The sequence below is a fragment of the Peromyscus maniculatus genome, chromosome 9 (genome assembly GCF_049852395.1).
Source record: "Peromyscus maniculatus bairdii isolate BWxNUB_F1_BW_parent chromosome 9, HU_Pman_BW_mat_3.1, whole genome shotgun sequence".
Lineage (NCBI taxonomy): Eukaryota > Metazoa > Chordata > Mammalia > Rodentia > Cricetidae > Peromyscus > Peromyscus maniculatus.
The window spans coordinates 13,659,432-13,731,142 of record NC_134860.1 but is presented as its reverse complement, the minus strand read 5'-3'; the positions used below and the strand labels follow the sequence as shown (position 1 = coordinate 13,731,142).

Below are 71,711 nucleotides of genomic sequence, written 5' to 3'. Positions count from 1 at the left end.
AGTTTAATTTGTGCTTTGGCCAGTCCTTCAAAGGCTGTGTTCCACTCTCTTCTTGCTTACACACTTTGTGAACAAAAGTCCAGTGTAATTGTTGTCTTTGCTTTGCTGAGGGTTCCCGGCCTTTTCCACTGGTGCCTCTAGAGACTTTCTTGTCACTGTGGATTCTCTGCAGTCTGAACATGATACAGCTAGGTGACGCTTTCTTGGGTCATTTAACTTGTTCTGTACTCTGCACTTCCTGGATTTGTACTTTGTCATCTCTCATTTTAAAAGGCAGGTTTCAGCCTTTACGGCTTCAACATTTCTTCTGCTCTTTTTTTCTGATATTCTAGTTACACATATATTATACCCCAGTAAACTGTCCCTCAATTCTCGAGTGTCCTCTTATTTCTTTGTTTCAATTTTGAAATATTTTTCTTATCAGGTGGTGGTGGTGCACTCTTTTAATCCCAGCACTAAGAGGCAGAGGCAGGTGGATCTCTAAGTTCGACACCAGCTTGGTCTACAGAGCGAATTCCAGGACAGCCGGGGCTACACAGAGAGACCCTGTCCATTTGGAAAGTTTGTATTAACAAATGCTATGTTTATAGATTCTTTAGTTTTGTTCCTTCTCAGGGGCTCATCAAAACATCCTTTCATTTTGGTATAGTGTTTTTAATTTCTAAAAATTCCTTTTGACTCTTAGTGTTTCCAGCTTGTTTATATTCTAACATGTTCTTGCATATTGCACTTTTTATATGACAGCTTTTAGCTTTGGAACTGGCCAGATTTCTCAGTGGTAAGGGCATTTGCTGCCCAGCCTGAGAACCTTAGTTTGATCCCTGGAACCCAAATGAAAAGGAGAGAATCAACTCCCATGTGCACACAAACACACATAAAATACATAATGTAATTTTTAAAACACATAATTATAGTTATTTGAAATTTTCTGTCTAATGATTCCAAAATCTGCTTTATGTTTGAATCTGTTTCTGATGATGGTGTCTTCAGACCATGTGGTGTATTTCCCTTGTTTTACTATGCCTTGTGATTTTATGTTGAAATATAGATGTGGTGAATCAGGTAGTGAGAACTGAGCTGAACGAGCATCTCATGTGAGTGCTTATGGTCACCTGGGTAGTATTTAGGCTCTAGTTAATATTTGGTACAGCTGCTCAGAGCTTTGATTTCCCATAGTATCCTTGCTCCGTCCCCTGGCTGACTTTAAGCTTTCCTAAGTATTCCTCCTCAGAGTCTGTACTTGTAGTTCTTTGGTCTATAACCTGCTCTTAAATATACTGATCTTTCTTGGTGTGATACTACAAAAAGCAGGGGATCGTTTGTTGGGAAATATTATTTTAAGGGGTATTACTTTTGTTTATGTTGCATTTGTTTAACTCTGTGAAGCTGTGTTACTTTGCCTGTCTAAAACACCTGATGGTGTAATAAAGAGCTGAATAGCCAATGACGAGGCAGGAGAAAGAATAGGCAGGGTTGGCAAGTAGTATTTAGGCTCTAATATTTGGTACAGAAGAAATAGAAGGAGAAATCTTGGAGAAAGGTGATAGCCAGAGAAGGAAGAGTACTCTAGGGACTAGCCACCCAGCTACACAGCAAGACACAGCATAAGCATAAGACTTATAGAAGTGGCTCTCTGCTCTCACTACTGCTTTGGACAGAGTCCAAGCTCCAAGCTTGAAATAAAGGCTCTTTGCTTTTACATATGGGATTCTGTGGTGATATATTGTGTGCCCCAATAAAGCTTACCTGGGGATCAGAGGACAGAGCCGGCCACTAAATTAGACATAGAGGTCAGGCAGTGGTGGCACACACCTTTAATCCTATCACTCAGGAGGCAGAGATGTCTGGATCTCTGTGAGCTGAAGGCCACACTGGCTACATGAGAGAAACAGAGGCAGGCAGTGGTGACACACACCTTTAATCCCAGGAAGTAATACAGCAGGATACAGAAAGGTACATAAGGCATGAGGAAACAGGAACTTGCTCTCTTGAGGCTGTGGATTTAGTAGAGGTAAGCTAGTGGCTGGCTGATCTGCTTCTCTTATCTTTCAGCTTTCACCCCAAAATCTGGCTCTGGGTTTTTTAATTATAAGACCTTTTAAGATTTGTTTTACAGGATTTGGTCTCCATGGTTGTCTTTTGGTGATCCCCACAATATGATCATAACATCTGGGGACTGTCCAGGATCCCTCAAGCCCACCCAGACTACTTGTAGAGCTTGAAGCCCATATGCTTTCTGTGTGTCTGTGTTTACATTCATGTTTACTATGTTTGCTTTCATTTGGATATCCTTTTGTAACTGGGCCTTTTGGCCTGTTAGATATCCTTTTGTAAGTGAGCCCAAAATTTGTAAGTACCTGCAGAAGGTCCTTTGGATGGGTTTGGATCCCTTTGGTTGATTTGTATTTGAATTTGATTTGTATAGACAGGGACCAGCATGAGGCTGGCATCTTCCTTTTGGTTTTGTTTCCAGGCACCAAGAAAGCTGTTTTATTGTCTTGTTTGTTGTAATTTTGTTCTTTTCCTGACTTATGAAATCTGTAGGCTCTTATTTTAGGGTTTTTGAATTGGTCATCAGACACTGTTTCCTTGTGAAAAAGTTTTATTTGCCTTTCTGTTGGAATGTCTTGCTTATATGAATGTGTGAATGTGTGAAAAATGAGGCCACAGGTATACATGTTTTATGCCTGGGCTTGTATGTGCATTGTGACTCCTAATAGAAACTGTACATGGACAGCCTTTGGAGCCAGGTGGCCAGCAGAAGGGACAGAGGGTCCCTTTGGTTGAACTGGGACAGACTAAGAGTACTCCTACCCCCCCCCAATGCTTCCTTGCTCTCCGACCCAGAGCACATGCAGTGGAGAAGCACACTGGTGTGGTGCTGCACACATGCTGAGTGAGCAGCAGCTGGGCAGGGACTCTGGTCAAAGCCAAGGAGTGGGCTATGGGTAACCTCCCCGCTATCCACTCAGGACCCAGGAGTGACTACTTCCAGTCTGCCATTCTCATGCAAGTGAGAATCTGGGGTTAACAACAATCTTTAGTTTCATGCTGATGGGTGGGACTCCCAAGACCTGCTCTGGGAGCTACCCACTAAACCTGACCAAGGGTTGGCTCCAAGGGCGGAATGGAGTGTCACTGCTAAGCTATGGCAGCTATGTTATAATGCTGTAGCCAGGCTGCTTTGATCATTTAGATCCAAGATATTATAAATATTTGTCAGCATTTAGAGGGATTGGTTACAAATATTATTGGTTTAAAAAAAAAACCTACTGCTAGTTTCAGATGCTTCACATTGGTACAGGGTTGATGCAAATTTAGAGTTATTCTATTATAGTATACACATGTATTTCTGTTCTTGTTTAAAATGTTGTAGCCACACAATATATTCTACACTACTGAGAGAAACCACAAGAAAGACAAAGTTTCTGTGTTTTAAAAAAAATCAGAGAAGTAAAGGAAAAGACAATGTCTGAAGTAAATGTCTAAGGAATCAAAGGACTGGACTGAAGGTACATAGAAGGTTGTGGAAGGCCAGAGGGGATGTGAACTATGCTGTGGTTTTTCATACCTGCAAATACTTAATTTGAAAGTTAATTCTAGTTGGTTTTCATTTTTAAAATAGCTGATGATTCTTCACTGCAAAATGTTAATGTTAAAAATAGATATATACATATGTGTGTATATGGACATGTATGTGACAGATTTAACTCTGTATGTGTAAATGTAAGCTAGCTTTAACTCTGTATGTATATGTAACTCAGATCTAACTATGAGTATATGTGCACATAATAATTGTTTAGAAAAAATGTTTTAAACAGCAATCATGTGGCTTTCCTCCATCTTGGCTCGTGACCTCATCTTGATGTAGGCAGGCATGTGGCTGGCAACCATCTTTTACTAAGATTATAAAGATCTATTCAGATTAACAAAAGCTAACTTAGAGATTTACACCTATTTATGTCTTTGCCAAGTATTCAACAGCAAGTTTCTAGAGAATTTAAGCAGATGTGTTTAATAAGTAAGGTGTTTGATAAATATTAAAGCTGCACCTCAATGCTTTTAGACACAAGAATGTACCTTGCTCTGGCAATTAAACTTTGTAATTTGGTAGGTGATAGTCACCAGAAACTGACATGTTCATTTCTTGTGATGCAGCAAGAAAATGACCTAATGAAAGGGCTTGGAACAGCTTCTGACTCCATGAGTCTCAACCCTTTGGGGGTTGAAAAACCTTTTTACAGGGGTAGCCTAGGACCACCTGTATGTCAGATGTTTGCATTGAGATTTATAATAATGGCAAAACTGCAGTTATGAAATAGCAACAGGAAAAATTTTGTAGTAGGGGTTACCACAACATGGGGAACTATATTGAAAGGTCAAAACATTGGGAAAGTTGAGAACCAGTGGCTTGGAGAATGTTTCTCCTTACTCAAGGTCTATTCAGGCTTATGAATGTATGTATAGCCTCTTTGTCTTTGCTAAATTTATTAAGCTTAAGCTATTTGGATAAACTGACTCATATAAATGTTTTATATTGATACTAAAGGGAGCTTCAATTGAGAAAAAAATTAAGACTCATACTTAACAGAGATAAAACTACATAGTCCCTTTCCCAAAGTCAGGCATTTATATAAAGCTCCCATTCCCTCAGGGACTTGGAGAAAGCTCCTGCTTGCAAAAAAGGGAGTCACCCTCTTTTTCCCCCCATTTTATTTTATTTTACAATACCATTCAGTTCTACATATCAGCCATGGATCCCCTTGTTCTCCCCCCCTGCCCCCCTCCCCTTCCCCCCAGCCTACCCCCCATTCCCACCTCCTGCAGGGCAAAGCCTCCCCGAGAACTGAGATTGACCTGGTAGACTCAGTCCAGGCAGGTCCAGTTCCCTCCTCCCAGACTGAGCCAAGCGTCCCTGCATAAGCCCCAGGTTTCAAGGGAGTCGCCCTCTTTATCTCTGGTAAAAGGAACTTATGGCCCTTCCATTAACATACGGCTATTTTGTTTTGGTTTCTTTACTGAACCCATATTTGATAACAAAAGAGCTTCAATTCAAAATCATTGTTTTTAAGCATGCTTATTGTATAGGATAGGACTCATAATTGAGTCCTATCATTGGTACTTGTGAAGGGGGGGATGTGGGGGGTGGCAAAATAGCTTGACCACACAGCTGCCATGACAGACTTAGGGGCCCAGACACAGCTTCTGTGACAGACTTACTGGCAGGCAACACCTGGATCCAGGAAAAGCCATAAGCTAACACCTTCCAAGGATCCATCCAGGGATGGGCCAGCATCTAAGAAGAAGTACCTGACATCCCAAGCATTCCAACCATTAGTTAAGATCGTCAGATGTAACTGAGCCCAGCAAACTCTATTTTTCCTTTTACAGATACCCCTAGACAAATGTCAGCCAACTGGGGTCCTAAACCCTAGAAATCCCCTCACCCCAACCTCTGCTATGATAAAAATCCCACTCTGCCTGGGCTTGAGGCTCTCTACTCTCACCACTTCATTGGACAGAGAGTCCAAGCTCTGAGCTTGAAATAAAGGCTCTTTGCTTTTACATATGTTGAAAAAAAAAAGATTTACAGAAGTAAGAGAACAGGAAAATCCCAGAGGCAAAAGATAGACAAGGCTAATTTAAAATTAAGGAAAGCCAGCAACGAACAAGCCAAGGTAAGGACAGGTATTTATAAGCAAGAATAATCCTTATTTATCTGGGAGCTGATTTATTTGGGAGCTGGGTGGTGGGCCCCCCAAAAGAGCAAAAACAAACAACAACAATTGTCCTATAATCTAGTTTAATTTCCTGATACTTTAGTTGTCCTTTAACAGATGCCAAGAGCTTCATGAGTGTTTCTCTGACAATTTAACTCCCTGTCCACCTCCGCTGACCATATCACACATAGTTAGATGAGACAGAAAATTAAGAGAAGGCTGAACTGGAAGGAAATCGCTTCCATCATGTAGGACAAGCCCCTGGCAAAATATCTACCTCTGTAGAGTATTTGATGTGAAGACTGTGTGCTTATTTCATGATTGCTCTCCTTATGCCAGAGCTACAGTAAGACCTTACTTAGATATTCAATGTGATATTATTTCAGTTTGTTCAGCTTTTCTTTGTGGTAAGAAAAGAAGTAACATCTTTCCAAGGTCTTCTTGCTTAGAAGATGAAATCAGAGGTCTTTTTGATGTTAAGCCAAACACAAAAGTTGCATTAAAAAGCTCTTGATGAAGTGAAAAGCCAGGTGTAGTGGCACATACCTCTAATCCCAGAACTTGCAAGGCTGAGACAGGATGACTGTTGAGTACAAAACAAGAAAAATTAAGTTCACACTGCATTTCAAAACCAAAGACTGCCTAAGCCATAGAAACATTGTCCTCAGAACCTCTATTAGAACATGGACTAGACATATAAAATCCAGGTTCATCCTTGGCCTTCCTTCCTGCAGAAAGGCCTGCCTTCATCCCCAGCTCACTATTCTGTCTTAGTTAGGGTTACTATTACTGTAATGAAACACCATGACCAAAAAGCAAGTGGTTTATAACAGGGTTTATTTGGCTTACACTTCCACATTGTCCATCATTGAAGGAAGCCAGAATAGGAACTCAAACAGTGCTGGAGCTGTTGCAGAGACCATGGAGGGTGCTGTTTTCTAGCTTGCTCAGCCTGATTTCTTATAGAACCCAGGACCACCAGCCCAGAGGTAGCACCACTCACAATGGACTGGGCCCTGCCCCACCAATCACTAATTAAGAAAATGCCCTATAGCCTGATCCTATAGAGGTATTTTCTCAATTGAGGTTCCCTCCTTTCAGATGAATCTATTTTGTGTCAAGTTGACATTAAACTATCCAGCCCTAAGACAATACTTTTTATCATGATTGTATTTGAAGAAAACCAGTACCATGAACAACATGGTGGAAGTACAGGAATAGTAAGTCATATTATATCCCTTTATTACTAAAGACAATATTTATAATAAATTGGTAGCTATAACCTCGGAAGTATCAGTGTTAAGCAAAATGCTTCTAAATTTAAAAATTGAGGGCTGAGCACTTACCTCAGTTTTAGAGCTCTTGATTAGTATACACAGGACCCTACATTGTATCCCAAGCATCACAAAATAAAAATAAAAACAGATGCTTGCATTTAGTAATATGTACAGACCCCCCTAATCTCTGGGTAAAATTTTCAGATATGTAAATGAAGCTATCATCCATGTCCCAATATTTAAAAGTATCATATTCAAGTGTCAAGGAAGACGAGAAAGCAGAGAAACATAAAATAAATTAAACTAAGAATGAGGCATACTTTTACCCTCATTCCATTAACAAAATGAGAATGTCCAGGAAAGCAGAGACCAGCGGAGAGAATTCAGGTGTGAAGGCACTTGGCCTTGAAGCTCAGATCCAGAGCTGAGCATAGTTATGACTCTTGGGAAAGGCGCTTGACCAGTCATCTCTAAGCTTTGGTGTTCTCTGCTGGAAATGGGGGAAACAATAGAACCTGCTAATGCTGTACCACAACTAATACATGAAAGATTAAGAGAGGAACCTACAGATAGTAGAAAACACATACATTCAGTAACTGCCATGCCCAGTGTCTGTGTTAGATACATTCAAAGTTTTCGTGCCGCACATGTGTAGTCTATAACTAATACACATTGCTAACTGTTGCCTAACATGGCCTTGTACTTCACACTGTTTAGTTTCTATGACTCCAGTGTTTCTTCACTCCTTTAAGTGTCTACCTGACTTTAGGCCCTTTCTTTTTATTTTCTATTTTCATTTGTACCTACTTGAAATTCTACCTATGGCTTAGAGTTTTGAGAATTTAAGCCTCACTAAATTTTTTGTCAGCAGATTCCTGCATAGGACTATGCTTCCCTCCCAGCTCTTCCGACCTGGAAGGACCCATCCCACTCCATCCTGCTCAGACATCTTGGATTTCCAATCCAGTTGTTGGGTGACATTATAATCAATAAGTCCTTTTAAAAGACAATATGAATAGGTGTGTATGAGAGAGGGGAGGGGAGGGGAAGGGAAGAAAAACATAATTTAAATGTTCATTCTTAAACACTTTTCTGTTACCATGGCAAAATATTTGACAGCAATTTCTTAAGAGGCAAGATCTTATCTTGGCTCATCCTTTCCGAGGCTTCGGCCCTTGGTCATTTGGCTCTGCTGGTTCTGGGTCCATGATAAGGCACTGGCAATAGATAGGGCAGAACTAGTCAACTTAGGGCAGTCAGAAAGCAGACAAAGACAGAAAAAAACAGGGACAAAAGACCCACAAGGTTCTGTGCCAGAGATGTTCTTCCTCAATCTAAGACCCACCTCCCAAATTTTCCATCATCTAACAAAATAATGCCACCTGCTGTGGACTAAGTATTGTGGCTTAACTTGTGGGGGACATTCCATATTCAATGGAATACAATTCCCTTTGACTCAGTGAAAATAAGTCTGGCCAGAAGGTGTGTGTCTGTAATACCAGTACTTGGGAGGCAGAGGCAGGAGGACAGCATGTCTAAGGCCACTGGGAGATACCTATCAAGTTACAGCAAGTCTGTGCTCTAATACAAGACCCTATCTCAGAAAGAAAAAAAAATTCAAGGGGAAAAAAGGGAGCAGGTAGAAAAAGAGAGAATTCAAAGGGTAAGGAAAAGGGTAGAGGATGTAACATTTTCCAATACAGCTTTATTTATTATAGTGATAAACCAGAAGCAAACTAATGTCCTACAACATAGAAATGTTTAATTAACTTATTGCATATCCATGCCATGGAATACTATTCAGTCATTTAAAAGAATAATTATAAACACTACATCATAATTTTTAAATTAATGCTCATGAGACAAATGAAAAGGCCAAGAATGAAGCAATATAATTCACATGATTGTAATTAAGTAAAAATATAGATGCATGAAGAAATATACAGGAGAATATTAAAAGAGGATAGTAACTGTGTTAGGATTAGAGAGTTTTATTTTCTAATTCTGCAAAATTATTTACATTGCTTTATAATGAAAAGAAATCCTTTTCAAATATAAAGTTACAGGTCCAAACTCCACTTTCAGAATATCTTGTGCTTTTTAGCTCCAACAGTTTACAATCTAGGTTTAATTTCTCATGCTCATATGATAGTCTAGAAGCAAATATTTTTCTCTAGGTAGAATAAAGGAAGCAATTTTGTTGGTGAAGGAAAACTCTGACCTCCACATTGAGAAACATTATACATTGGCAATATCCTTGCTCCTCCGTGAGCAGGGCATATATTTTGAATTGCTTTTCTCCTCATGGGGATAGATTTGAGCTGAGCTATCCTCTCCCCTTTCACCTCACTCTCCATTCAGCTGATGATGAAGTGTTTGTGGGGCCGGGTCCCAAGCTTCCTGCTTTGCCTGGTCACAAAAAATGAATTGACCTGTTCACTGCACACACAGAGCCCTTGGCCAAATGTTCCACCCAAAGAAGCTAAATTGAGATATAACACTGAAGTGAAATGCTTGGAAGTGGTTCTGGACCAGACAAGTGAACACATGCACTGATGGCAGGGTGAGGAGCCATCTAGAGAATTAGCCCTGCTAATGTCTGAAGTATAAATCCTAGACCCACAACCATAGTCTGTGTGTATGAATTGAGAGGGGATGAAATAATGATCTCTTAAAAGGTCACCTCCCATCCGAGCACCCCACTCTTTTTCATCTTCTTCAGACCCATTGGAGGATTATCTATCTGTACACACACACAGTCTCTCCTCTTATCTCCATCAGAGAGCACTGCAGGACAGTCTGCAGCTCACAGACAGGCCTAGTCACAAAATTATCAGAGCAGAAAGATTCAGAGAAAACCACACACAGTCTGGTGATTGACTGTCCCCTTGGAATTGTTCACAATTTAAAAACAACATGTCTGAGGACTCCAGCTTCTTGAAAGGGGAAGCAGCTGACCTAATCGTCACGGAAAGCTCATAGCTGCCATACTGCCCATGCCGGCCTTTTCCATGTGGACTTTTCTGAAACTCAGGGTGCCAGTGTGTATTCCATACTCCATCACTTCCTCCCTTGGCCTACATTATCTCACTGAGTGACTTCCCTCTCCTTGTCTTTAAATGTTGGCTTCCCTCACATTGCTAGGACTTCTCTCACTACAAATTTTCCTGAGCAGTGTCATCCATTTCCATGGTTCCAGCACCAACTTGTAAATTAATAATTTAAAGATCTGTAATTTTTTTTATACCAGGCCTCTCTTCTAGACCCTTCATATGGTCAGTTTCTTAGACCATCCGCCCTGTAAACTCCACGGTCAACTCAAACTTGCATATACACAGGCAAATTTACTTTCACTTCAAAAAAACCTTATTCCAGCATTCCTTACTACTCTCAAGACAGAAATCTTGATACTGTCTTAGATTTCTCCCTTTCTTGATGTGACCACCAAATTCTCTTGATTCGATCTTAAGTGTTTCTCATATTAATTACCTATATCTTTATTGCCCCACCAATGTTCAAGCCCTTGTGATTTCCACTATTACAGTCTCTCTACTGTCTGCCTTGCTTCCTTTCAGTCTATCATCCATATCAGCATCAGAGTCATCCTATCAGTCCTCAAAACACTTAGTGACTCTTCCTTACAAGAACCCCAATTAACAAATATAGATGGAATGCTACAAATAGAAAATCACCCTAGCTAAGTGTAGTGCACATGCCTGTGAGCCTAGTATTTGGGAAGCTGAAGCAGGAGGATCATGACTTGGCCTGGACTACATGATAAGATGCTGTCTCAAAAAATTCACAACATAGTATACAGTGTCATATACACACCACACACACACACACACACACACACACACACACACACACACACACCTTTTATACATTTATTTGTACGGGCTGTATCATGATGTGTGTGTGCAGATCAGAGGACAACTTGTGGGAGTCAGCTCTCTCCTTCCACCTCATGTGTTCTGAAATGAAACTCAGGTCATTAGATTTGGTCCACAAGTGCCTTTACTCAACCACCCTACTTGCCCCATTATTTCATATTTAGGAATGCCCCACACAGAGAGAGAATAGCGGAAGAGAGAGAGTCCATGATCAGTTTCTTAATTTTTCATTAGTTAATACAGGAATAAAAATTCCAAGCCACATGATTTTCAAATCCACTGGTCTCTTACATGATGATGTATGACATTCAACATATGACATGTCATAGATAAGTCAAAGTAATCTACTCAGTTTTACCAACAGTTTAATCAAAACTTCTGGCTGGGCCTAGCAGCTCATGCCTTTAACCTCAGCACTTGAGAGGCAGAGGCTGGCAGATCTCTGTGAATTCAAGGCCATCCTGGTCTACATGTGACCATACATAATCCAGCCATAGTTACACAGTGAGACCCTGTCAAAACAAAAACAAAGAACAAAAAAGTAAATAAAAAAAATCTGGCCAGGTGGCAGTAGCCCATACCTTTAATCTGAGCACCCGGGAGGCAGAGGTAGACAGATCTCTGTGAGTTCGAGGCCAGCCTGGTCTACAGAGTGAGTTCTAGGACAGCCAGGACTGTTACACAGAGAAACCCTGTCTTGAAAGAAAGAAAAAAACTGGCAGGATGTAACACCCTATAATGGTGTATGTCACAAAACAGAATTTAGAACTCTGAACTCATTCATCTCAAAGGTGAGTACTACAATCAATGTCCATAATGGGTACCTTTCTGCACATTCACGATGTGCATAGTCCTGCTCTTCCTTGTTTCATTGCAATCCTGTTTAAATCCTGACATGAAAAATGTACATCACTGTCAGGAAATTGTGGGAGCATACAAGATATAGCCTTACCCACCTCCTTAAAATATTCCCAGGGATTTGACTTTCCTATAACTCTGGGTGCCAGTGCCTATTCCCTTCGCCATAAGACACTTCTTCCCTTGAGTTTCCTTCTCTCTCTTTATTCGCAGTTAGGAAAAGTTGCATTAATATTCAGTAGTTAAAATGTATCATCCTAAATTTTACATAATTTCCCATGGGAGAGAATAAATTTTCTTGAAAATATTCCCAGTAGCTGAGTGACTTTAATAACATGGCATCCGTGAAGATGGCAAATAAAATGGCTTATAGACTTCCACCTCGACAAACAGTTGAAATAGCTTTTCTTTACAGACAAATGTTAGCCCTGTTCATTTGAGTTGATTGAGACTGGTTCATTTCTCTACATATAAGTATTGACAATTCTTTGAATCCTATTGACTTTTGGGTTCCTGGGTCCCTTCTTGAAAGCTTTATAAGCTGATAGTTTAGTAAAGAGCAAAATGAATACAAAGAGATACAAGGAACCAAAGTTTCTCAAATAAAAGAAATGTGGAAGGGCTGGAAAGATGGCTCAGTGGTTAAAAGCACTGGCTCATCTTACCGAGTATCTGGATTTGGTTCTGAGCACCCACATGGCAGCTTTCAACCATCTTTAACTCAAGTTCTGGGGATTCTGACACTGTCCTCTGGCCCCTGCAGACACTACATGATCATGATATACATATATACATGCAGGCAAACATTCATGCATATAAATAAACCTTTCAAAAAGAAATGAGGAGTGTCAAATGGCTCAATCTTACCTTCTCCTCTCTTTCTTACTTTACAGAGGCAGAGGTGAAGTTGACTTCTTTATTTTTAACAGCAACTTGAAGTATCAGGAGAGAAAACTTCTTCCTCAATGAGAAAAAGAGCTACTAAAAGCCAGAAGAACAGACAAGTAGGGTCAGAAAGAACTGTAATCCCATAGAAAGCTTTTCTTCCCAAGGTGCTGGAGAGCACAATGGAACACCCTGCAATTCAGAGCCAGGGGCAGACACAAAATTGCTATGATAAAGTCCAACCAGTTGCACACAAGTCTTATCATTGACTTCCCTCAGAAATTGTTCACAATCGAGTAAACAATTCTCTTCCTTGAAAGCGCCATGTTGGAGGATTTGAGCCTCTTAAAGTGAGAGCTGCTTGTCTGCTTCCCAAAGTAGAAGTAGACCATAAGTACTTCCACACAAAAGGATTTGAATCTAAATATCATTCTGTTTTACTCTAAATTCAAGAATTCCATCTCATTAAGTATTCGGGCATGTTTTCAGAATCCTTGCTGAGCCAACTCTGTGGTGTCATGGATGTTATCTCCAAGAGCCCCTGTTTAAATGTGTATTATAAATTTGAGAACAGAGGCTAAAGAGATGGCTCAGTGGTTGGGAGCACTGGCTGCTCTTCCAGAGGATCTGTATTCAATTCCCAGCACCCATATGGCAGCTCACAACTGTCTATAGCTCCTGTTCCAGGGGATCTGACACCCTCACACAGACACATATGCAGGCAAAACACCAATGTACACAAAATATAATAAATTATTAAAACTAAATTCTTGAACATAGGTCTCTCATTAAATAAATGATAGTGTTAAATATTTGTAACAAATAAGTGCCTGGAACTGCATACAATACACCAGGAGAGGCTCCTAAGATATACAGCAGTAGGCAAAGCCCTCACAGGCTCAGATAGTTCTCCTCAGATCTAATTTTAAAAACTTGAAAGCAAGCTCACTCCAAGGAGATATGTAATGAACACAGACTCATGTATTTTCTGCTGATGAGCACAGACATGTGACCAGTTAATAATATCTTCTCTGTGTATAAAGGATGCTGGGAACATAGTTATACGTTTCAGCTCCAAATTTCAACACCCAGCCTAGTTACTAGGGCAATGCTAGGTCGTTCCCTTGCACCTGGCTGAATACATAGGCAATTAAATTATATCTTTACTTATTGTCTTACTTAGAAGAACTGAAAGGAAATGTATTCCACCTTCCAGAAAACATGTTCCATATGATATCTGCTCAAGAAACAAAAACAAGAAATAGTAAGAGTATTTCTGGAATAGTGTCAGAAATATTTAATAAAAAAAAGTCTTCAGCCTGAGCATGCTGAGTGTGCATGTTGAAATGTGGTGAGCAAAACTGGCAAGGCATTTTCAGCTGCCTTCCACTGAGTCTCTGCAGAGAAAGCTGCTCTGTGATCCACTGGTAGTGACCCTGTGCAAGAGCCATTTTGGGGAAGTTTTTATTGCATCCCCATTTTATCCAATCTCAAAACCCCAGAGACAATCACACAGGGAATGGCATCTATTAAATTCTCTAGTCTGACACTGCAACTTGTTTTCAAAGTCAAAAAGCCCCCAAACAGGATAAGACACATATTTTGTAAGGATGGGCTCAAAAAATGAGAATATTAAATTATCAAGAATTGCAAGAGAGCAAAAACAGAACACTTCCTGAGCACAGAGCTCCTGTTCCCTTGAACATGTCCCCTGCCCACAGAAATGTTACTCAGCTTCCAAAAAAATCAGTGTTATATGCCATATACTGGCTATACTTCTATATATACAACATGATTCTCTGATCACTTTCATATAGATGATGCATTTACATGCATGTATGCATGCAGGTATATGTGCCAAGAACCCCAGGGAATGAGTATATTTTTAAAAGAAGGATAGAGAATACTGGCTTATTTACTGTCTTACTGGCCTTGCTTATTTATGTAGTGTGTGTGTGTGTGTGTGTGTGTGTGTGTGTGTGTGTGTGTGTGTGTGCTTGTGTGAATGCAGGTCTATGTGTTTGGGTATGTGGGATGTCAGAGGACAACCTCCGTTGTTAGTCCTCACGTACCTTCTACCTTTTCTTTGAAAGGATTTCTCACTCTCTTGAAACTTTGTCATATACGTAGGCCAGGCTAGTTAACTCATGACTTTCCAGAGATCCACCTGTCTCCATTTTGCTGGGATTACATGCTTGTGCCACCAATGCCTTGCTTTTTGCATTTTTTAAAGATCATTCTCCCCTTTGTGTGTGTGTGTGTGTGTGTGTGTGTGTGTGTGTGTGTGTGTGTGTGCCTGTGTGGATGTGTGGATGTGTGGATGTGCACATACGGAGTTACATGTGGGTGCCTGCAGAGGTCAGAAGAGGACATTGGGTCTCTTGGAGTTGGAATTACAGACTGTTGTGAACCACCTGGAATGGGTGTTGGAAACAGAACTCAGGTCCTCTGAAAGAGCAGCAAGAACTTCCCCCTGCTGAGCCATCTCCCCGCCCCCATAGCTGGCATTTTGTAAGGGTTCTGGCCATCAGCAATCCAGTCCTCACAAGTGTGAGGCAAGCACTTCTCTGACTAAACCTCACTGCTAGCTTTCTTCAGACCTGGGACTCACAGACAAAGCTCAAGATCCTTACCTTCAATCTTTCTATAAATTATTTGCTGAACATAAAATACTGCCCTAAGCAGAATAATATCAAAAGCTTACACTCAAAATAAAAAAATAATATTGAAAATTAAAATGAGGCAATGCCAGGTATAATGAAAAGGCTTCAGGGAGGTTAGACACAAAAATTAAACTATGAAATACTGAAAGAGGCATAGCTCCATGATATTAACAATTAACATTCTGTGTTTAACCAGGTGCAATTAGCACATGATTTCTTTCAACTAATCCTACAGCATAATAGATTCAGAATCACTATAAATAATGTGAAGGCTTTATTTAACACTTGGTTTTCTTTAAATAGAATTACCAAAGACACTGAAGATAGTCTCTTGGTGGCAAACCTGGTTTTCTTCTTCTTTTTTTTTTTTTTTTTGTTGTTGTTGTTGTTGGTTTGGTTTGGTTTGGTTTGGTTTTTCAAGACAGGGTTTCTCTATGTAGCCCTGGCTGTCCTGGAACTTGTTCTATAGACCAGGCTGGCCTTGAACTCACAGATCTGCCTGCCTCAGCCTCCCAAGTGCTGGAATTAAAAGCTTGCATCACCATCGCCCAGATCAGCATTTCTAGAACATTGCTTGGAGCTATCTTTATGGGAAAAATAAATACAATGAAGCAAAAGGCTTGATTGAGAGAAAGAATGTAAAGCAAATGAACGTTCACTGCTTTTTTCCAGACAAGGTTAGTGTTTAGCCCACTTTGTGATTTTAACATGCTCAGCTAGCGCCACCTATAGGAACGAGAAGCAAAATGCCTGTCTTCCACAAACAGGCTCTCTGCAGTTACTGAACTGGTTCAAATGTCACAAAGAAGAGAGTCAGCATTTTGGTGGGAAATTCTGGGCTTCATCCAGTACACAAAGGGAGCAGAGCCTAATGAGCCTCGGCAATAAGCTGCAAGAGATTTACAGGAAATGTTAACGTGATTTATTATCAAGGCCACTTCTAAGTCTTACCCAGTGACAAGAGAAATACAAGAAGAAAGCTTCACAGGTTGGCCAGGGAAGGGGTGTTATCAATTCTTCTCTTGTTTGTGTGCTTCTTCATTAACTTGTTTGTTTACATTTTTAAATATTAGAGGAATACCTACCTACTTTCTGCCAAGTACTTGAAAGCAAAATACTCCTTCCTCCAGGAACATAGGATCTGAGCAGAAAAATGCCCAGTGCACAGACAGTAGAATCCAATGTTGGAATCATCGCAGTGTTAAGTTTGGTCTAAAGACACCTCAGAATACAATGCAAATTTGGCCTAAAGGTTCCTTGTAGGTGCAAACTGCACTATAATTTGATGTATCAACAACATGTACAGGAACAAGTAGCAGAGACTTGGTGAGTCACAAGCAGATGAATTTCCAGGACTAGGGACAGCCACCTGTGTAAACCAGATCAAAGAAGGCAGCTGTCAGCTTTCCCCATCCCACTGTCTTCAGATCTCAGTTCTGTGTCGTGCACTCACTTCCCTCTCTTTGTCTATAAATGTGATCCAGCCACATGGCAGCCTGTAGTGACTCAAAATTCACTCTGCCTGTGAGTCTTGTCTGTCTTCTGAACCATTCCTTGTTAGTTAAACTTTGCTGAATTTAAGGTCTATGGTTTTACTTTTAACAACGTTATGAAGTGTGGGGAGATTCTTGTGGCACCAGAAGAAAGTATGCTCTGGAGAAGAAGTCAGAGATACCTCCAGTACGGCGGATCAGAAGCTACATGGAGAAGACACATGGGAGCTGGACTTTGAAGGAGTATGACTGTGATGGATAGAGACAAAATGGGAAAATATACAGTCTGTGTGCAAAGAAAAGCAAACAGTTCAAACTTGAAAGTAAGAATAGACATACTTGGGGAGCTGTCCTGGGAGCAGAGGATAAAGAATCTTGGACTGCAAAATGACACAGAAGCATCTGGTCGTGTTTGCAGGGCTCTGAACCCCGGCCTACATGGTTCCCATAGACTGACTCATGTCATCCTCAGAATGGCCCACTGGAGAAGGAGTTTTGTGGATAAGAAACAGAAACACAGCAAAGTCTCATCCTTTCTCCAGCATCTCATCACTGAGGAGGTTTGAAGCTTGCTCCTAACCACTACTCTATATTGCCTCTTGTTAATATAAGGAGTTTGGACTTAAATTATCTCTTACATGAGGAAAAGCAAAAACCTCCTGAAAAGAAAAAAGAAAAGGAAATTAGGAGAATTTCCCCAGCGACCAGGAATGCAAGTGTCATTACACTATATTCTGAAATCCCTCAATGGTTAAAGTAACACGTGGCAACATATTCAAGAATGTAGAGGAGCTAGCTGGAAACAGGCTGCCCCAACCCTGGTCTCCAACCTTTCCCTGGCCCTAGCAAGCTCTTCCAGATGTTCCGACCACAGGTCTTATCTACTGAACTCACAATGGATGGCTACAAGCACTGCCCCAGTGTCTGCCAGCCATGGAGTTGTTTTGAACTCTACTCCCGCTAGCTCAACCCTTTGAATAACACAGTGGTGCCCTTATTCCACCAGTAGGACTGGCATCTTTCTTCCCTTTGCAAAGTGAGGGGTGTGGTGCCACCCCTCTCTTCCCCCCGCTCTCCGCCCTTGACCTTCTGCAACTTCATTTTCCCTCTGCAGCACAAAGGCTGTCAACAACAGTCTCTGGGGCAACCAAACGCAAGACTTCTGTTCTTCATACTCAGTTGATTTTAAAAGCTAAAACCGATAAACAACCTTTATGTTAACATGACACTGATTTTTACCACAAGGCCAAGTACAAAAGGAGGATTATGTTTCTCTTTTTACCACTGCAGTGTCAGTTCCTGGACCATGAAGAAGAGGGCGATCCTTCCCTCTGAGTGAAATGGGTTCTGGAACATTCCATCAGTTGGGTTTAAATATCATAATATTTTTTTCTTCAAATTTAAATCATAATGACTTGTGATCTTCCATGAGTTTTATTATGGAAACAGGTTTTAAATTTCCTTTTAGAGCCTTCTGGACTGCTGTTCCAAGATGAGGTACATGTGCCTCTGACTTGTCACATGACTTCTATCCTCCATTTGCACTGCCTTTGTGAATTGAATCCCTCCCTCTTTCCCCTTCAGGCTAGGTATACCCTTTTCTCTCAAACTCTTTTCGTGTTGTTCTAGACTCTAGAAATCTAGAACCTAGAGAATATTTCTACAGGTGAAGCTAGATCCCCCACCGGAACCAAGTCACTTAGAAGAGACAGAACAACGGAGAGACAGCAGGAAGTTCAAATTCCACTACAGGCACTGGAAGGCCTAGATTCCTCCTGCTTTCCCCTGTTAAAACCTAAGCAACACCAGGAGGACTGGAGCCTGGGAAATGCAGTCTGTGGAACCAGTTTCCTGTCATACAAAGGAGGCAAGGAGTCCTTCCTAGAACAACTGATCTCTGAAATGGAAAACAACTACACACACACACACACACACACACACACACACACACACACACACACACACATTTTCTCTCTCTCTCCCCGTGTTTTAGGTGGCCTAACCCTTTCAAGACAATCCAGGATGGACATATGGACATGCAATGACTTCTTACATACTCACATGTGCCTGTGAGGTAAATAAATAAATACTTACCAGGCGGTGGAGGCACATGCCTTTAATCTCAGCACTCAGGAGGCAGAGGCTGGGGGATCTCTGTGAGTTGGAGGCCAGCCTGGTCTCCAAAGCAGGAGATCCGAGAAAGGTGCAAAACTACACAAAGAAACCCTGTCTCAGAAGTTTCAGCCGGGAGGTGGTGGCACATGCCTTTAATCCCAGTACTTGGGAGGCAGAGCTAGACAGATCTCTGTGAGTTCGAGGCCAGCCTGAGCTACCAAGTGAGTTCCAAGAAAGGCGCAAAGCTACACAGAGAAACCCTGTCTCAAAAAACCAAAATAATTAAATACTTGTAGGTTCTGGGAGTTGCTGCCATAAGGATATTTTATTCTCATTCTCTCTCTCTCTCTCTCTCTCTCTCTCTCTCTCTCTCTCTCTCTCTCTTTCTCTCTTTCTCTCTTTCTCTCTCTTTTTTCAAGACAGAGTTTCTCTGTGTAGCCTTGGCTGTCCTGGAACTCACTCTGTAAACCAGGTGGCCTTGAACTCACCGAGATCCACCTGCCTCTGCCTCCCCAGTGCTGGGATTAAAGTCATGTGCCACCACCGCCCAGCTGCAACATGGACATTTTCTTCTTCTTCTTTTTTTTTTCTTTTCTTTTATTTTACAATACCATTCAGTTCTACCTATCAGCCACAGACTCCCTTGTTCTCCCCCCTCCTGCCCCCCTCCCCTTCCTCCCAGCCCACCCCCCATTCCCACCTCCTCCAGGGCAAAGCCTCCCCCGAGGACTGAGATCAACCTGGTAGACTCAGTCCAGGCAGGTCCAGTCCCCTCCTCCCAGGCTGAGCCAAGCGTCCCTGCATAAGCCCCAGGTTTCAAACAGCCAACTCATGCAATGAGCACAGGACCCAGTACCACTGCCTAGATGCCTCCCAAACAGATCAAGCCAATCAACTGTCTCACCTATGCAGAGGACATGATCCAGTTGGGGGCTCCTCAGCCTTTGGTGCACAGTTCATGTGTTTCCATTTGTTTGGCTATTTGTCCCTGTGCTTTATCTAACCTTGGTTTCAACAATTCTCACTCATATAAACCCTCCTCTTAGAGCCAACTCATGCAATGAGCACAGGACCCGGTACCACTGCCTAGATGCCTCCCAAACAGATCAAGCCAATCAACTGTCTCACCTATTCAGAGGGCCTGATCCAGTTGGGGGCCCCTCAGCCTTTGGTGCATAGTCCATGTGTTTCCATTCGTTTGGCTATTTGTCCCTGTGCTTTATCCAACCTTGGTTTCAACAATTCTCACTCATATAAACCCTCCTCTTTCTTGCTAATTAGACTCCCAGAGCTCCACCTGGGGCCTAGCTGTGGATCTCTGCATCCAGATTCCTCAGTCCTTGGATGGGGTTTCTGGCACGACTATTAGGGTGTTTGGCCATCCCATCACCAGAGTAGGTCAGCTCGGGCTGTCTCTCGACCATTGCCAGCAGTTTATTGTGGGGGTATCTTTGTGGATTTTTGTGGGCCTCTCTAGCACTTTTTTCTTCCTTTTCTCATGTGGTCTTCATTTACCATGGTCTCCTATTCCTTGTTCTCCCTCTCTGTTCTTGATCCAGCTGGAATCTCCCGCTCCCACAGGCTCTCTTTCCCTCAACCCTTGCCCTTCATTAGCCCCACTCATGTCCAAGCTGTTCATGTAGATCTCAGCCATTTCTCTGTCATTGGGCGATCCTCATTTCTTTCTTGGGGTCCTGTTTTCCAGGTAGCCTCACTGGTGATGTGAGTAGCAGTCCAGTCATCCTTGTTCCACATCTAGTATCCTCCTATGAGTGAGTACATACCATATTTGTCTTTCTGAGTCTGGGTTACCTCACTCAGGATGATTTTTTTCTAGATCCATCCATTTGCCTGCAAACCTCATGATGTCATTGTTTTTCTCTGCTGAGTAGTATTCCATTGTGTATATGTGCCACAATTTATTCATCCATTCTTCAGTTGAAGGGCATCTAGGTTATTTCCAGGTTTTGGCTATTACAAACAATGCTGATATGAACATAGCTGAGCAAGTGCTCTTGTGGTATGATTAAGCATTTCTTGGGTATATGCCCAAGAGTGGTATAGCTGGATCTTGGGGGAGATTGACTCCCAATTTTCTAAGAAAGCGCCATATTGATTTCCAAAGTGGTTGTACAAGCTTGCATTCCCTCCAGCAGTGGAGGAGAGTTCCCCTAGTTCCACATCCTCTCCAGCATAAGGTGTCTTCAGTGTTTTTGATCTTAGCCATTCTGACAGGCGTAAGGTGGTATCTCAGAGTTGTTTTGATTTGCATTTCCCTGATGATTAGGGATGTTGAGCAATTCCTTAAATGTCTGTCAGCCATTTGAGTTTCCTCTGTTGAGAATTCTCTGTTTAGTTCTATAGCCCATTTCTTAATTGGACTGTTGGTCATTTTGATGTCTAATTTCTTGAGTTCCTTATATATTCTGGATATCAATCCTCTGTCAAATGTGGGGTTGGTGAAGACCTTTTCCCATTCTGTAGGCTAACATGGACATTTTCAAGGTGTCATAATTGTGCCTACAATGCCTACCTTTTGTCACCATTCTCTGATTCATCATTCATCCAATACTGAGATCTCCAAGTCTCCTTCAAACTTCTTCTATGATACCTAAGTCACCTACCCTGAAGTCACACTCATAACCGATAATTACGTTCTCTAAAATGTGAACTTCAAATACACTTTGCTTTTTATTACAACTTCATTTCATTGAAATCACCAACTCTAGCTACCTTTTGCTACTATTGTTTTGTTTTGCTTTGTGAGACATATTAGGTCTCAAAAAAACCTGGGAAAAATGCCCTACTTATTGTGCCCAGGTCACAAAACCCCCAAGCAAGACCACCACAGAGCTGATATCCAATGCAAGCACACAGAGGTTCTTTAATGATGAAACAAGCAAGCCCAGGACTTGGTCCTTGTCCAAAATCCCAACATCCCACACAGTGGGTGGAGGAGGAAGGCCCTCTCCACCCCCAGCACTCACTTTAAGGGGTTTATATAGGAAAGCTTTACATGCAGTTTGGGATTGGATGAGGGAGCTAGAGGTGAGGTAGTTCTTTGAAGTATGCTTACTGATGGCTAACAGGATTCAGGGTATCTATAGAGACATAAATTTTTACACCCTATGTCCTGCTTTTGTTGAACCCAGGATATACATTCAGATTTATTGTCCAGTCCTACTCTCTCCTGAGTTCAACTTCTGGTCAGTTGAGCCCATTATTCCCCATATCTTGTTTTGCCAAGTCCAGGATACATAGGTTTATTGTTTCAGCCTTATCTTCCCATAAGTTCAACTTCTGGTCAGTTCTAAAAGTGCTGGTCAGCAAATACCCTTAGAGGAGGGGGTGGAGGCATAGGAAGCATCTCTCAAGATGGCTACTGATTCTTCCCTTTCAACTGAGGTGCCTATTAACATATCAAAGTGGGTGCTGGCTGCCAGGCTCTCACAAGTGCAAAGGCCTTGCTCCTCAGCACTTCTCATCCCCCACTCCCACCCCCTATCCTAAACCTCTCCAACCCTCTCTTGCTCTTCCCTTCCTTTCTCTCCTCTCATGGCCCAGGTCAGTCCATGTCAGTCTGGATCCTTCCAGCTGCTTCTGGCTGTACCTCCCTCATATCTACAATAAAAACCTTCTCCTTAACCATCCGTAGGAGTGGTCATGTTCTCATTTTCATTCAACGTTTAGCCCAAGTTGACCTTAAACTTGAAATCCTCCAGCCTTTGCCCCCCAAGTACTTAAATTAAAAGGTATACCACCACACTTAGCTCTAGAAATCATGTAGATTCAAAGCCTTCTAATCTATTCCCCACATTCTTCCCTCCCTTCTCAACCTCCATCTTGACCCAGACAAACCCACAGTACATTATTATAATCTCTCTCATGAAAACCCTTAATAACTTTGCCCCATTTCACACTCACCTGGAAAAGCTCTGTCCTTTGTTAAATCCAATTAAGCTATTTAAACTCTTTCAGATGTGTGCTCTACAGGGGAGAGACAAGCCTTTAGGGCTATCTCAGAAAAGTATACAATAGAACAAACATATAGTGACCAGAATAATAGGAATGTCCACCCCCACAAAAATCAACCATTTGAAGCTATTATCAAATTACTGTTTTGTCTACTTTCTGCATTATTCACAACACTACATAATATTTTTCAAAGCAACTTTCACAATGTTGCCCAGGCTGGCCTGAAACTCCTGGCCTCAAGCAATCTTCCCATCTCACTTGTATAAGCAGTAGCCCCACTGTGTCTGGATTTAAAATTACACAATCTGGATGGCTAAGGAATTACAGCATCACTACTATGGTGGTTTGGATGAAAATGGCCCCCATAGGCCCATAGGGAGTGGCACCATTCGGAAGTGTGGCCTTGTTGGAGTAGGTGTGGCCTTCTTGGAGGTAGTGTGTCACTGGGGGTGGGCTTTGAGATTTCGAAAGCTCAAGCTAGGCCCAGTGGCTCACTCTCTCCTCCTGCTGCCTGCTGATCCAGATGTAGAGTGCTCAACTACCTCTCTAGCACAGTGTCTGCCTGTGTGCTACCATGCTTCCCGCTATATTAGACCAAACCTCTGAACCGGTAAGCAAGCCCCAATTAAATGTTTTCCTTTATAAGAGTTGTCATGGTCATGGTGTCTCTTCACAGCAATAGAAACCCTAACTAAGACAACTGCTATTCATGTTTTAAACACACAGTTACAGCACTTTCATGTTCTGATATGTGGGCAAGAACAAGATTCTGATAGCAGTATTTTATAGTTCTAAACATCCCCACCATTCAATAAAGCTAACTAAAAGCTAAAACATTTTTTATTATTTGTTATTTTATTCAAAACTAAAAGCTTAATGCTTGAAAATTACATAGAGAATAGTATGAAATGCATACTTTCTGATCATAAGCATTTATTCACCAAAAAGAAACTCAAGGCAGCTTACAAACATGGGATCAAAATGAAAATGATGGTGGGTCTCCTGTTTGACATTCCGAAACATGGCAGGTGAATTTCATCAGGGATGGATACAAAATAATTCACTCAAGGGGGAAAAAAACCAATATAATCCATATTTATAGTGTAATGAGCTTAGAAGCACCTGCCCTAAACCAGTAAAGAAGGCACTATAAACTACTAAAGTGAGACACTAATCAATATGATATACCAAGAATGGGGAGAGAAAGTATGACATTAACATAAGCAGATTACAAAGAGAATGTACAAAGGAAGGTGCCCTAAGCAACACTGCATGTATGATGCATGAGCCTCTTTGGTTCATCTCAAGAAAAATGGCTGAAGCTGAAAAAATACAAAGAATCGAAAACTCCTAAAGACACTATTTGTTAGTACTACTAATAAAATAATAAGTTGTCAATCAGGTAACATGTATTAGTGTTTATAAATTGCACACATTATTTTGTTTAACCATCATGGGAACCCTGTAACATATGCATTATAATTATTCTTGTAGAAATAAAGTATTAGTTTTCTTGGGATGCTACAACAAAATACCAGTCTCAATGCCTTAAATAACAGAAGTGTATCCTTGTTTGTATGGAGCTGGAAGTCCACAATCATGTGTAGCAGGGTGGGTGGGTGGGGCCTGTGGGGCAGCTCTCTGCCTTACAGGGAGCAACTTCTCATCTTCTCCTGACCAGGAGAGAGGAAGACATTGCCTCTTAAAGAACACCAGAACCCTGACAGATCCAAAGGAAATGTCACTCCCCCAAATTCTGGCACCCTCCTCTCTACCAAAGGAGCCATTTCCTTATCATGTTAGGAGGGACAAATGGCTATCTGTTGTGCCTATTAACACACCAAAGCGCTGGGCGGTGGTGGCGCATGCCTTTAATCCCAGCTCTTGGGAGGCAGAGGCAGGCGGATCTCTGTGAGTTCGAGGCCAGCCTGGGCTACCAAGTGAGTTCCAGGAAAGGCGCAAAGTTACACAAGAGAAACCCTGTCTCGAAAAACCAAAACAAACAAACAAACGAACAAAAAACCCACACCAAAGCACATGTGGCCTCTAGGCATCCTCCATATCCCAACTATCTGTGGCTCTTCTCACCCCACCCCTACCCTAAACTTCTCCAGCTCATCATGGGCTTCCCTCCCCAGCTTTTTATTCCCATATAACCCTGCCATTTTTGCCCTGTGCTCTCATGGTCCTCTCTTTTGTTTTCTTCTCTTGGTCTCCTTGACCTACACATTCTTTCTCTTCTTCTTTCCCTCTCCTCTACTTTCTCTCCCTCCGCCTCCCCCCACCCCCCTGCCCCCTCACCCCCCTGCCCCCCACCCCCCGGCATGGCCTAGCCCATTCTGCTGGCCATGTTTAGTATACTACTTTCTCTCCCTGCTCTGGACTGCTGTGGGACGGTCTGTATGTCAAATTGCTCTGATTGGTCAAAAAATAAAACACTGATTGGCCAGTGGCCAGGCAGGAAGTAGGTGGGACAAGGAGAGAGGAGAATTCTGGGAAGCGGAAGGCTGAGGCAGAGAGACACTGCAGCCGCCACCATGACCAGCAGCATGTGAAGACGCCGGTAAGCCACCAGCCACGTGGCAAGGTATAGATTTATGGAAATGGATTAATTTAAGCTAAAAGAACAGTTAGCAAGAAGCCTGCCACGGCCATACAGTTTGTAAGCAATATAAGTCTCTGTGTTTACTTGGTTGTGTCTGAGTGGCTGTGGGACTGGAGGGTGACAAAGATTTGTCCTGACTATGGGCAAGGCAGGAAAACTCCAGCTACAAATGGCGCCCAACGTGTTGGCAAAAGTTTCTACCTAAAACCTGAGAAAAGATTCTAAAACGGAGCTAAAAACAGCTTCCTAATTGTCTCTCTCAAATGAGCGGCAGCCTGCCGGTTTGAGCTACTGGCAGGTTCCTAGCATGCAAGCTCGATCTGCAGTATGGCGGGAATGAGGCCTCTGCAAGTGGCACATTAAGCTGCATGGTGGATTTAGCCTTTGCTAGTACAAAAAAAAAAAAAAAAAAAAAAAAAGAGGTTTCTGGGCTACACGCTGCTTGGATAAAAGCACAGACCCACGATGGCTCCCAGAGTTGGCGGAAAACGTACCACCGCCATGTTGGGAAGCTGAAGTGGGTGGAGCCAGCAGCCACAGCGCCGTTTCAGGCTTAAAAGGCTGCAGTTTAAAGCAATAGGCTCAAGGTGATATAAAACATAAGCCACATAAAGATGGCTACCACACAGAGAATCTGGATTATGTTCTCTTTGATATTCATAACTGAAGAGAAACATTTGATTGCAAAAGCTGTTGAGTTATGCCAAAATGTGTGTTTTAAAGGTACCTTGACTTCAAAATTTGGATGTAAGGATATGTTGCTTTGGAAAGGAGGCTCTGCTTTTGTTTCCACAGAAAGCCAGAGGCTATGGATTTGTTCCAGATTAAGATACATCAGGTTTGACCAGCCAAGACCACCTGAAAGGTCTCCGATGACACCATGGCCCAGATGATCCAACATCCAGAATCGTTTCAAGGCAACTGGCTCAGACGATACAGTCTCACGGACTACTCCATGATCCTAAAATTTTCTTTGTGTCCCCATAAGATACAGCGCCCCCCTCCAGCAGGAAGTAGTAAGAGAAGCTACGCCCAAATTCCCAAATATACCAAGCTGACTTTGGAGATGTGTAAAAGTTAAAACCTTCCTTTTAAAAAAAAGAAAGGGGAAGTGCTGTGGGACGGTCTGTATGTCAAATTGCTCTGATTGGTCAAAAAATAAAACACTGATTGGCCAGTGGCCAGGCAGGAAGTAGGTGGGATAAGGAGAGAGGAGAATTCTGGGAAGCGGAAGGCTGAGGCAGAGAGACACTGCAGCCGCCGCCATGACCAGCAGCATGTGAAGACGCCGGTAAGCCACCAGCCACGTGGCAAGGTATAGATTTATGGAAATGGATTAATTTAAGCTAAAAGAACAGTTAGCAAGAAGCCTGCCACGGCCATACAGTTTGTAAGCAATATAAGTCTCTGTGTTTACTTGGTTGTGTCTGAGTGGCTGTGGGACTGGAGGGTGACAAAGATTTGTCCTGACTATGGGCAAGGCAGGAAAACTCCAGCTACACTGGACTCTTCCAGATGCCACTGGCTGTAGATATCTTCCTCATATCTGCAATAAAAACCTTCCCTTCAACAATACCTTGGAGCAGTCATTTCCTCACTGTATACAACCACCAGCTGTAACTCGAGCTCCAGCAGATCCAATGCCCTCTTCTAGCCTCCCTAAGCACCAAGTGTGCACATAGTGCATATATATATGAAGGCAAAACACTCATATGCATAAAAGTTTTTAAAAGTAAATTTAAGAGCAGCCACCCTATGCTACAGTTGACAGAATGATTGCCTCTGGGTTTGATCCCCAGGAGCAAATAGACTGGGTGTGGCAATGTATTCCTATAATCTCATCACTGGAGCGCTAAAAGCTGGAGGATCAGGAGTTCAAAGTCATCCTTAGCCACCTGAGATTCTGTCTCAAAAAGAAAGTGAGAAAGAGAGAGGGAGGGAGGGAGAAGAGGAGAGGAAGAGAGAGAGAGAGAGAGAGAGAGAGAGAGAGAGAGAGAGAGAGAGAGAGACAGAGAGAGAGAGACAGAGAGAGACAGAGAGAGAGAGAAGAAAACATACCCATCCAGGTTCTGGAGTGGCCTACCAATACAGCCTTTAGCTGAGTACAAAGTTAAAGCCAACAGTAATAGGATGTGGCATTTATTTCTTCCTCGGTTGGTCTAGGAAGAAGAGGAGCACAGCTTCCAAACTCAAGTTTACGTCATATTGAGCAGAATGCAGTTTCTGTGCCCACCTCAACAAAAACCACAATGGTCAAAGATCCAAGCCACCAATTCTTTACGCTTTTCCTAGTATGCCCACCTTGCCCCTTCTTGCAAGGTGTCCTCTCCTCCCTATTAACATTCCCTTAACCTCACTTCAGGTTTCTCTTGGGTTGTGTCTGGGAAAGCCTTTAGGGGGGAACTCCCTAACCTTAAACCCAAGAACCTAGGCACATCTTCAGTTCTCTAAAAACACAACTGATTAGCATTTCAAAGAGACAAGCAAGCAGCTGTGTGTCCCCAGCCTCCTGCTGTGCTTATCCAACCACTGAGGATTCTAGGATCCCAGTCAGAATGAGTATCATTAAGCACTCCAAGGCAACATGCCACAGAGAGATGCTTGAATATCTATGTTCTCTGCAGCACTATTCACTGGAGTCAGTCATGGAATCAGCTTACTTGTCTGTCTACAGATGAATGGATGAAGAATATATGGTGTACACACAATGGAATTTTTTTCCACTGTAATGAACCAAGTAGTAGCCTGTAATAAAAATGATGTTGTATATTGAGCATTGGAATTCATTATTTATCGGAGACTATAGGGGTCCAGCCCCTCGATAGTCCCCTCCCAGGGTCCGGGAAGAATCTACAACCAGCTGATAATTAATCTTTGATGAAAAGAAATGAATCTATGTACACGAAACTCCTTAGTTCATACACTTTATTATTCTGTGATAGTTCTCTCTCGGCAATTCTATTCTGCTCTCATGTCTAGCTCCTTTCTTGCCTGATTTCTCTCTATACTTATCTATTGCTCCCTCTAAATTCTATCTTAATTCTCTCATCTTAATTCTGCCTCATCTAGGTCCTTTTCAGCTTGTTCTTACCCAGCTAGTACTTTCCCATCTGGCTCTTCCTCATCTTCCATCTCATTCCTCTAGTACTCTCTTCTAGCCCTACAACCTAGTTCTTCCCCATCTCAGTTTGTTCCTCTCAAGTTCTTACCCATCTAGTTCTTCCACTCTCTTTTTTCTTCTCTTTTTTGTGCCAAAAAAGGAGGGTCCAAGCTAAATTGTATAAAGCTATTACTTAATGTCCACCTGACCTAGGTGGTGTCCCCTTGTGGAATTTACCTTAAGTCAGGAGGATTGTATGTGGGCTGTTATCACTGTTAGTCCTCGGAAATTGGGTGACCACCTGGGTGGTGTCTCCTTTAGTCCTTGAAAGTGGCTAGGGGAGATATCTGATTTCAGAGAAAGCCTTTCCTGAGGCTGTTCTCCAAATGCCTGGAACATGTATGTCCAGAGAGTGATCAGTCTACACTGTTAGCCCTTCTTAGAGAAAAGTCAATTGGGAAAACTATGAAGGAACACATGATTTTCATAACAGAAGATAGCTGATATATAACAAGCCAAGTAACAACAAAAACTCCTTGGGATTTGGCTTCCTCTCGAGGAATTCCCTGATTCCTCCAGGTAGTGACTTTGCCATAACCAGCTGAGTTCTTATGATATATTTCTGCAGCCCGCAGCAATTATTCAAGTCTTTTCATCTGCCTTAGCACTAACATTTTAGCAGTAAACTCATTTCATACTTAAGTATTTCTCTGCCATCTGTACCTTTTCCTGTATCCTTTCTCTAAATTAATAGTACAATCATCCACACAAATTCACTGCATTCAGAACAGAGCGATTACTCATCGTCACTCTTCCTGACACACATTCATTTATCCAGTATAGCAATGTGTCCGTCATTAACCTCTCTGTCCTCTATTACCTTAATTCTAGCCTTCATCCCCTTTTGCTTGCATTATTACAATTAGGTTTTGTTTGTTTGTTTGTTTGTTTGTTTGTTTTTGTCCTCTCTCTCTCTCTCTCTCTCTCTCTCTCTCTCTCTCTCTCTCTCTCTCTCTCTCTCTCTCTCTCCCCCCCCCCTTCTGCTAAACCCTCAACCTCTCCCCACCCACACTGGCAGAAGAGAGCATATCTTCCTTATTATGTGAGCAAGTTGATTCCCTATTTCAAAATATCTAATATGACAATACACACCTCAAATGTGAGAAAGAAAAATAGGGAAGAAAAAACCCTATTTTCTATACAAAGAAAAAGGTTTGATTAATAGGAACTTTGAGTTGTTGACTTTTAGATTTTGTTTATTTCAGATACCATGGATGCAGGAAAAATATTTTCAATTGAAGGAACTAAACAGTGATCCTGCTTGTGAGCTACTCAAATTGGGTGATGATCTGAAGGTTAAATTGCTCATCCTCCATCTACGTTGCATATAGTCAATGTCTTTGGTGACAGTTTTCTCTAGAGTTTTCTTGCCATTTGCAGGGTAAAGAGACAAGAACTTGGATGGTGTCAGACTGTTTTATTACCCATATAATGAGCAAATCATTTTGTCTGTCAAGATTCACCTGGTTAGATGATCATAAATCACAATAAACAATTGCTTAGGAGATAATAAAGGTTCATAAATTTTACATTTTGTTAATTATCCTATTTAAATTAGCAGACCTCTAGGGCTTTACCTGTCTTCTTCCTAGTACTTATTACTGTTAGAATTCCTAGCCACTCCCCCAGCTACATGACAGCGCATGTGCTCTCCAGCAGCCAGGCAAGATGCTTAGTCATTCTAGAGCCTTAAGTCCTATATAATCGGTGCACTGCGTGATCATGTAATCTGCACCAGCACGATCATGTAATCTATGTGCATGGGTGGCAGAGCTATGTAAGCCCTTATGAGCGTGTGTGGGGGGGACCTATAAAAGTGGGTTCCACCTATTCCTTCTCCCGCTTCCTGCACAGTCATTCCATAGGCCTATGCACACCCTTTCTATTCTTTTCCCTTGATAAACTCTTAGAGTGGGTTTTGTTGTGCCTTGAGGCTTCTCTTGTATGGTAAACAGCACCACTTAATACATAACAATTACCACCTAACATTATGCTTTTGTGTTTTCTGTCTCCACAAGAAAGTGAATGCCTAACAGCAAGAGCAGCCAGTTCAGTTACTAATCATCCCTATTACTTGGTTCAAAATGAACATCCAGTAAATATTTGTTTATCAGGGAATATAGATAATATAAGAACTATTAATTAGTCTTTTCTGTCAAATAGTGTAAAAGTAAATATTTTTATCTCCCCAACTTGTAAGACTTTTATGAAAAGCTTTTAATCAGGAACCTGTCCACATTCCTTGTAAAACCTTTAGGCAAATGTTTTAATACCTCATCACACCACTGGGTAAAACTTTTGTTTATACAAAGGCCTGCAGTATTCTAGAATTTACATGACTTAAAAGGCCACCACCTTCCCATTCTCTTTCATTTCCTTTACACAAATTCTTTTAAAACTAGCCCATCACGAAAAATTGTGAAGTGGGACCCCAGCCAGTGGGGAAAAGATATAGCCATCCCTGACGATAGAATAAAAACCTAGTCAACTTCCTCTACTGATATGCTCCTTATCCTGCTTTAGCTTTTGGCACACACTTTTTACAAAAATAAATTGCCTTGCTGAACTACGTTCGCTTTGTTCATGTGTTCCTTACTGCAACACTGAAAGAATTCTTGGTTTGATTCTCTCAATTGCTGTATAGATAATGATAAGATAAAGGGGTAGATTATTGAACCTACTTTTAAAGAACAACTTGTTTAAAAATGTTTTACATGCTATGGATTTTAGTTTATTGATACAAATTTAAAGTTAATTTTGTTATACTGTATATATATATATATATATATATATATATATATATTTCTATTCTCATTGGAGGTATTATGATTATTTAACTCATTTAAATTTTAATGGATAATTAAGAAATACAGATTAATGCTGTGGGACGGTCTGTATGTCTGTATTGCTATGATTGGTCAATAAATAAAACACTGATTGGCCAGTGGCCAGGCAGGAAGTAGGTGGGGCAAGGAGAGAGGAGAATTCTGGGAAGCGGAAGGCTGAGGCAGAGAGAGACACTGCAGCCACCGCCATGACCAGCAGCATGTGAAGACGCCGGTAAGCCACCAGTCACGTGGCAAGGTATAGATTTATGGAAATGGATTAATTTAAGCTATAATAACAGTTAGCAAGAAGCCTGCCACGGCCATACAGTTTGTAAGCAATATAAGTCTCTGTGTTTACTTGGTTGGGTCTGAGTGGCTGTGGGACTGGAGGGTGACAAAGATTTGTCCGGACTGTGGGCAAGGTACGAAAATTCTAGCTACAGATTAATAACTAGTCTTCTATGATAGTCAAACTTATAGTCATGTTAAGTTTTCTAGATATACATAGATATAATTCAGTTAGGTAGGTAATCTTCAAACACTTCAAAGACCTACAGAATATGGCATTTAAAATGTTTTAAAAATTTAGACTTTCTGGACAGTGAGACATGTCTGCTCCTGGCAGCACCAATTTACCTCGGAGAAGAGGATGGACATCGAAGACACTCCATATGGAGTTTATCTTCTTTTTGGCGAAAATAGTGATTTGGGCAAGAAACTGTTCTTGCCTGGACTGCTTGATCAACTGGACATGCAGGGCCCATAGGAAGGTGACCACTGAACTTTGATTGGCAAAATGATCCTTCAGGTTCCTGCTATGCAGAGAAAACTGTCAGACATTCTACAGGACACAGAGAAAAGTGACTGAGAGACTCTAAGCCTGTGGGCTAAAGACAGATGCCCCAACTTTACAGAGAAACTTTAGATGATTGTCTAGGCTGTCAGCTGTCTCTGTCTACTCTCGCAAGACTCCCAAAAGTTGCTTGCATCCTTTCTCCCATTTCTCAGGTATTAGTATATCCTTCTGGGGTCTTTGATGTAGTTAAAGACTAGATAGTTATAATTTCCTTAGTTTTGATAAGAGATAAGTTAGATATAAAACCTTAGACTCACAAATATAAGATAGATAGGATATCTTCTTTAATTTTGCCAAATACAAATAGACTAGATATTATAAACAGACTAAATATTGTAACTGTAATTCTTGCTTGATAATTGTTTTGTTATATATAATTTTACTGTGTTAAAGTCAAAACCTTCCTTTTTTTTTAAAACAAAAGGAGGGGAGTGCTGTGGATCATTGATTGATAAATAAAACGCTGATTGGCCAGTAACCAGGCAGGAAATATAGGCAGAACTAGCAGAGAGGAGAATTGGGGAAACAGGAAGGTGGGGTGGAGGAGATGTGGCCAGTCGCCACGATGAGGAGCAGCATGTAAAGTACCGGCAAGCCACGAGCCACGTGGCAAGGTATAGATTAATAGAAATGGGTTAATTTAAGATGGAAGAACTAGATAACAAGCAGCCTGCCATGGCCATATAGTTTGTAAGCAATATAAGTATGTTTACTTGGTTGGGTCTGAGTGGCTGTGGGACTGGCGGGTGAAAGACATTTGTCCTGACCAGGCCAGGCAGGACTGGAGAAAACTCCAGCTACAATCAATAGTTGTATATTGAGAAATAACTCTGGGGCTGGAAAGATGGCTCAGGCCTTAAAGGATAGGCTCACAACCAAAAATATGAAAGAAATGGCTCTTTTGTAATACATTACTATGCACTGAAGCATTCCGGTAGCCTTCACAAAAACCCTGGGTAAGTGTGAGAGGATGCCAGGGTTGCAGCCATCTTAGGGAAAGGTCAGACAATGAGCAGCAGCAGGCCCTTGAACAAATTGTTCTAAAAAAAAAAAACTCACCAGAGATGTGCTGCCCCATCGCCCCTAGGCCCAGACAATTAGGAACTACACATAAACAAGTTCCAGACATCTCCTGCCATAACCTAAAGGATACGATATGACATAACTGGCATGTAACGAACAAAGCACCAGATATGTCCCGTGGGGTGTTTTCTGCTGTTACAGACTGTATACCATTGCTGCCAGAGGGAATGAGTTTCCTGCAGATAAACATGGGATGTTTAACTATCAGAGGAAATGGGTCTGCTGCTGATATAGATGCGATGGTAAAAACTGCCAGAGGATATGGCAATTTCCTTGGAGCTGCAACTCTCCAGTCAGTTCAAACCAAGCGTCTCCAACCTGAAGTAAGCACCAATCCTGAGCTTGTGACTATATAGAGTTGGAATTCCCCTAGATTCCTGACCCTAACCACTATAAAAACCCTATCCTGTTACTGCTTGGGGTCCCTCTCACTCCACTACTGGCTGCTACAGATGGATGAGGGGCCCGGTTTTACACTCTTTGCTTTTGCATTCGAATAGGTCTCTTGGTGATCTCTGGGGACATGGGACTTTGAGTGCAACAAGAGGCAGAGTAGCTTGGAAGTATTCTATTACACAGGATAGCCTGAAGCTTGGGGGAAAAGACAAAACAAACAAACAAACAAACAAAAAACACTCTTAAAAGGTCACAAGGCAACAATAAAAAAGGAAAACTAGGAGGTAAAACCCTCTAGATTTCACTAATAGCAGAATCAAGGAATCAGGTTGGCTCTAATCAAAAATTGCCACATTTGTTGAGAATGTTTTTATGGCAATCAGAAAGGCATGATTTTCAATTGTGGCACTATATTCTCTTCCAATTTCTTTTTTTTTTTTTTTTTTTGAAACTGAGTCTCACTGTGTAGCTCTGGCTGGTCTGGAACTCACTATGTAGACCATTGCCATTATTTTCTTGCTAAACCCCCAGAACAAGAAACTCAGCCAATGAACACTTAGTTTTTAGTATATATCAAAAAGGAAAGAAAGAAAGAAAGAAAGAAAGAAAGAAAGAAAGAAAGAAAGAAAGAAAGAAAGAAAGAAAGAAAAAGTTAGTCATAAAAACTTCAACTTTAGCCAGGCGGTGGTGGTGCACACCTTTAATCCCAGCATCTGGGAAAGAGAGGCAGGTAGATCTCTTTGAGTTTGAGGCCAGCCTGGTTTACAGAGCAAGATCCAGGACAGGCACCAAAACTACACGGAGGAACCCTATCTCAAAAAAACAAACAAACAAACAAACAAAAAAAAACTTTAAACTTTACTAAAACTCTCAAGTAAATTTTACGTATAAATACATTTACACCTAGCACATGTATTTTAATAACAAATGCAAAACACTGAAAATGCTTAGATGGATCCTTTCATCCCATAAATACAAAAGACTTTTGGTCCTGGGCCTTATAATTAATTCGAGGTAAATTTACACATGCAAAACTCACAAATCCCTTAAAATTCACATGATGAATTAAAAGGAGAGGATATCAAGTACATATCACATAGCTCAAGACATCCTGTCTAGCCACAGCTCCACGGGACCCAGCAGTGATAAAAGTCAAGCAATTAGCGAAAGTTTGACTAAGTTATACCTCTTAGAATTGGTAAATATCGTGCCAGCCGCCACGATCATACGATTGACCCAAACTAATTGTTCTCGGTGTAAAACGTGTTTTATGATGACTCTCAAACAGAATTAAAATCCAACTTATACGTGAAGATTCACTGTTAAACCTAAATCCAACAACGAAAGTAATTCCAGGCTGGTCTTGAGCTCACAGAGATCCGTCTGCCTTTGCCTCCCGAGTGCTGGAATTAAAGGCGTGCACCATCGCGCTCTTCTCTCTTTATTAGCAGGTGTCCGCTGACAGTGAAAGGCTACTCAAAAAACGAAACCCTCCGTTGCCCAGCGCTAAAATGGCCGCGTCGGCTTCGCAGCCCACACCCAAAATGAACGCTGACTGTGACGTTTCCGACCTCAAATCACCATTGGTCCCCTCCCTAAGCCAAGACCCCGCCTCCCCCGCTGCGCCCGCCCTTCCGTCCGAGGCCTGGCCTTGATTGGCTGTTGGGACTATTTACCTCTCGTCCGGATGCTGCGTCACGCGGTGGGTCGCGCAGCTGCGGAGGAGCGGGCAGAGGGAGGTCGCGCGCTCTCGGTTTGGCCGGCCTGGAGGGGAGCCCCGTGGTAGAGGTGACCGGAGCTGAGGTACAGTCCGCCGGACGGGCTGCGTCCCTGCGGGGTCCAGGCCGGCCGCTGCGGCCGGGCCGGGAGGGCGTGGCTGGCCCTCGCCGTCCTCTCCCTGGGCTGGGCGCCGCTGAGTCAGCCCCCCGGGTGCCGTGGGGTGGGTGGTGCGCGGACGCGGAGGAAGCCTCAAGAAGGGCCGGCAGTAGCTCGTACAAAACTAGCCCAAGGCCCCGTGTCTGAGGTCCAGAGCCCTCCCTTAAATAAGTGTGGCAGTAACTGCCTTGGGCCCTGACACTCAGACTTGGGCCGCTGTCCGGGTCAGTAGGCTAAAGGCTGAGGAAGCGACAGGTTGAGATGATGTAATGGCATGAAAGTACCAGAAGGGCCCTCGGTTTTTTCCCCAGCAAGGTCAGATGCGTAGAGTTCTGTGCACTTCGTGGTTCCTGCGGAAGGTCTCTCGGGTATTTTAAAGTAACGTTCTTCACGTTGAAGATCCTGGTTAAGATTTCTTTCTCATTACCTTCCCAGAGTTTTAAGGTAAATCTTGAGCGATTTCAAAGTCCCAAGGCTCTGCTTTGGTCCAGTTTTCTTGTATTTACACATGGAGGAAAAAAGACGCCAAAGGATAGTGACTTGCCTAAGATTCATCATATCTCATTGGCCAGAAATGTGCATTTAGCATTACAAAAGACCTCCGCGTAGCCATTTATCTGATATAGTCTTCCTTGAGCTAAGACAAATTCAATGTTAGTGTGTTGGGGGAGAACTGTTTGTTTACCCCGTTGAGGACATCAGCAGTCTTAACAGTAGGGAAACGTAGCTGGGCAATTATGTTTATTTTGATCAGGTGTTATGTAGTAAAGGAATAAAATAACATAATTGAAGGTGTCTGTCGTATCTTAATATTTGAAATATTTACTAGACATTTCTCATGCCTGGCTTCTGTAGATGTCTTTTAGTCTTGTACAGTTTGACCTCAAATGGTTATTCATCTTTTCCTTGGATAATGTTTTTCCTGTGCTGAAAAATTTCACAGATTCTTTTAACTTGACTCATTGAGTGATGGTATAAATATCAGTCAACACTACGATTGTAAAATCTGTCAGAATTTGTAATTGTGTTAACATAGTAACATTCATTCTATATTACATATATCTAGGTAAACTGGGATTCATATTATTGGGTGGCCCATTCAAAATTGGATTTCATGAGTTAGAAGGGACAAGGGGAGGATTCAACATTAAGAATTAATGAGGCTACTGTTGTGGGGGTTTGTTTTGTTTTCTGCAGAACCTTGATTTGTTCTATTCTTTAGTTGTTCTGTTCCCTTCTCAATTAACTTAATTATTTCCCCTCTACCTTTTTAACTAGCTTTTCAGATCTGCTTAGTGAACCGGTGTATCACCCACCATGCTGGTTTCAAGGCTCGTGTGTCTCCGGACACTACCTTCCAGGGTTTTCCAGCCCACTTTCACCAAGGCCTCCCCACTCGTGAAGAATTCCATCACGAAGAATCAATGGCTCTTAACACCCAGCAGGGTAAAGAATGGTTTTTCAACATGTGTTTCCACCCCCATCCAGGTCTTTTGTTTTAGGATTTCTTTTTTTCCCTTTTTTTGGTTGGTTAATTGGTGAGTTGCCTGTGAGATTCTCTGGTTGTGCTTAGCTTACTCTCTTTAGTGACTTACTGTAACAGTGACAAAGCAACAGTAAAGTTTCCTGTGAGCGTTCTCCCTATCAATTTACATTATTCCAGTCTCTCGTTATCACAAATAAGAGATCGTATACCTTATGTCTCTTGGAGTTTCTCACTCAAAAAGCTGAGAGTAAACATTGGGAAATTGAGTTACATGATACAACAAAAGGATTGTAAGTGGGAACTATAGTCAAATGCTTAAGGACCCAGAGATATTACTGGTTGGTCCAGCTGATCAATTAGTTACTAAAGATGGTGTTACAGTTTTTGCTTAGATGAGGATAAAAATCTGTCAGGTTATCGAGAAAGGCCTATTTTCTTTGGCAACAGGCTTTTTCCTTGGAGACAAGATCTCAATCTATAAAACTAGCTGACCTCCAGATAGTGATTTCTCCTGCTAGGTGCTGAGATTGCAAGCCAACTAATAGGTCTGTTTTCTAACATTTGAATGAGTATACTATGTATGTTTTTAAGTGTGAAGTAACTAATACAGAGAGGAGAATGTACAGTAGTTAGAAGGAGATAATTTTCTCTTAAAATAACATTGCTACTACTGGGAAAGAACTAGCTAAATGATTGAATGCTTTCCTACAGTTCATGAGGTGTTAGGTTTAACCCTCACTGCCTGGGGAAAAGTGTATAATCATTTCAGAGATGGAGCACAGGTCAACCTACATCTAATCTTAGTTAACTGTTATACTGATACTGTGTTAGTGTAAAAGACCCTCTGTTGTTGACATACTGTTGGTCTGAATGGTACGTGTCTTTTTGATATGTCAGGAATATGCTGCCAAGACAAGAGTAAGGATCCACCGTGGGAAAACTGACCAAGGACTGAAAGAGGCAGCTTTGGAACCATCAGTGGAAAAAATTTTTAAAAGTAGGTGGAAGTTCAGTACTTAACGTGAAGCTGCTAGGTGTGTTTAAGAAGTCCATGAACAACTTCCTGAAAATACATTCAAACATGTGTATGTGTATTTTCTGCAAGAAAGGTCACACACTACTAAGGAAATCTGATAATCCCAAAAAAGAGTGGTGCTTTGCATTGGGTTTGATATTTGCTGGTTATATTAAGATTTACAGTTTTTAGGGGGCAGCTATTATATTATCTAAAGGAAGTTTGTTTCAGGTTATTTAGAATCTTCATTCAAGCATGTGTTTGTGAATGTCTCAAGTTAGAAATAAATCACTAAAACAGATCTTAGTAAAAGCTAACTCATTCAAGAAGAGTCCATGAGCTTTCCTAAGTCCTTTTAAGAGAGCACTATCTTTTTAAGTTTATATTTATTCATGTGTATGTGTGAGTATCTACAAGGTGTGTGCCAGTGTTCACAGAGGCCAGAAGAAGACATCTAATCTCCTGGGACTAGAGCTATAGGTGATTATATGCCACCTAAAGTGGGTACTGGGAACTGAACTCAGGTCCTCTGAAAAAGAGCAGCATGAGCACCTTCCGCAGAGTTGATAAATTTTCAATATTCTAAAGCAAGAGTGTCTGTCCCTTTGTTGGGCACATATTTTTCTGTGTTGATTCTCTAGACTCACTTAAAGTTTCACCTGGGTTAATACATAAGGCACATTGTGGAATGACTGATACCTTTTTTTTTTTAAAAGGTTTATTCATCTGGGATATGTTCTTGCTATGTAGACTCTGCTGGTCTTAGACTCATGATTTTTTGCCTCAGTCTCCCAAGTGCTTTAACAGTTACGTGTACCTCTGTACCAAAATGCTCCTCTATTCTTTGCAGTGATTATTGTACATTTGCTCCAAGAGTGTCCTTTCCTTCTGGTCTCCTAGTGTTGAGAATTCTCTATCTCCCCCATGATACTACTGTGAAGAAGCAGTTAGGATTTGATCCCCTCCTGAATATTTTGAATAGTTAACCCCAGCACTTTCATTTAGTTGAAATGTGCTAACCCTAGCCTGTTTGGTGCTATGCTTGCAGTTGACCAGATGGGAAGGTGGTTTGTTGCGGGAGGAGCAGCTGTTGGTCTTGGAGCGCTGTGCTACTATGGCTTGGGAATGTCTAATGAGATTGGAGCTATCGAAAAGGCTGTGTAAGTAAATTGTTCCCAAACAACCATAATCCTTCAAATAAAGGGTCTCTTTTTCTCCCCATCCTTGAGACTCTAGTCACTTTTGAAATGCCTTGTCTGGCTTTCATTTTTGAATGTGCATAATTATATAAAGTCTTTTTTGTTCATTTGTCATAGATTTATTCAAGCCTATGTAAGCATCTTTTACCAAGGTTATGCTTTCAGACAGGGAGAAAATGTATTGCTTTTTATGTGTATCAAATGTATTTTTTTTCCCCAAGACAGGGTTTTCTCTGTGTAGTTTTGCGCCTTTCCTGGAACTCACTCTGTAGACCAGGCTGGCCTCGAACTCACAGATCTGCCTGGCTCTGCCTCCCAAGTGCTGGGAGTAAAGGTGTGTGCCACCACTGCCCGTTCAAATGTATGTTTATGTCATTTAATCATAAATAGCTCTAAGATGTGAATAATTATTTACATCATAGTTGGGTGTGGTGGTGCATGCCTTTAATTCCAACACTAGGAGACAGAGTCCAGGACAGCGTGGTCTGTGGTCTACAGAGCCAGTTCCAGGATAGCCAGGGCTATATAGAGAAACCCTTTCTTGAAAAACCAAAAACAATAATTATTATTATTATTATTATTATTTCCATCATAATTAGATTGAGAACATTGAAGTGATTTATTCCAGAGTCTTTTGTGTCTAACAAATGATTTACTCAGAATTGACACCCATAGTTCTGTAAGCTAACCTTGTCATGTTTCTTACAGAATTTGGCCTCAGTATGTGAAGGATAGAATTCATTCTACTTACATGTACTTATCAGGGAGTATTGGTTTAACAGCTTTGTCTGCCTTGGCAGTAGCCAGAACACCTGCTCTTATGAACTTCATGATGAGAGGCTCTTGGGTGGTAAGTTAACTATTTGCTATTTTTCTGGGGAAGGTGGTGCTGGGTGATTGGTTGTTTTTGTTGCTTTTTGGTATAAGAACAAAAGATTTCGTGAAGTAGGACCATTAATAATTTAGTGCTAAAGAACTTGCCTAGAATCTGTTGAACTATAGGTTCAGTTCTTGATATAGGGAAGAAAAAGAGATTTTGCTAAAATCAATATTGTGGGAAAGGGAGAGGACATTAAATGGAAGAATACTGTATTACTCTTTATCAAATATGTTTTTTAATCAGATCAAAGGAGTTGAAAACTGAACTTAGGAGCAGATAGCAAACAATTTCTGTTTTGTACCCACTTGGTAAAAAATAAAGTAAATGTGCCTAGTGATGTTGGCACTTGCCTTTAATCCCATCACTTGGGAGGCAGAGGTGGGTAGATCCCTGAGTTCCAGACCAGCCTGGTCTACAGAGTGAGTTCTAGGATAATCAGGGCTACAGAGAAACCTTGTCTTGAAGAAAAAAACAAAGTAAATACAAATCCTCCTTGAGATCAATGTGAACTTCCTGTCTCCAAAGGCCAAGCTGTCTGCACTGTCAGAGGAAACAAGTTAACATGGTGCTGCTGCTACTCCTATGCTTCCTGCCTTACAGGTGCTTTGACCAGTGGATAGTTCTTCTTTTGTGAGACAGGGTTTCTCTATGTAGCCTTGACTGTCCTGGAACTCGATCTGGAGACCAGGATGACCTCAAACTCACGGAGATCCACCTGTCTCTGCCTCCCAAGTGCTGGAATCAAAGGTGTATACCACCACCGCCCAACAAAGTGGATGGCTATTTCTTAAGCACTTGCTGTTTTGCTAGCTAGCACTGTGTGCTTTCAGGTATGGATTCTGCTCTGGTGGAGAGTAGAGGAGATCTAGAGTGCACCATATTGGATGTGCAATAAGACATAGAAAGTTGAAAGTGAGGTAAAAAGTCAGCTGAAAGACTGCCTCAGACCATCTGGGCAGTCCTGTAGAAGAGACTTAGTTCTTTTTTATCTTATGTTCATTGGTATTTTGCCTGCATGTTTATGTGTTGGGTTCCATGGAACTGGAATTACAGTTGTGTGGATGTTGGGAATTGAACTTGTGTCCTCTGAAAGAGCAGTCAGTGCTCTTAACTGCTGAGCCATCTCTGCAGCCCCTGGAATTTAGTTCTTCAGGGTTGTTGCTAGCAAACGTGTTTTGTTTCAGAAGAAGACAAGGCCAGTCCAGCAGGACAAAGGAGAAGAGCTAGGAGCTAGGAAGACCTAATGGGTAAAGTGATTTACAGTCCCATTCAAGTGAAATTTCAAGTGAGAGGAGAAGCTTATATAGGATATCTTTGATTTCCAAGCTGAGGCGAAGAACCTAACAGAGACCACTGTACAGACTGGGGTGGCAGAAAATGTGATTCTGTTTGGGTGTTAAGAACTAATGTGGGAGACACAAAGCAGGTGCACCAGCTGTGCCTGGAAGTCTCAAAATGAGGGATTAGAACACAAACTACACTGAGTGTGAGACTGGTTAAGGAAAGAGATGGAAATTAAATAAAACCGTTTCCCATAGTTGGGAACCCAGAACTGTTAAGTTTGGAATCCATGACATTTCCTATGTTCTATATTCCAAGAGGAGAACTTATGGTAATATAGACATTACATAGTCTTAAAAGCCATGTTCACCAAGAGGAAAACCATTATAATAATATAGTCATTTGAACTTAGTCTAAGGACCATACTTATCAGGTGAGTATCCTGACTCTTCTAGCCTAGAGGTTCATGGCAAAGAATAGGTGAAGGTGAATTCTCACTAGAGAAGTCCATTTGAATCAAAGCAAATAGTTTAAAATGATGCTTAGCCTAATAAACACAGCAGTATTCTGAAAGATTAAAATGTATGTAAAAATATAATACCAAAGATGACAAGGAAGCTTTGTGGTGAGACCATAACCTCTGCAGCAAAATGTCACTCTTCTGCTTCTAAGAATAGTTAAGAGAAATGGTGAGAAAGCTAGGTAAATATTATAGAAAGGAGGGGGGAGCCTTGTGGAGGTGATACAGTTAGATAAGCAGGAAAGCACAGTTTATCTCAAGTGCCTTTGGAACAGGAGAAGAGTCATCTGCTACTATTGGGCAAAGTGCCGACTAGGAAAGCTTCTGAGATAAGTTTAGTAAGTCAGTCAGGTAGTAAAGTAGTGGTGGGTGGGTGACTTGCATCTAGAGGTGGTAAGAGCACAACTTTATAGAATTGGTTCTCTCCTTTGTATTCTGAGGTTTGAACTCAGATCCTCAGGCTTACGTTTGGGGCTCAGCAAGTAACTTGCCATCTCACTGGCCTGCCAGGATGTTTTCTGTTGGTTGGGTTGGGTTGGTTTTTTTTTGTTACTTTTGGGTTGTTTGCTTTTTGAGACGGGTCTTTGTATCAACCCTTGGCTGTCCTATAACTTAGTATGTAAAATAGGCAGGACTTAATTGAGAGATCCACCTAACTGTGCCTCCCAAGTGCTGGAATTAGTGCATCCTTAAAGGCACGGTGGATACAATTAAGGAAACATTTATTCAGTCCTACCAGTTCAATATCACTAAATGTAGAATGTGGAAAGGTAAAAAGCAAAAAAGGATTTTTAAAGGAAAATATACAATTGAGATAAACAACTAGAAATTTTCATGAACAAAGGATGTGTGGAGCAGTTTGTAGTAATTGTTTTTCCCATCAGAAAACAATGAAGTAGAATCCATTGTTTGTCAGCATCGATTTTTCTTGTCCTCCACAAAAGCAGCTGTTTAATTTTCCTAGGTTTACATCAGGTTGAAAGTTACATCTGTGACAGTAGAGGGCACTCTTGCCAATGTGGTCTGACTAAAGCTGAAATGAACCAGAAATCTAAGTATACTAGAGAAAAACAGGATTCAGTTTCTTATTCTTTATAGTGATTAATTGTACTTGAATCTGTGGGCTTCTACTTTAAGGATATGTTTGTTTGTTTTTAATGTGTGTTTTCTAGACAATTGGTGCAACCTTTGCAGCCATGATTGGAGCTGGAATGCTGGTACAATCAATACCGTATGATCAGAGCCCAGGCCCAAAGCATCTGGCTTGGATGCTTCATTCTGGTATGTTCTGTTTCAAATTCTTGTTAAACTGTCTGGAATAGTATTCACTTTCCTGTTTGTTATTTGCTTGGTATGTTTTATTTTGTTTAGTTTTTGAGACAGGGTGACATGTGTGCCACACTGGCCTGCAGCTTGCTGTCTTCCTGCTTCAGTCCCTGGACTCACCTGACTTAAATATTGGCCTTTTTGAGTGGCTCTTCAGTTGTAAATGACTTGGTAAACCTCATTTTTAGAAAACAGAATTTCATACAGTCATTGTTGGTGCATTATTGCCAGGCCTTTGCTTTAAATGTATTGGTATTGAAGGTTGGTATTAAGATAGCTCTGAGGTTATGCTGTGAGATACGCTATGTATAAGAAAAGAGCTGAGAGCCAGCAAGGTGCTCAGCAGATAAAGGCATTTGCTGCACAAGCCTGGTAACCTGCGTTCAACCCTTGTGGTCCCCATGCAAAAATAGAAGAGAACTATACCGAGTTGTCCTCTTGCCCTCACAGTATGGCATGACGTGTGCCCCCACACACACACTATGTATACATGCTTATACAATAGTAATTTAGAACAAGAGCCAGGTCTGGTGGTACAGGCCTGTAATCATGCCTACTCAGGAGGCTGAGTCAGGGAGATTACAAGTTTAAAGACAGCAGGGAGATTACAAGTTTAAAGACAGCCTAAGTAGCATAGTGAGACACTATCCTAAAAGACAGATGCGAGGTTCGTAGCTCAGTGGTATTAGGCTTGCTGCACAAGCTCTGTCTTGATCCCCAGCACCATGAAAACTAGGGGAAGCAACTACATTATTTCTCTATTGAAATAATTTCATAACCTGGAATCTTCCAGTTGGAGGGGTTCCATTGATATTTGGTGATTGGCAATAGCATATTCCTATAATAGGTTGTTGGTGGTGGTTTGTTTTTGTTTTTTTTCCCCAAGACAAGGTCTCACTGTGTAGCTTTGGCTGTCCTGTGTGGACCAGACTGGACTTGCACTCACAGAGATCTGCCTGCCTCTTCCTTCCTAGTACTGGAATTAAAGCCAAGTGCCACTATGCCCACCTCCCCTGTAATTCTTAAGGAAGGTTTTTTTGTAAATTCTGACAACTGAGGTTTCTTTCTATGCTCCTTATTAGGTGAGGCAAATCCAGTGCCTGCCTGGGAAGCCTCTACATTTCTGAGTTCCATCACATACTTCCTTTCAGTAGTCGTGAAATCTAGTGGTGGTCTCCAATCAAAATAGTGACCTACACAGACTTTACAAAGACCAGCTCCCACATTTATTTACCCCAGGGACTCTTGAGAAATGAGGGATAAGAGACTTAGGTAGAAATAATGAGGGGAGAGAAACAGAAATGCAGGATAGACTCGGGTGGGCCTGGATCCTTATCCACCGGCCCAGAGCTTTATTCAAAAGGGCTTTTTATAATAATGCCAATGGGAGGAGCAAAGGACCTCCCCCTTGCTAGATACAGCCAAGCGTAGACCCTTCCAAACACCTGGTACTCAGGCCCGTTGTCCAGTCAGCTTCATGCAGTTCTGCTGGGTAAAGCCACTAAGAAACATAGAGAGGCTCTAACAGTTACAAACAATGCATACTACTGTTTGTATTTGAATTGTGACCCAGTGTATAAAGAATGTAGTAAAGAATTTGTATAGCCATTGATTGTATAATTTGGATGGTAGGGTAGAACTACCCAAACATGAAATTTACTGTACAAACATTATTTAACACAAAGTCCAGTGTTAAGATAATCTTCACAGTGATATTATCTCTTTGATGGTAGATCTCTTGGTAGATCTCTAACAAGACCTTGCTCTCTCCCCAGGTGTGATGGGTGCAGTGGTGGCTCCTCTGACGTTCTTAGGGGGACCTCTTCTCCTGAGGGCTGCATGGTACACCGCTGGTATCGTGGGAGGCCTCTCTGCTGTGGCCATGTGTGCACCCAGTGAGAAGTTTCTGAACATGGGAGCACCCCTGGGAGTGGGCCTGGGCCTTGTCTTTGTGTCTTCACTGGGTAAGCTGCTATGCTTTGAAGGGTTTGGGTTCCTGAAGCATTAAGATTTATTTTAAAAAAATTGTTTAAAAGATAGACTAATTTGATTATGTTTGATTATTTGACATCATAAAATCTTAGCTCATGGTTAAGTATTCATTTTATTAAATACCTCTGAAATGATCAAGCTGACTTAGAAATTACTCTACTGTTGGCACGTAACCCATTAGAGGAAAGGCGATCTGTGAGATTGTATAAGCACCTACTCAAATGTCAGATATACCAAGGTAGCTTTAAATAATGGAAACTATAAGTGCAGTGGCAAGAAATCCCTTTATATATATATATATATATATATATATATATATATATATATATATATATATACATTCTATATTTTTTCCCCTTGTTTCAGGGTCTATGTTTCTTCCCCCTACCACAGTGGCTGGTGCCACTCTGTACTCAGTGGCAATATATGGTGGATTAGTTCTTTTCAGTATGTTCCTTCTGTATGATACTCAGAAAGTAATCAAACGTGCAGAAATAACACCAACGTATGGAGTTCAAAAGTATGATCCCATCAATTCGTAAGTAAACTTTACTGTTACTGCCGTATTACATGGGTATGGCTTTTTGGTTCTGGTTGCATTAGTTTCACAAGGTACCATCATAGCGAAGTAGCATAAGATAGGTGGCCTAAAATTTATTCTCTTCAGGCCAGGCATGGAAGGAAAAGGCAAGCAGATGTCTGAGTTTGAGGCCAGCCTGATCTACAGAGTTACAGGATACCCTGTCTTGAAAACCCACCAAAAAAAAAAAAAAAAAAAATTCTCTTTTTCAAGGCCAGAGGACTAAAGGTGTGAGCATGGTGGCGAGCTTTGAAGGCCTTGAGTGAGACTGTATCCTCTGTCTCAGCTGTATATGATCAAGTGATCCTTGACTAGTAGATACCCACCTTCATCTTCACCTGCCATTGTCCCTGTGCAGTAGGTCTTTGTTCTCTTACTTTTTAAAAAGATTTATTTTTATTTTATGTGCATTTGTGATTTGCCTGCATATTTCTATGAGGGTGCCAGATCCCTTGGAACTGGAATTACAGGCAGTTGAAAGCTGCCATGTAGGTGCTGGGAATTGAGCCCAGGTCCTCTGGAAGAGAAGCCAGTGCTCTTAACTGCTGAGTCATCTCTCTAGCCCCATTTCTCTTATTTTAAGAAGGCCACCAGACATATCCTATTCCAATATGGCCTCATTCTAACTCACATTGTAATTGTGTCTGCTTTGTTTTTGGGTTTTTTTTGTTTGTTTGTTTGTTTTTGTTGTTGTTTTTTGAGACAGGGTTTCTCTGTGTAAGCCTTGGCTGTTCTGGGACATGTTCTATAGACCATGCTGGCCTTGAACTCACAGAGATCTGCCTGCCTCAGCCTCCCAAGTGCTGGGGATTAAAGGTGTGCTACCACCACCCACATAATTACATCTTTGAAGACTATATTTCCAAATAAGGGCACACAGGACCAGTACTGGGACTTCCAACAGGTTAAATTTTGCTCCTTCTGTTGGAGTATAGTTTGGGCTCTCTACTTAGAAAACTGATTGCATTGCAGCTGAGTATAGCATTCAGGTATCAGTTACAAGTAGTGTCTGTTGGAAGGCAGATAATTAACTGAAATGTTTAAGGAGAGGAAACCAGTTCTGAAAATATTTTTCCTTGTGTTTGTGCTAGAGACATTCAAGTTTAGTTGACATTAAATAATATAAAATAAAATAATGTTTTCACTTTTCTTAGATTCTGCCTAGAGTTCCAGAGTGTCTCTCACATTTTTAGTAATGCTTTCCTTTACTAAAAATAAAATAATGTAATAGCTTTTTAAAATGTTGCTATAACACTTGGAGTTTTATAGCAGCTTTTTTAAAGATGATGAAATGGATATATTCTATTTGAAAATGCTCGACTGTCTTGCAAGTTTTTAAAGGTGTGTTTCTTTGATTTGTTTTGGTATGCCGTTGTCTAACACTCAGGTTTGATCCTCATAGCAGGATGTCAGAGAATACATAGTCCTTTTAAAAATTGTGTTCTGCGTTTAAAAGATGATTCTTCCAGAAGGAAAACTGAGCATTATCTAGTTTAGGACTCTAGCTGACTTTTAAACGTTGTATTTTTAGTTTCTATCTAATAACACTAGGAATAATGAGTATTATTTTTTCCTTTTTTTGTACTATGAAATAGATTGTCATCTTTATTATTAGAGTCACATCTTTCTATAATTTTCTTTTCTAGGATGTTGACAATCTACATGGATACATTAAATATATTTATGCGAGTTGCAACTATGCTAGCAACTGGAGGCAACAGAAAGAAATGAAGTGACCGCTTGTGGTGTCTCTGCTCACTGATGCTTGCTTGTTTATTAGGAGCAGATAGTCATTACAGTTTGCACTAGCAAAACTTCTTTGAGGTTTAGAAGATAACCTGTCACCATGTTGAAAATGTTCAGTAATGTGACCCTTCAGGCTTGCTTTTTCTTTTAGAGAATAAATTCAATAGATGTCTTCCAAATAAGCACATATATTTTCACCTGTCATATTTGAGTAATTTAAAAATGCTTTGATAAGTGTGGGAACTAAGATTTGTGTTACAAGATTGCAAGTATTTTTTTTAATTTATTGGATAGGTAAAATTTAGCAAATTTGTGTGTCTTCATATTTTGGGGAGCTTGCAGAATATTTAAGATCATGAATGACGTAGAGGTTTTAGTATAGAGATCAGAAAGAGGTAAAAAGTCACCTGTAGTCATATTTTGAATGCTTAGGAGAGCACTGATTATGGTGAGCCAATAAGAGACGTCTGAGATGTGAAAACAATTGACCACTCTTCATGGTCTGTGACTGAAGACACAGTTGTTTCTTTCCGGTGTTGACTACTCACTGTCAGGATAGTCCAGAGTGTTCATCCTTCAGAGACTCCCTGGTAGAATTATGTATATGAGTTTTACTGTGAAGTCGTCTTAAACAAATGTCCTTAAAACTATACTCACTATAACATACTCCAAAGCACGAGATTTGTTTTCAAATATATATATATTTGTAGTTGCAGAAATTTGTTGAGTGTTTTCTCAGTGTCTAATTGAAAGCATGCTTGCTTCTCTCATCACAGCTTTGACAGCTGTCAGAAAAGTCTCTGTGGCTTATGCTAAGATTAGGAGCCTTTTTTCTTCTAAAACTGTTGGCTTCCTATGTTCCTTCTCAGGTTAAGCATGAGCAAACAAAGCAAAGTTAGTTGACCTTGGGAAATATTTGACTGAAAAATACAATGGGGAGGTGCTTCTTTAGCCTCCCTTAGCACTTTCTTTCCGTGTACACCAGTGACATTTGTAAGGTTTTAATACAGATCAGTTATGAGGGGGTGAGGGGGCTTCAGTGTAGTCTGTATAAATATATACACAATTGCTATTTTTGAGAAATATTTATTACAGTAATCAAGAAATGACTAGTTTAATCATTTTAAAGTACACAGAATGCTTATTTCTAAAATAAAAAGTTTTAGCCAGATGGTGATTTCTGTATGTTTTTCTCTCTGAAACTTCCACCCCACTGGAGTCTTGGGTAAGAAAGCAGCTTGGGCTTTTGCCCCTCAGTGCATACTGCAGTCTGGTAAGATGGGGAGACTTGTGGCTGGGTGGCCTGTCTCCATTTGAATCTCAACTCAAATTTTCACTGATTTCTTAATTGATGTGGGACAAATTACCTAACCTCCCCAAACCCAATTTCCTCGTCTGTAAGATAGAGATAACATCTACCCTGTGGGGTTAAAGCTAAACTCAGACATGGTTGGGCATTGTCTGAAATTTAGCTGTTGCTGCTGTTTTTGTTTTTTTCCCTTAAGTAAAAAAGACTAAATGCCTAATTTTTGTCTTTTAGTCTTCATAAAGTTTTACTGTCATTTTAAGTTTAAATCTTAACCACCTATTGTTTTCAGTTACAGTTTAGAGCCCAGAGTTTAGTCCTTCATTTTGTATAGTTACTCACAAAATAACAGTATGATTTCAACAGCGGTGTCAGGTAGAAATTGATAAGATCAAGGGTTCTTTTGCATTGTGAGCATGCACATGTCATGGTGTTCTGTGGGCCTGTGATGATCAAGACAGCTTGAAGCGTTCTCTTCCTCTACTGTGTGGGTCATAAGGTATCAGCTGAAGTCATCAGGCTCAGTAACACGTACCTTTTACCCACTAAGCTGTTTTGCCTGCTGTCAACTGTTTTACTTTATGATAGTATTTTATAGCAGCTTCATCGCTGAGACAGTGAAGACTGTAAAATGAGTTCTATAAAATGTGATTAGTTAGGCAGTGGTTCTGAAATGATAATGGAAAAACCTGGTTTCTTGCATCTTGATATAATCTTGGTGGGTGAGTAGGTATTCTCACAGAATAGAATTGACCTGCAAAATAATAGATTTTTGGCAAAAATGGAAATTTTGTATCATTTGAAATCTTAAGTTATAACAAATAGATGGTTTAAAAATCACAGGTCCTTGGGATTGCTTAGAAGGGTTTTGTTTTTTAATTTGTTTTGGCAAAGCTTGGAGGCATGTAATTGCTAAAGTAGTATACATCAATTTGTTCTAGTCAATAGCAAACTGAGCTTGGGGATTTTTGTTTAGTATTTGAAAGTTGTTTTTGTTTGGTTGTTTGCTTTGTTTTTAGTATTTGAAAGTTTTATACATTTATCATAAATACCCACTTATTCTTCCCCCTAGTGCCCACACCCTTGTGTGCTCCCTGTCGCTCAGTTCCCTTTTTTTGTTAATAACTCAGAGTCCATATGCTCATGGATATATGTCCCTGATGGAGAGTGACTCCCTCAGCTGCCATCACCTACAATCAATTTCTAGGAGGGTGGGACCTCAGAGGTTCCTCCATTTTGGAGTTTTGACTAGATGTGCAGGTAGTCACATGCTGTGAGTGGATGTGTGTAGCAGTCATGTTCAGAAGTCAACAGTTCACAGTACTCTTTCCTACAATTCTTTGCACATTCCGTCAAGTTCCTTGAGCTTTGGATGCTGGGAGTTACTATAGATGATTCGCCCACAGCTGAGCACTCAGTCACTTAGACAGTACTTTAGTTATGAGTCTGCAGCAGCCACTACCCACTGCAGAAAGAAGCCTCTCAGCCGGGCAGTGGTGGCGCACGCCTTTAATCCCAACACTCGGGAGGCAGAGGCACAGATCTTTGTGAGTTCGAGGCCAGCCTGGTCTACAGAGCGAGATCCAAGAAAGGCACAAAGCTACACAGAGAAACCCTGTCTTGAAAAACAAAAAAAAAAAAAAAAATACCTCTCTGACCAAAGGTGAAAGCAACTTTGCTATGGGTATTGACATACATATTTGGAAGTTAACATGACATTTTAGCAAAACAACATTTATTCCCTAGGGTTTATGAGCTCCTATGTTAAATATGAAATCCTTCCTGAGGCACAGACCATATTCAATCAGAAATCACTTGGTGACCTTCATAACCTTCATGTAACACCTGCCCACAAGTCAGTATTGTAGCATTCAGGGTGTAGCATCAAATAAGATCAGCAGCCTGCTCAACACCTTCTGGCACTATGTAGGTTAGCCAGGAGGGAAAGTATCCTGGCCAGTTCAAAGTTGATTTCTTTATGTCCTGAGCAAGTGTTTTGCGGTGGGCAGTGAAGAGCAATGGCAACAGTGTATTTGGGGTGCCTCTGTGTCTACCAGACCAATAACTCTAGATCCCATACTTGGCACTGAGATTTTCATTTAAACATGCCTTCTGGAAGCAACAGCATCTACTCAGTTTTGTTGAAATTCCTTTCATATGTTAGCTTACAACTTAACTGATATCCATAATCTTCATGTATTCTTAGTTTTGGTTAGCAACCCTCCTACCCTCCTTACACCCATCACCCTATGTATGTGTATGTAGTCCCAAGAATCCCCTCCCCCCCTTTTTCCTGTAACCTGTTTTCTGCCCCCTCTAATGGAGCTTTTTTCTTTGACTAGAAGATAGTGGGTTTCCATACAGCTTTGCCATGTCCTCTTCCCCTTGGTTGAGTCTTCTGCCCGCCATATTCCCCACCCCTTCCATGCTTGAACCTTTCCACCACTTCTCTACTTTGATTTTACCTGTTTTTACTAGCCCCTCCCTTAAGCATCCAGTCCCAATGGCTCATTTCCAGTTTCCTGGCTTCCACATGTACTCCAGGTTAAACATTAAAAAAATAAATAAAACCAAAGCTAGGATCCACATATAAGAGGAAACATGGCTTTTGTCTTACTTTCCCCGAGTAACTACTTTCATTTTGCTAGTTTCACTTACCTGCAGATTTCATAATTTTTCTATACTACTGAGTACTACTTAATTATTCATCGGTTGATATCTTGGTGGTGCCATTTCCTGGCGACTATGAAGTGGGCATCATTCAGAACTGCCAAGATCAAGATATAAGTGACAACAAATGCTTTCAAGGACACTTGAGTGTGAACTAGTAGAGTCACTCTGGAAATCAGTCTAGGGGTTTCGAAAAAGCTGGCCAGAACTACCAGGACCCAACTAAATCATTCCTGAGCATATTCCAACAGCACTTTACATCCTACTGCAAAGAAATGCATCCATAATTGCCTTTACCTTTTTTATTTATGTATACAGTGTTATGCCTGCATGTGTGCCTGCATGCCAGAAGAGGGCACCAGGTTTCAATCTTATTGTAGATGGTTGTGAGCCACTATGTAGTTGCTGGGAACTGAACTCAGAACCTCTGGAAGAGCAGCCAGCCCTCTTAACTGCTGAGCTGTCTCTCCAACCAGCCTTTACCTAATTTTAATGAAGGCTAGAGAGATTGCTCAGCAGGTAACATGCCACAGAGCCTGATGACTTTAGTTGGATCTCTGGGACCCATATGGTGGAGGGAGAGAACAAACTCCTGCAGACTCTAGCTTCTACATGTGTGCCCATGTGTCCTTTTTTTTTTAAGGACGTGGGACTTCAGAGAGCATTACAAGAAAGCGTGGACAAGTCAGCCCAGTTATGTTCTGAAAGCATGTTGAATAAGTTGATCTTGGCAATGTAGAATGACTGAGACTGAATGGTGAATGGAAATTGAGATCTTTACTGATTGATGTGATCTGTGTTCAAGATTATAAAATTTGGTAGTCCTTGAATTCTTGGCACCAACTGGAAACAAAGAGTGAGTGGCCTGAGGCATGTCAGTCTGAAAGCTTGCAACTGATCACCAGTAACCAAGAGAGGCCTAATCGTGTTAAAGCAGTTAGCCTTGCTGACCTTGGAGTACACAGTGCTTACGGCAGAGGTGGAGAATTTTAAAGTCTTGACAACACCACTATCCTTCAGAGCTTGAGTCACTCCAGATGTCAGCACACCTGAGTGACCCATGAATCACTCTTAGGGGGTTGGTGTATCTATTAGACACTCTTAAGTAATAGTTGGAGCACAAGAAGTAATACTTAAGTGACTCACGATTATCCAGAAAAAAAACGGATTATCCATAGTAATTTTAACGAGTGCTGAGAAGTCTTAGTACTTCTGGGAAGAAGAAAGTCTGACCTCATAGCCACAAGCAGCAGGTGTGGGGAGTGTCGACCTACTTAGCAGAGAATTCAGCTCCACCGAAGGACCCAATGAAATCCTGCACGGTATTGGAGGCTGTAACGTCTGGAAGACTACTTGTACTCAAAGTCAAGGATTGCCACTCAGGGTGTCTCAAAATAGAAGTATCATCAGCAGACTCATTAAAGTAGAATAATGCATCCTAAAGCTGATATGGGGTTGGGGGCACCAAGATGACTTGCTGGGTAAAGGCACCTGGTGCCAAGTCTGATGACTTGAGTTTGATTCCTAGGACCCATGTGGTAGAAGGTGAGAACCAACTCCAGTGAGTTGTCTCTCCTCTTCATACAGGCATCACAGCTCATACATGGGTGCATGCATGTGCCTACGCACACACACCACACACACACAGGCACAAAAGTAACATACTAAACTACAAAAATGAGATTTTTGTGTTTCAATTGGTAAATTGAGGAAAATGGGGAGTTTGATATTTTTTAGTATAGTTCAATTGCCCATGGTTAGTATTTTACATGTATGGGTGTTGTACCTGCATGTATATATGTGACCCATGTGTGTGCCTGGTGCCCTCTGAAGCCAGAAGAGGATGTCAGAATTCTTGAGACTGGGATTACAGACAGTTGTAAACTGCTTTGTGAGTCTGAGAGTCAAATCTGAGTCCTCTGGAAAAGTAGCCAGTGCCCTTAACTGCTGAACCATCTCTCCAGTCCCTGGGTAAAATTTAAAAATGAAAATCCATATGGAGAGACATTGAAACACTTGATAGGGAGCTCCTGGAAAAAAGGTCAGACCCACTGCAGTGCTGGCCTTAAGCCTTCAATCCCCCATGGCCCAGCATTCTTTGCTACCTTGATTCCTCCAACTGAGTTGGCTTTACCCCAGGACTGCCCATCTCCAGCAGATCCACACAAATCTCCATTCTGTTCTGGGTCTTCTAGTGGTGGGGAAGCAAGGTGACACCTTCTGGGAAGGCTGCTGTTGAGTAGCAAGGAACAGAACACACCAACAGGATCCATCCTGAGCCTTCATGCAGCCCTAAGCAGAAACCCTTGTCCCTCCAGCTCTATCCATACTCTCCCTGCCAGTTCTCACATGGGCTCTACTTGTCCTCACCTTTCTCATCAAAATCCACATGTGCACTGGGCAGTGGTGGCGCATCCCTTTAATCTCAGCACTCTGGAGGCAGAGACAAGTGGATCTCTGAATTTGAGGCCAGCCTGGTCTACAAAGCTCCAGGACAGCCAGGGCTACATGGAAACCCTGTCTCAAAAAATAAAAACGAACAAAACAAAAATCCACATGTGCAAGTGTTGTCTGTCTCCTATTGTAACTAAGGAAGACCTAAAATTCAGTGTGTATGTGTGTGTGTGCCTAGTGTAGCAAGAGAGAAAGTGCCTATTAAAGCATCAGATATCTTTTAACACAGGTGGTAGTTGAATACTACTTGGAGACTGGTTGTTATTGGAAAAGAAGAGCTAGCCACCCCGTTTCTGGATATATATCCCAAGAATGTGAAGTCAGTATGTTGAAAAGATATTTGTGCACCTGTATTCATGACAGCCCTGTTCACAATAGCCACGGTAGAGAATCAAACTGAGTGTCCATCAGTGACTGAGTAGATAAGAGGTATCCGGTATATATATCCAACATAATCCTACTAGACCTTGAAAAGGCAAATTTGTCATAATATAAGCAACATCCTGGGTATTGTGTTAAATAAACAAGGCACAGGGCTGAGCGGTGGTGGTGCAGGTGGATCTCTGTGAGTTCGAGTCTAGCCTAGTCTACAGACAAGTTCCAGGACAGCCAAGGCTACGCAGAAAACCATGTCTCAAGGGGGGTGGTGGGGTGGGGATAAGGCACAGAAACAAAAGGAATGTGTGCTCTTATATGAACTCAAGCCATTAAACTCAAGCAAAGCAGCAAATGGAGATGGGCTGTTTCCATCAAGAGCACAGAGACTGGCATCCTAATTTCAACACCAACTTGCAGTGGCCATGGAAGAGTAGAAAAAAAAGAAAAAAAGTCTTCCTGCAAGCCTCTGTGAGCTGGTAGAGAACATGACATTCAGGAAACTTATCAGTGGAGGAAACCCCAGAGTAGCTGCTTCTATGTAAAGTCGGGGTGGACCCAGAATCAAGGCTGTGGGAGAAGTATCTGGGGGCCCAGAGATGTGAGTTAATAGTAGGACGACTCAGACTCACCACAGGAGTGAGAACAGAGGTCAGGCCTTTGTCAAGCAAGGGCAAGGACTGAGGGAGCACCTCCACAGCCGCACCCCAACCCCACCACGTACACCAGCCTTGCTATCAGCTTCGTAATGTCCATAGGCAGGCAAGACCAAGTGGATAGAAAGAATGAAGACGTGTGAGGAAGTTCAGTTCCGGTTAGCTGAATTAAAACCATCTTGCTGGGCTTCCTCTTCACCTTGCTCGCACCCTGGAACTCTGAGGGAGAACAACAGCTTTGGAGTCTGACAAACCTAGTTCCAGATGAGGAACTCTCATGACTTCAAAGCCAATTGAAACTTTACATTCCCCGGGATCAGGTAGAGAAGGAATTCAGTGCAGCGAGGAAAGCCTGGGACCTGGGGCCTCTTGTCACCCTCCATTAGTTGCTGCTCCGCAGTTGGCCACACACACAGGAGGGAGAGTCATTTCTGGTCAACCACAAGGTCTATAAAGAAAAGGTAGGTGCTGCCTGAGGTGTGGAACTCAAGCCAAAGAGTGAGCAAACTGGGTGGGGAGGCGGCAGGCAGCTTCCTCCTCACGGCTCTCAGAAATGACAAAGTTGATTGGAAATGCTTTTTTCTTCCTTATAAACCCCCCTTGTTTTAGGTGTGTCTCCGAAAGATTCTCTTCTCAGGATGGCCGCCAAGTTTTCAAAAGCATCCTTGGAAACCATTCAAATTTGGGTATTTCTTTTTTCCATACTAAAGTTGCATATGCTTGAGACTAACAGGCATCCCCATTATACTCCTCATTTTCACCTCTCAGCTCAACATGAGATTTTGAATATTCTAAAAAGCCAGAGGTGTTTCTTCCTTTTTTAAAGTAAGAAGTTGACAGTTATCTTTGAAATGTTAAAAGTAAGTGAAAATCTGAGAAGAGTCATTGTCCCTGGGGCTGAGCTTGGAGTTTATGTTAATACCCTGTACTATTTTAATTTGCTTCAGTCAATTTTTGTGAGCATTTAAAAAGCAGGCAGAATCCCAACATAGGACTCAATTATTCCCCTGAAACTTATGACCCCAGGAAAAAAAATCTGCAAATGTGAGAATTGTGTGTGTGTGTGTGTGTGTGTGTGTGTGTGTGTGTGTGTGTGTGTGTGTGTATAAAAGCCCCCAAGATAGCCAATTCCCCCAACCCTTAGCTGATACTTGCCTTGTAGCTTTCTCCTGTGATAAGGAACAAGCTGTGCTAAGAACCAAAAGCCCCTTTCTGGTTCCACGATGGAGTGAGGAGAACTCCCAGGAGAACGATGGCAGCCTGTCCTAGTGGGTCAGAAGGCGAAGGCAACCCTCCCCTAAGCAATCTACGTTCAGGAACAACACTAGAGCTGGTGCCCAGGAAAGAGGTGGGGCAGCCACTGTTGGAGCAAGGTGTGTATTCTCTAGAAGTGATATTAGAAGGAAAAAGAACAACTTAGCTGGCAGAAAGGTAAGTACTGGCCTAATGTGACCTACAGTCCGACAGACCAGAAACCTGAACTAGTTTCTGTGGGTGAACTAACTGATGTTTTTTTCACCCTATAAAAAGCATTGGCTGCTGGTCAAGATGTCCCTTGCCTATTGGTTTTTTGCACTGAACCATTTGGGGCCCAAGTCTAAACTGCTTCTCTGGCCTGCAACAAACAGAGCCCCAAGGTTAAGTGTACCATGGGACAGACTCCATCAACAGGAGATGTCTGACTTGTCTGTTTCCAGAAGGGAGTTCCTGCAGGCTGGCCCACCTTCCAACACTTCACATTTCTTCTTAGGTCAGAGTCAGCTGCTGCCCTGTGCCCACCCATATGGAGAGCCCCTCCCACACATGTTCCTTGCACTCTTTTGGCTGGAAGGACATTGCATGCTTCTCAGTCTTTTACTCTTAGGTTCTGATCTGACCATATGCAATGCAGTCAGTTTTCCTATCTTAGTTTACCTCTTCTGGGCAGAGCCTTAATCTTCCAGCCATCTCTGGAATGACAGCCTGACCTAGGGCCAGGTGGCCCGGTGCTTTCAAGTCTCAGTACAACCAAGGCATTGGAGAGGCCTGTACCCCCCTCAGCTGCCCAGAGATGCTCAGGAATCACAAGGATGCCACGGGCCCACAGTGTCTGCCCTGCTCTTCTTTTGCTGTGTGGGTTCAGGCCGTTTGTCTCTCAGACCTCTACAGCTGGGAGGAAAGAGAAGTCGGAGAGCTAACAGTCAACACCAGCCACCATCACCACCGCAGCGCCCAGGAAAGCTGGGAGAGAAGATTCCTGAGCTGGGTCTGGAAGAAGGAGCAGGAGTCCACCCACTATCCCTCATAGGCCGGCCCTTTTATCCTCAAGACCAGGGCCTGGCACTTGCTGAGATGCCCATACAATATTGTTAAAGGCCCCTGGTGCTTGCTTTGCCCCCCAGGAAGCTGTCTTCCACTCACTCCCGAGGCTTCATAGACTGTTCCTAACAGAAAAAGGGACCCTAAGTGTCCAGCCATCTGTCTACCCAACCAAAAGACACCAGGCCTCCCTTTTTCATTTGGCCCATATAACTCCTCCTCTGTTCAGGAAGTCCACCATGACCTGACCTACCATACCAAACCACTGCTCTACCCAACCCTATCTACTCCATCTCTGCACAGCCTTCTCTCCTTCCTCCCCCAACAGACTAGACAACACCTTTCGTGGGCCTTTGGTATGGTACGGCATAGTGTGGCAGTCACCTCTTTGCACAGCAGTCTCTGGGGCCAGGCACAGTATTTTTCATGTCCTTGTGGTTTGGCTGACATCCCAGTGAAGGGCCTATGTCTAAGGGATGGGTGACCTAGCCTCCTGCAACTGTGACACATTCCCTTACTCTTCCAGTCAGATTCTCCCCGACGTCATGCCTTCCTCAGGCAGCACTCTTATCTACACACCTTGCCAATTGCCCACCAGGGGCTAGCTGTGGCCCCCACATAACCTCACAGTGGCATAAGTACCCAGCTTGGTACAGATGACTTCTGGATCATGTCGTCAGGCAGCTCTGTGTCCACTTCACATATGGACAACAAACTAGAGACATTTAATGACAGCAAGTTCAAGATAACATGACTGATAAACATGAGAGAAAGAATTTAAACCTAAGCCGTTTGGCTCTCCCCAAGGCTTTGCCTTTGGTTTTATGGCCCCTTTCCCAGCCATATTCACAAGAAAGCAGGAAGATCTGCATTTGATGGAGTTATTGCTGACTCTAAAAGTTAACGTTCAACCCTGGACAGTGGCTTTTCCTTGCACGAGAGCTTCCTTCTCTAACCAGCTCTCAGGGCTGCACATTTCCAAATCCCTGCAACAAGTCATCTAATCCTCCTGACTTCTTGAAGAGCTGGTTTATTATCCTGTTGGGAGGAGACTTCTAGGGCTGGGATGCCTTGCCTGTGGGGGAACGCCTCTCTCTGTCACTATAAATGTCTTCAGAGGCCAAAGAGAGGCCTCCTGTGTCATCGCTCCCTCCCTAGCTGTGAGACTCCAGCTACTTCACGATGAGACTTCTAGCCCTTTCCAGTCTGCTCTGCGTGCTGCTCCTCTGCTTCTCCATTCTCTCCTCAGAAGGTAAGGCTGTCCTCTAGTCCCTGAGTAGTGATTCCATGGTCTGGCAAGGTTTCAAACAGGAGCTAATGGGGAGCAGGTCCCGGCAGACAGTCCTGAACACTGGAAAGAACTATGCAGCTGCTCTATGCACCACAGTGCCCAACAGGTGGGGAGCTTGGGGGCTTCAGGCTTTATATCTTCTACGTGCAGTCCTGTGTTCCTAAACATGCTGAGGGCATACTGTATAAACTAAGGGTTTGGCACGAGATGTATAAATTAAGGGTTTTGACACCAGATGTATAATCTGAGGGATTTGGTATCAGATGTATAAAGAGAGGACATGACCACTCCAAGGTATGGTTGAAAGGAAAGTTTTTTTATAGTAGATATAAGGTAAGTACAGCCAGAAGCAAAGAGAGGAAGTAGAAAACTGAACATGACCAGCAGAATGGACTCGGTCGTGAGAGGAGAGATGGGAGAGTGAGACAGGAAGATAAAAAGAGTTCCCAAGGAAGGAAACCAAGAGAGAGGAGGCCAAGAGAGGAAGACAGAGGAGAGTGCCTGGCTGAAATGGCAAGGTTACATGGAAATAAGAAGCTGGGGAGGGAAGCCCGTGAGCTGGAGGAGTTTAGGGTTGGGGGCAGGGTAAGAAGAGCTGAGAGGAGCTACTAGTAGTTCTACTGAGAGAGCCTGGGGAGGCTGCATGTGCTTTGGTATGCGAATGGGCACCATGGACAGCCAGTTGTCTGAAAAGTAATAAGGAAATGGCTCCTTCGGTTGAGGAAACCCGTGCAATGGAATTCGGGGGAGTGGAGTTTTCTTTGTTACCTGACACGTATATGAAGCTGCATGCTCACCCTGCAAACACAAATCCTCTCTGAGAGCTACTCCCCTGAGACTTGACTGGGGAGTCAGGGAGTCGCTGTTGCCACTTGTGTTGGGGAAAAAGTAAGTGAATAACTGATCATTTGGACTTGAGTATCTCAAATCCTTATGAAAGGAAAGCTCCATGGGCAGGTGAAATGGGGTTATGCATGATAAGGGGATATGTGTGTGGGATGCTGCTGTGTGTTCAGATGTGGGGAACGTACATGATCTTTTTGTCCCTATAGAGACGAATATTTATATCTCCTGCGTTTAAGATTCATTTTATTTATATGTCTATGTGTGGATATGCCACATGTGTGCAGATGCCCTCAAGGGCCAGAAAAGGGTGCTGGATTCCCTGGTGTTGGAGTTACAGGTGGTTGTGAGTCATTTGAGTTCTTGGAACCAAGATTGGGTCCTCTAGAAGAGTGGTAAGAGCTCATAAAGCCTGAGTCACCTCCCCATCTCCTTACTATCTTTCTTCATTTTAAAAGCTGAGTGCCTCCAGCACTCAGGAGGCAGAGGCAGACAGATCTCAGTGAGTTCCAGGCCAGCCTGGTCTTCTATAAAACAAGTTCTAGGACAGCCAGGAGAAACCCTGTCTTGAAAAACAAACAAACAAAAACCAAAAAAAGCTGAATATTGGAGCCTTTTTCTCTTACTTAGCCTCCAATTAATTTTTTGTATCAATAGTTATGATGATTTTAACACTTAGTAGACATAAAAGGTTTTAAAAAAAGAACACCCCTCACCATACTTTATCACGCAAAATACTGATGGTTGACCTTAGTCCTCCTGTACAGCATCATGTCTGAGTAGTAGGGCTACAGGAAGCCCTTTGTTCTGATGGAAGCCCTACCTCAATCCCCTCCCCCATCTCTCCCCAAACCCTGCCTGACCTCAGAAGCCCACCAACATGACTCCTCCCCCAGAGATGCTCAAGACCACTCCCACAGGGTATTTAAACTGCCTCCCAGAAAACAGACATGTGGTTTTTCTGTCTCTCTTCCCAGTCTCCTCTGGGGGGGGGGGGATAATCTAGGAGTGCTTTACCCAGTAAGCCTGGGCTTTTTCTTAATTTGGTTTGATTTGGCCTGATTTGGATTGCTGCCTTATAGAAGAGGCTTATGGGGTGCAGAAACTTATCATACTTGTTTTTGGTTAGTTAGTTGGTTGTTTGGTTGGTTTCATTGCTCAAGTTTCTGTGGTGAAAAGGTCAGCACAGCCCACAGCATGACATTTATCAGACCACTATTTTTGGATTATTTCAAGGTCACCAATACAATTCTAATGGAAAATCAATGAGAATGAATGTCTTTGACTGTAAACCTTCCCCCCATTCAGGACTCTGCCTGGGAGCTTCAGGCTATGGCATTACTCAAAAGACATGTGTTGCCAACCTATGAGTGGTCATCCATGAAGTCATGTGCTTGGACACACTATATTAAGCATACAGTCACAAAAGCTTTGTGTATACAAAATGTTTCCTGTATTGTTTTCTTAGACTACAGATCTGGATTATCAAGTCAGAATTCATGTCTCAGTGCAAAGACATTTCTCCTCAGTGCTATGCTTTTCTAAGCAGCATTATGAAGAGGAAACATCCACAGGGCACAGTGACCTCCAACATTGTCTTTATCTCTGGAAAGTCACACAACATAGGCTACTTCTTCCCCAGCCCTCAGCCCACCTCATCCTATTTGTTTGTTTGTCTGTTTGTTTGTTTTGGGCAGTGGTTGTTTGTTTTTAATAACTGTTTGTTTGTTTTGCTTTGTTTTATTTTTCAACACAGGGTTTCTCTAGAAAGCCTAGGCTATTTTTGCTCTGTAAACCAGTGTGGCCTCGAACTCAGGGATCTGCCAGCCTCTGCCTCCCCAGTGCTGAGACTAAAGGAGTGTGCTACTACTGTCCAGCTTTTAACAAATATTCTTGACCTCTGGGTCTTCTCAGTAGAAGCCCTCCCAGTCATATCCCGGTACAGATTGGCCTGATGGTGGCCCTGGCCCACTAATTGGAGAATCTGTACCCTTTTACTTCTCAGGGAAAAGGCATCCTGCCAAGATTTCAAAATCTTGCTGTAACCTGGTTCCTAGATCCAGACTGACAACCCAGAAAGGTAAGTAACCTCATCCTGTCTGGGCTGGGAGTGGGAAGATTTCTAGGGTGGCCATGGGACAGGCCAGATTTGTGATCTGCTCCAGCCAGTATCTTGTGACAAGCTCTAGTACAGATGACCCACAGTCAATCTCAGTCACAGAGGTTAGAGTTCTCTGAAGAGGCAATGACTTAGCCTTTAAAACTGAACATGTTCTGTCAAGAAAAAACTCTTAAGAATGGAATAGGGCTCAGGCATGGTAGCACATAGCAATCCCAGAATTAGAGAAGCTAACAAAACATGATGATGAATCTTGAGACCAGCAAGGGCTTACACAATGAATTCAAGGCTCGGGGGCCTGGGATATGGCTCAGTCAGTGGAAAAATGCTTGCTTAGAAAGCTTGGGGTCCTGTGTTCGATCCCTATTGCAAGAAAAAGAGAAGAGAGGAGAGATGTGGGGAAGCACCCATCCCTGGATGGGAGGCCTCATGAGAAAGATTAGGAACCCGACTACAGATGATAGAGAATGGGAAACTGGTACAGAGGAAACAGCAGGCATGAAGGTGTGGTGTGGGCAAGCAGGAGACACAGACAGGGGAGCTATAGGATGGGAGGTGCCCATTGGATCTGCAAACCATAGCCCACCTGGAGACCTGAAGCAGGACCTGCGTGAAGGCCTCCAGCCAGTGTGTGGAGTATGTGGGTACAGAGAACTCCAGGAGACAAGACAGCGCCAGAGATGTAGACAGGTTCACAGAGGCTCAGTTTGACACCAGCATGACCATGAGGCCTGAAAGAGCCAAGCTGCCTCCTCCCAGACCTGGGGCACCTGACAATAGGTAGTGACAAAGATAGGCCCAGGTCCAGATCTCAAAGCACACAAATCCCACCAATGGGACTCCAGGCCAGCAGCAGGCCAAAGCTCTGAGCTGCTGGCCCAGGGTGGGGGTTAGGATGGCTGGAACTTTGCGACTTTTGTACAGAGAGTCCCGGAGCTTAGAGCAGGCAGAGACCTGTGGGAAGTCAGGCTGCAGAACTCAGAGCAGACCTGGCCTGACCTGAACTTAGGGCCTGTGTCTCAGCTCTCCATAGCCCCAGCGCTAATTCTTGGGAGCCCAAGGCTCCAGCTCCCCGTGTTGCTACAAGTTGCGGCACCTGAAGCCCACGACCAGCTACCAGGGGTGCTGTCTTCCAAGGGCTTCCTGTCTTCCTGTGAATGAAGAGGGGGACAGAATTAGGAAGACAGGATAGCTCCAACCTTGGTACCCCTGAGAGGTTGACAGCCCCTCCTCCACACCGCCATCACACCCAGTCAGGGCTGGGTAAAAATAACCACTTCTCTCACACATTCCTTGTGAATAACCAAGTGTGAGGCACCCGCCTAGGCAAGGTGGAGGGTGAGCACTGGCTGCCAGCAGCTCTGCTTCCCATAGGAGCTTGTGAAATAAGGTGCAAATGTAGGGGAGAGAAATGCCAGCTCCCCACTAAGGATGGCTTGCTGGAACTTGTCCTCACCTCTAGCCCCTCCCTGCACAGATGCACAGAGGCAGGAAAGAGAAACTGGGGGAAGGAAGGCACACACACACTACACATACGCATATACCCACACAATCATACAGACACAAATGCAAGTACATGCATGCAAACACCTGCACACCACATAATTACACACTACACACACAAACCTACACACACCATACCACATCACACACATACATACATACACATATTATATATCACACATCTAGAGTCACAGACACACAAATACATGTGAATATACCACTTACTATATATATATATATATATATATATAGCCACAAATACTATACACATATAGACATACAAATACATGGATACACACACACATATATACACAACTATATACAGATATGTACACCACATGCCCACAAACATACCTACATGTCACATACAGACTTAGGCACATAAATGCACATACAGACTATGTACAGAGAGGCATGTATAAACACATTCACCACACTCTACACACAGCTCCTAGAAATGTGGAACATGGCCAGGTACACTCCTTGTGTCCAATACAATAACAGCCTTTTTTGAGTGCACAATTCTATGGGAGAATGAGCTAAGTCAGGGATCTTATATTGAGACTGGATTTCCATTTGAGCATATATTTCAAAAATTCCATGGCAGAATTCATGAACAACTTAGAACAAGAAGACTTAATTAGGCATCTTTACTGGACTTTAAAGGCACATAGTTGCCTTTAAAGCCCCAGACCTACCCCAGGGAGTTCTTGTCACAATTACACAAATTGGGGAACTGAGGCTCAGAAGGACCCAAAAGCAGAGCTAAACACCAGTATCTGTATGTCTCTTGCACTAGAACAAACAACCTGGTCTCTGGAGGGAAGTTTTCTGCAGAATGTGAGCATGAAAACTCCTGGAAGGGAAGTGCCCTGGAGGGCGGGGTGGTCCCAGCTCCACCACCTGCTGGCTCTGTGCTCCTGAGCAGGCTCCTCCTCCTCTGTAGAAAGTATGTGGCTGCAGGATCAAGCTTGCTAGTATTGAGAAGTCAGTAAGGTATGTTCACAGAGCACACAGCATCAGGTCAAGCCCATAAACACCCTATAAACCTGTCTTGCTGTCACAATGGAGGAGGCTGGGCTTCCAGGGCAGCTGCACCCACCCCAGAGCCCATGTGTAATGTGTATATTTGTGGATGGAGTTACATGGCACATAGATGTTGTGTATGCTGTATTTGTATACGTATCTATGTGTGTGTGTGTGTGTGTGTGTGTGTGTGTGTGTGTGTGTGTGTACCTCTCCTTCCAGCTTCTCCTTTCAGTCCTGACTCTTCACTGCTGCTGATTACCCAACACCTAACACAGAGAACATGTTTGCCCAAGCTTGGTGCTTCCACCCAGAGTCTCCTGGAACAGACCCTAAGATCCAGAGAGAAGAAAAGAGAAGATGAATCAGGGTGTTGGGCAATCAACACAGGATTTCAGGGTGCTTTGTGTTCCCATAATCTAGTCTCCTGTACCTGCTTCACAGGCACGAGAGCAGGGCCTCCACTTTCCACGAGAAAGGAAACTGATGCCCTCTGAGACAATAGAGGCACTCAGAGTGGCTGCAGCTCATGCCAAACCTTTCCTGAGCTCTGCTTTGGGTCTACCTGCTGGGCTAGGCCCACAGAATGACCCAATGTGGAAGGCATGGGATTCCGGGTGGAAGTGCCAAAAACGTCTTTGAAAGTTAACAGGATAAATGACTAGCAGTCTGGCTGAAGTGAATGCACTTACCAGTTTACTAGAAGGAGATGGGACAGAGTTTTCTTAAAGCAGGCTTACAAACTGTAGAGTGAGCTATATAGCAACGCTGTCCAGGCAGCACCTTTGAAAGGAACATTCAATACACTGACACAGACAATGGTCTGAGCCAGACTCGTAGCTTCTTAGATCCCACCAGATCAAAGTCAGGAGCGAGGAGCCTTTGTGAAGCCATCTTCTGTCCATGTGTCACGAGGTCACCAGGGGAAGCTCCTGCGAGGCCATGTGGACCCGAGACAAGCCTGGGTCCTGAGGATTAGTGCCACACTCCCTGTTTCAAAGCTCAACAAAATGAGTTAATCCACAGGGGCAGGCTCAGGGTAGAAGTCTGCAGGACCACCTCCCTCCCCCGACACACACACCACCACTGCCCACCATGTAGCTGTCTGTCTTTAAAAAGGGACTTAACTACAGTGGTAAAGGTCACCCATTGGGGAAGAAGGGTCTATTGGTGAAATTAATGTGTAAGAGTGAGTTTTAATTGTGTTTTGCTCCTTCTCTTCACCCTATTCTATCCTCTTCACTTTGTCTTCCCATGCCCCTCCTTCTTCTCTGCTGTCACTCATCCCCAGGAAACCACCTGAGGCACTGCAAACCATGCAAAAGCAAGCCACCATTCAAGTCATGGGTGGTGCCTGGCGCTCTCCCACAGGTATAGAGCTCCTGAAGCCCGGCTCCACCCAGATGAGACCTTCATGCCCAGCTGTGGAGACACCAGAAGCCTTGACTTGCCCCCTGCCAACTTTCATGGTGGCAGTGAGCTGTGATAGTGAGCTGGGAGACTTTACTTCAGACATCCAGGAACATTCCAAAATTCCTAGACCTGGTTCCAACGGTGCCACCAACCTTCAGAGTCACTGTGAAGCCCACATGTCTTCATGGCTCCACGAGAGTGAAAGTCAAAGATTCCTCCTGTGGGAGCTACAATGCCAGAGATTTCCAAGCTGGCCAGAGTGCAGAATAGCAAGACCTCAGTGCGATCAGCCAGGACTACAGTACCACGGGCAGCCACAGACAGCCTCAAATTCCTAGCCTTTAACCAATGGTCTCTGAACCGACTCCTGTAACTTCCTAATTACGTCACCAGGAGAGCACCCAAAATAATAAATAATAAATTGGCTATACATGGAACATCGTTGTCTGAGAAAATAATGTGGCCTGAAGTACAGTGTTATGCTAAAAGGAAAGTGTCTGGAAAAACTTGGTGTCTACTCCATCACAGGACAATCCGACCGTAAGAAAGAGACAGTAGTTAGGTGTTTGGGTCCCACACACCAGGACACAGAGCCTAGTCTTGCCCAGGTTTCTCTGTAGGCTTGACAGTTCAATTTTCTGTAAAACAGAAATGACTGGAAGGATCTACTTAGGAGCAAGCAGACAGCGATAGGGTCCCTGCAAAGTACTAAGCTTAGAAAGGCCCAGCAATCCACCCACCCTGGAGCAGTGTTTATCTCCACAGTGAGCAAAGAGCTCAGAGGAGACAGGTGGCTCAGGTCTAAGAGGCTTGTCTCAGTAAAGCTCCCTCTAATCGGATCCTCCCAGCAAGGTGAGAAGCCCCCTTTCCTGTATTACTCCCAGGCCTGAGTGAGAACACCAGGGCCATCAGGTGTGAGGCTGATAGGCAGGACTTCCCTGAGGACAGCATGCCCAGGCAAACCAGAGCTTGTGGCTTGTCAAGGGCCAACGTTCCACCTCCCTTTCATAACTGTTCACTCACTCACTCCTCCGCTTACCATTCCCAGGGAGAACAGTGGTCAGACTTTGCCCTGGGTCCCAAGGTTCAAATAACATGGTCCTCTGACACCTGAGAGGCTGCCATTGCTGCGTAAGCACAAGGTGAAGAGCAGAAGGTGAAGTGTAAGAATAAAGAAAACGGGGGGGGGGGGGGGGGGGCTGGAGAGATGGCTCAGAGGTTAAGAGCACTGGCTGATCTTCTAGAGGCCCTGAGTTCAATTCCCAGCAACCACACGGTGGCTCACAACCATCTATAATGAGATCTGGTGTCCTCTTCTGGCATGCAGGCAGAACACTGTATACATAATAAATAAACCTTTTTTTTAAAGAGTAAATCAAAGAAGATAAGTAGCTGAGGTATGAACTCAATGAGAGTCAGATAGAGTCCCAGCTAGAGAGGGATGTGCTGTGCATGGGAGAGGTGGTCTATGCGCTGTGGCGTATGTACTTCACTATGCATGGTGTTGGTGTGGTATGTAAGTGTAGAGTGTGTATATGGCCCTGTGTGTTTTAGGATGATGTAGAGGTAGGAAGGTTTGAGAACTGGAGCAGAATTCATTAACTAGATAACTGTGTTGTGGGCCAGAAGAGAAGCAGAAAATGAGAAGGACTCAGCATGTCCTTGGATTTGCCTTGAGAACAGGAAGGATAAGAATAGGGTAGAGCAGGAAAAAACGCGGGTAGCAGCAGCTAGAGTGAGCTGAGGTGGCAGAAATACAGAAGGTAGGAACAGGCTTTAGGGCGCCAGTGGTGTGGTTTCATGCTTCCCAACCTTCCTGGGCAGTGGAGGATGTGTCCACAGTCCATTCGTGGTACTTTCAGACCTTGTGAAAGCTCCTTGTGTCTGAAACTCCTACCTCATTGACAATGGGAGGTCTGGTAGCTTCTCTCTCCCATCCTTATATGCCCTCCATTCTCCCTTGAAAAAGGCAAAGAAACACATATATAAGACTTTACACATGTACTTGGGTCTACCAGGAGAAAGAAAGATAAGAGTCCAAGGACAAAGCCTGTGCCATCCTGAAAAGGGCACAAGGAAAGCACACGTGGAAGCCTCAGGATCTCTGAGGGAAGGGGGACAAGTTAGTTAACAATAATAAGTAATAGAGGGACCCAGCTGATCCTTGGAGAAGAGAGCAGCTCTTGGAACAGAGAGTTGTAGGGACTGCAGTATCCCAGCTCAAAGCTACTTCCTGCAAAAGAGTACTATGAAGGTCAGCCTTCTAGAGACACCAGCCCCAGAGGAGCCCAGGTCATAAGGACTTAAAAAGGAACTACAATCTGGCACCTGCTCCTCCCCACCCCAACTCACACCTACCCTATTGGTGAAATTATTAAGGCCACTCCACATAGTTAAAAGGGAGATTTATTTAGTGTTGTAACTTACAAATGAAGGGAAAGGTAGGTTGCAGGGTCTGGGAAAGATGCAGCACAGTCCGGCAGTGCTCTCTGGGGAATTCTGCTCAGTCTACCTCCAGCGTCCAGGGTCCAGGAAACAAGAGAGGGCGGCGCATCTGGATCTCGGGTCTTCAGGGCCCTCTCTTGGCTCTGCCTTGTAGACGTGATAGTTACCGAAGCTTCAATGGGGGTTGGAACTTCCAGACCAAAGCTGAAATGGCTACCCACTACACTACCCCACATATGTCCTTTCCCCAGGGAATAAAAGAAATCTCAAGTCTGGTTTCTAGCTGGAACTTAGCTCACTATCAGGCCTCACCAAGGCCCATCAACCCAGGAGGTGGGTGCTGATCCCCATAGACCAAGCATCTCCTTCTTCTTTCACTGGCTTCCAGCATCAGTACCACAGGCTTTTAAACATTCCCAGCAGTGAAAAGCTTTGTTCACAAAGGGCAGAGAGGGAAATTAATGAATGTAGTTCCTCATGCTTAGGGAGAAAACCCAAGCATATAGAAGTGACTGTAAAATAATAAGACTACAAGTCACATATTAATTGCCTTTTTTAGCTCCTTGAAGAATCTAGGCATGTTTAGAGGATAGAGTAGGGTTATTAGAAGAAGTGTATGATTTCCATGGTAACTAAAGGAGTCCATGGTCCCTGAAGGGGTGGGACACTTGGAGCAGTTGATAGAGCATGAACGTCTGAGACAGATTTGGGGAACAAGCAATGGCTCTGTCACACATACATTTATGCGATATTGGATGAGGTCAGGTGACTTCTCAGATCCTCAATATTTCCATCTGTAAAATACTGTAAATTACCCATCACCTCTCCCAGATTATCTGTGTGTCAATGGTCATCGGGAACATGAGCCTTGATAGCATAGTGAGCACCTGCTGCAGTAGAGGAAGACTGGGAAGCCTGGCCCACTTCCCTTTTGTGTGTTCATGATGGGCATGTATATTTACATTGAGAGATAAGGTCACGTGTAGATGAGGAAATTCACATGCAGATGGTGTGTGTGTGTGTGTGTGTGTGTGTGTGTGTGTGTGTGTGTACACAAAGAGGTCTGCAAATAGAGTAGAACTCATATGATTGTAGATAGCTGTGGTAACATGTTTGAGGGAAAAGGACTGTGGCTTAGCATGCCCTGCTACAACCTGTGGGTTGTGACCCTTTTGGCAAACCTCTGTATCCAAAAACTATTTATATTATGATTCACAACAGTAGCAAAATTACAGTTAGGAAGTAGAATGAAAATAATTTTATGGTTGGGGTGACAACATGAGGAACTGTATTAGAGGGTCCCAGCATCAGGAAGGTTGAGAACCACTGTTCTAGTAGATCAGATGAAGGTAAAGAACTTGTGCTGACATGTTGGAAGAGTGACCTGGAGTGCACACTCATGACAGGCTGGCAGGTGACATTCTAAGTCTTGTTTATCAAGAACTGGGCCAGCGGCTATAAATCCATCAGAGGAAGAGCTATCAGAACCTGAATTAAAGACGACCTAATTTGGAAGGGCATACAAGGAGGATAAAAGCTCATGAGTCACCCTGCAGAGGTGATGGCCATGTGGGGGTCAGGGTAAGTGATGTATGTGAAGCTGCCCAAGGTGACAGAGTAAGAATCAAGCCCTGAATTCCACAGCAGATGATCCCCTCCCCCAAGATGCATCAAACCAAACCCTCCAGGTAGCATCCAGACTTTCTACACTGTAAGGTCAAGATTATGGTACCCACAGAGTCAACAGGAAAAGCTGCTGTTTTCACATGTATTGAGGACAGGGCTACATCTGACCATCTCAGGTAGCCCACTCCCCTGTAAACTGAGATGTTCCTGATTTTAGTATTAAAAGTCTTGCATTCCTGAAAATCCCTAAGTTGTAGGTAAAGTCATGCAGATGAATGGCAGTCCTTCTAGCAGATCTTGTACATTTGTGGATAGGGAAGCCTCTTTAAGGAAAAGAACATTGGGGTATAAGTATGAAATTATAGTTCTGGAAGGACAGGTGAATGATCGAAGGGCCTGAAGTTGAAAGTTTCAGTAGCTTTATGACTGTGTACCTAAAACACAGAGAGTTTCAACTTGAAAGACAGCACAAACCAGATATGACTCCAACCTCAGCCCCTCATTGACTGGGTGAGCCTATGTAGTGGTTTGAATGAAAATGTCCCCTATAGGCTCATAGGGAGTGGCACTATTAGGAGATGTGGCTTTGTTGGACTAGATGTGATCTTGTGTCACTGGGGTTAGGCTTTGAGGTTTCAGAAGCTCAAGCCAGGCCCAGTGTGCTATGGGATGTCTTCCTGTATGGTGTGAATATGTGTGGCTCCCATTAGCTAATAAATAAAGCAGCACTGACCTATGGCAGGGCAGGATGGAGCCAGGCAGGAAAATCCAAGAGAGACAGTGAGAGGAGAAAAGAGAGGAAGGGAAGACGCCGAACTGCAGTCCAAGGAGCAACATGCCACGAAACATCTGGCAATACATAGATAAATAGAAACGGGTTAATTTAAGATGAAAGAGCTAGCTAGCAAGAAGCCTGCCATAGGCCATACAGTTGGTAATTAAGATAAGCCCCTGAATGATTATTTTATAGGCGGCTATGGGACCTTGGGGCAGGGTGGGACCAGAGAGACTTCTGCTATACCAATGTCACTCTTTTCCTGCTGCCTGCCAATCCAGATGTAGAATTCTTGGCTCCTTCTCCAGCACCATGTCTGTCTGCATGCCACCATGCTTCCTGCCATGATGACAATGAATTAAGCCTCTGAACTGTGAGCCAGCCCCAGTTAAATGTTTTTCTTTATACGAGTTGCCATGATCATGGTGTCTCTTCACAGCAACAAAAGCCCTAACTAAGACAGTCTACGTAAGTTTTTTCTTGGCTTTAAAACTTTCCTCTGTAAAGCATGGGCAATCACACCAGAAAGACTGTGCAGGCTAAATGAGAGACATGGTTGAGAGTGTACACACGCGCGAGCGTGCGCACGCACACACACATGTTAGGCAGGCATGTGGCCTATACATCTTCTCTGTCCCTCTCCAGTGCAAGTCCCTTGATTGAATGGACTGACAGCAGAGAAGTCAGAGGCCTGAAGGAGCCTCTTAGGAAGGAGGTGGTAGACAAGATTCAGAGAAAATCAGATCTCAGCACATCAGAAAGACACCTGCTTCAGGAACCCTTACATCTGAGCAAGCTCCAGCAAAGCTATCTTCCACACTCAGTGTGGGACCTGGCTTTGTCCTAGGATTTGGGAAAGCGAAGATTCAGAAGTACCTGTGTAATGTGCTGTGCACATTCTCAGCCAAAGGCCCAGCAGAGTCCATACAAAGGCCTTTTTTTGGTCAGACTTACCCGGAATTTGCCGCACTTCCTAGGTGTCCTGATTCAGCTCCACCCTGCTGCTCTCTGAATCCCTGGTCCTTGCTAAGAGTTGATCACAGAGGCCTGCCCCAAGGGGTATAGGTGCTCTGCTTTCTTGAAGTACCCTGGAAAGGGAGGATGCTGAGAGCTCCATGGAACACACAGAGGGTCTCCTTTGTATCAGGGCACAGCACCCCATGGGCAGCTTTGAAAGCAAAGTGGTTTCAAGTTTTGCCTTACT

The 71,711-nt window shown here is 42.9% G+C and overlaps 2 protein-coding genes across 3 annotated transcripts; both read left to right on the top strand.

Annotated features, from left to right (window-relative positions):
• Positions 1-35,435: 35,435 nt before the first annotated feature.
• Ghitm (growth hormone inducible transmembrane protein) lies at positions 35,436-48,878 on the top strand. Of its 2 annotated transcripts, none has more exons than XM_006976679.3 (9): positions 35,436-35,610; positions 36,961-37,128; positions 38,066-38,165; positions 39,232-39,343; positions 40,091-40,232; positions 43,236-43,344; positions 45,165-45,353; positions 45,748-45,919; positions 47,608-47,889. In XM_006976679.3, exons 2-9 carry the CDS (start codon positions 37,000-37,002, stop codon positions 47,690-47,692), a joined length of 1,038 nt encoding a protein of 345 aa, XP_006976741.1. In that variant the 5' UTR covers positions 35,436-35,610; positions 36,961-36,999; the 3' UTR covers positions 47,693-47,889. The 2 variants fall into 2 exon arrangements, with proteins under 2 accessions (XP_006976741.1, XP_006976742.1); XM_006976680.4 differs by having other exon boundaries at positions 35,572-36,126; positions 47,608-48,878.
• A 5,933-nt stretch (positions 48,879-54,811) lies between these two features.
• On the top strand, positions 54,812-66,098 carry Gpr15lg (G protein-coupled receptor 15 ligand). Its single transcript, XM_006976681.4, has 3 exons — positions 54,812-58,718; positions 61,606-61,680; positions 65,540-66,098. The coding sequence occupies exons 1-3, from the start codon at positions 58,649-58,651 to the stop codon at positions 65,623-65,625; spliced, it is 231 nt and encodes a 76-aa protein (XP_006976743.1). The 5' UTR covers positions 54,812-58,648; the 3' UTR covers positions 65,626-66,098.
• The last annotated feature ends 5,613 nt before the right edge of the window (positions 66,099-71,711 follow it).

Excerpts from the sequence above, each read along its gene's own strand:
- Ghitm (XM_006976680.4), top strand. The coding sequence starts at position 37,000 with ATGCTGGTTTCAAGGCTCGTGTGTCTCCGGACACTACCTTCCAGGGTT. Across the intron at positions 43,345-45,164 it reads GGCTTGGATGCTTCATTCTG|GTGTGATGGGTGCAGTGGTG; the intron begins GTATGTTCTGTT and ends CTCTCTCCCCAG. Across the intron at positions 45,354-45,747 it reads TGTCTTTGTGTCTTCACTGG|GGTCTATGTTTCTTCCCCCT; the intron begins GTAAGCTGCTAT and ends CCCTTGTTTCAG.
- Gpr15lg (XM_006976681.4), top strand. The coding sequence starts at position 58,649 with ATGAGACTTCTAGCCCTTTCCAGTCTGCTCTGCGTGCTGCTCCTCTGC. Across the intron at positions 58,719-61,605 it reads CTCCATTCTCTCCTCAGAAG|GGAAAAGGCATCCTGCCAAG; the intron begins GTAAGGCTGTCC and ends TTTACTTCTCAG. Across the intron at positions 61,681-65,539 it reads CAGACTGACAACCCAGAAAG|GAAACCACCTGAGGCACTGC; the intron begins GTAAGTAACCTC and ends ACTCATCCCCAG.